Source organism: Eubalaena glacialis, chromosome 2, assembly GCF_028564815.1.
Source record: "Eubalaena glacialis isolate mEubGla1 chromosome 2, mEubGla1.1.hap2.+ XY, whole genome shotgun sequence".
In the NCBI taxonomy this organism is placed as follows: Eukaryota; Metazoa; Chordata; class Mammalia; order Artiodactyla; family Balaenidae; genus Eubalaena; species Eubalaena glacialis.
This window is the reverse complement of record NC_083717.1, coordinates 119,514,164-119,586,252: the sequence shown is the minus strand read 5'-3', so window position 1 is coordinate 119,586,252 and position 72,089 is coordinate 119,514,164. Positions and strand designations below refer to the sequence as shown.

General features: G+C 39.3%; 1 protein-coding gene and 4 gene segments (V, D, J or C); 1 reads left to right on the top strand and 4 right to left on the bottom strand.

The window, feature by feature from the left end:
• LOC133084268 (T cell receptor alpha chain MC.7.G5-like) overlaps window positions 1-8,084 on the bottom strand; it is a 610,392-nt gene extending 602,308 nt beyond the window's left edge. The window contains 2 exon segments of the C gene segment in view: window positions 7,577-7,870; window positions 8,036-8,084. Coding sequence covers window positions 7,577-7,870; window positions 8,036-8,084 — 343 coding nt within the window.
• A 7,037-nt stretch (window positions 8,085-15,121) lies between these two features.
• Window positions 15,122-15,713, bottom strand: LOC133084674 (T cell receptor alpha variable 13-1-like). The segment is given in 2 exon segments: window positions 15,122-15,498; window positions 15,662-15,713. Coding segments are annotated over 2 exon segments (429 nt in total).
• A 5,279-nt stretch (window positions 15,714-20,992) lies between these two features.
• Window positions 20,993-33,178, bottom strand: LOC133084270 (T cell receptor alpha variable 4-like). The segment is given in 4 exon segments: window positions 20,993-21,054; window positions 30,978-31,255; window positions 31,684-31,924; window positions 33,113-33,178. Coding segments are annotated over 3 exon segments (324 nt in total).
• Window positions 33,179-43,778: 10,600 nt separating this feature from the next.
• Window positions 43,779-44,411, bottom strand: LOC133084271 (T cell receptor alpha variable 2-like). The segment is given in 2 exon segments: window positions 43,779-44,169; window positions 44,345-44,411. Coding segments are annotated over 2 exon segments (360 nt in total).
• An 18,080-nt stretch (window positions 44,412-62,491) lies between these two features.
• On the top strand, window positions 62,492-66,095 carry LOC133085350 (olfactory receptor 4E1). The gene is given in 4 exon segments (XM_061182345.1): window positions 62,492-62,598; window positions 65,028-65,502; window positions 65,505-65,789; window positions 65,792-66,095. Coding segments are annotated over 3 exon segments (948 nt in total). The 5' UTR covers window positions 62,492-62,598; window positions 65,028-65,039; the 3' UTR covers window positions 65,992-66,095.
• The last annotated feature ends 5,994 nt before the right edge of the window (window positions 66,096-72,089 follow it).

Genomic DNA, 72,089 nt, shown 5'->3' with positions numbered 1-72,089 from the left:
TCAACCAGAAACTGAGGGACAAACCACCATAGACTGTGCCACAGAGTGGATCAAATGGAGGCACTCAGCCTCCAGGCTCCTTGTTGCCACTCAAAGAGTTTGTGCTCAGCTGCCCCTGCAGTTCCCATCACTGTGTCACTCAGAGCACAGTAGTACACAGCCGAATCTGAATCTTGGACTGAGGCTTTCTCCAAGTGGAAGGATTTTGATTCTCTGTGGTATGTGGCTTCAAACTCTTTATTGGTTCCCTTCTCATTGTCCTTCATGGCTTTCAGAAGGACCTGTGGACCTTCTCCAGGATATTGAACATACCAGAAAGTACTGGGGTACCCAGTGGCTGAATAAGTGCAATTTATGGTCAAGGCAGCCCCTTCTGGAAGAGTCATTTGGCCATCCATCTGGGTCACTGAGTCTTCACGGGTTTGTCCTGGGGAAAAATAAAAGAGTTCTGTATCATCTTGGGCATAAAGCTCTGGGATAAAATTATGATTAAAGGTTTTGTTGACATAACAGAAGAAAAAATTCAAATTTTTAGAGGCATTTTGCTTACCAAGCACTAAGAGTATCACAGTCACTAAGCCTGGAGAAGAGTTCATCTCTAGAGTGTCTCCTGAATAATGTCCTTGACTCTTAACATGAAGAAATACTGAAGTCACAGTGAAGTGATAAACCTAAGCCTAGCTTCAGACAGGAAATGTGTTTGTGTTAGGAAACTGCACCCCCTGGTGGACAGACACTGAAATGGGATGCATGTTTCCTGGTCTCCTCAAGTCAGAAAAATGTTATCCTTGACTTTATTCATGAGGTACATGTCAGTCTTCAGGTGGTGCTTGGAAATCTGATCAAGAGCTGTCATAACTTCTCAGGTCTGTTTTGCTCTTAGGACACTACCTGACATGGAAGTTCTTTAACAGAGCATCCCAGGTATTTCTGCAGCTGAGAAGATATCAGTTTTCTTAAGCACTTTATATAGTACTTTATATTCTCAGGCATCCATAGTGGGCCAGCCTATAATCCACTGAATGTCAGAAAAGAATCTGAGGTTGATTACAGAGGAAGTAATAAGCCAAATCAGTACCGAGTGAATCTCTGTGTTTCAGCATTGTACTTCAATTTATAGAGCAACAGTGACTGACATTTATTACATGCTCACTAAATATTTGCTATACCAAACAAAAATAATGAATCAAGGGTCACTGATTGAGGAATCACTACTACTTGAAATATAATATTTTATCGGTCCCAAAATAATATCATTTGTAAGAAATGCTATCTTTTTAATAAAATCTTTTCAGAGGAAAAAGCCACACTATCTTATCAATAGTCAAATAATCCTAAATTTCAGAATCATTAAAATGTGAAAACAAAAGAAATATCATAATGGAAATGATCAAATCCTTACAGAATGGTCTGAGATCAATCTTATTCTCCTACTATTTTCTTGACTCCAAGATAAAAGGGTTGGCTTATGTGAATCAGACAAGTACTAATCTTATACTCCTAGTGAATATCTAACTTCAAGGATGCTTTCTGTTACCATCCATCTGTCATATTTTATTGCCAAACTTTAATCAAATAATTTTCCTCCACTGGGTTAGGAACTCTAAAGATGTGGATTTGTTTCAAAAGCCTCGAGCATGAGTTAGGACCCTCTTTTTTCCCAGCTTTTCAAATTATTAAAGACATAGCTGATATTCATACAACAGCTGATAATAGAATCAGTGTGTAAGTGATTTAAAATTACAGATTCTGAGATCCCACAACTAACTTCATGAATCATACTTTCCAGGATTGAGACCCACAACTGTGTAATTTTTTTTTTCCCTTGGCCCTGCTGCACAGCTTGTAGGCTCTTAGGTCCCCACCCAGGGATTGAACCCGGGCCCTCAGCAGTGAAAGTGGGGGTCCTAACCACTGGACTGCCAGGGAATTCCCACAAGTGTGTAATTTTTTAAAGCTCCCAGATGGTTTTGTTGCAGCCAATCCAATGCCAGTTTATAAGATTTCATTTGTGATCAGTGTCCTAGACCAAGATGGTCATCAAAGATCAGGGAGTAAGCTCTGGAATCAGCATGGAAAAATGTCTCCATGATTACACAATTTTTTAAACTGGTCTTTTGCTATGAAGTACCACCAGCAAAAACAAGCACTTCTTTAGCTCACTTTTTATGAACGTTCATTTCATAAAATAAAATGTAAAATAAAATAAAATAAAATAAAGCAAAAATCCTGAGGGCTGTCAGGATGAAGTTCTGGAGAAGGACGCATCTTCTGTAAAGCTCTGTAACCATGGATCCCTAGACACATAGATGGAAGCTTAGCTCAGTCTGTTTCCTGGAGTTCACTCTCCACAGATTCAGATCAAGGAGCTTCATGAGTCCAAAGTCAACATGACAATCGTTTCCCAGATCCAGATATAATAATAAAATCAAGCTCAAATACTGTTTGGGTTCACATATTCCTTCCTTTCTCCTTCACCTTCCAAATCACATTGTCAGAACCTGCCTCAAAACTATGCTAGGAAAGAATTCTGAATCAACATCTACAAAATTCTATTTTGGCACATTAGGGAGAAAGCAAAAATAGGGTGGGATGATGCTGGGTTGAAAATAAATATATAACACATGGATGCAGAAAGTTGTTATCCACATTTTTTAAGAAACATAGTTTAAAGCCAATGAGGATATAGAGGAGAAATATTTGGATTTGGGGTCACATTAGAAGACTCGTACAACTCATACAACTGAAGAAAGATATTTCTTAAACTTGGATTTTTAATGGTTTCATTAATTTATAACATTCATTAAAATATACCGCACTTATGTTAAGTAAGCAAATTAATAAGATTTGACATATGTACACACTTGTGAAACCATCATTACAATCAAGATAATGAACAATACAACACCTAAAAAGTTTCCTCACCTCTCTTTGTAGTCCTTCTTTCAACCCTCTCCATGCTTCCTACTCCAATTTTCATGCAACACTTCTGTCAGGAATTAGTTTGCATATTTTATATGATGCAAATGGAATCATATGTACTCTTTTGTCTAGTTTCTTTTACTCAGCATAATTATTTTAAGATTCTTTCATGGTTATAAGTATCAATGGTTCATTCTTTTGTGTTGCTGAATAGTATTCCATTATATAGATATAAAACAATTTGTTTATCTATTCACCTGTTGACAAACATTTCTGTTAGTTCCAATTTGGGGCTGTTACAAATAAGGCTGCTTTGAACTTTTGTGTATCAGATTTTTTTTAATAGACATATGCTTTCATTTTTCTCTTAGGTCAATATCTGGAAGTGGAATGGCTGGAGCATATGGTAGGTGTATATTTGAATTTGTTTAATTTTCTTATTTTTTCTAGTAACTTTTTCTGTAGATTTCCTTGGATTTTCTACTCAGACAATTAGGCTATTTGTGAATAAAGATAAGTTCAATTTTTCCTTTCCAAACTGTATGTCTTTTGTTTCATTCTCTTGCCTTATTGCACTGGCTAGAATCCCTAGTAAAATACTAAATACAAGTGGTAAGAGCCAAAATTCTTCCCCTAGTCCTAAAATTAGGAGGAAAGCATTCATTCTTTCACCATCAAGTATGACATTTGATGTAGTTTTTTGTAGAGATTCCTTATTAAGTTGAGGAAATTCCTTAGGTCCTCAATTGCTGGGAGTTTTTAACCAGGAATAGATGTTGGATTTTGTCAAATGCTTTTCCTGGACCTATTGAGGTTATTCTCATTAATTAATCGTTTGCTACTTGTCAGTCTCTGTAGCTACATTATTGATAACTTGTCACAATAAAATATCAAAGAATATGTTACTCTCTCATATTATATAATGAAACAAAGCTCACAAGTGTCTAGAAAAATTCATGGCAGAGCTAATAGTTTTGAACACAAATCTCTCTGATAGCAAAACCTGTTCTCTGTGTTTTCTGCTATAGATTATTTTCTGAGAAAATTGGAGAGATGGGCAGCAAAATGACTTTTTCTTGATCCTTTGAAATACTTTAAGACAGTCTGGTAACAACTTACTTCTTTATTTCTGCATATTGAACTAATAAAAATGATTAACTAATTGCAGATATGGCCCTTTCACCAAAAGAGGAAAGAAGCATATTAGAAAGGATACCCAAGCTGCAGTTCAGGAGCTGACCACCAGGTAGTGCCTTGACCAGTCCTTTCAGACCAATTACTAGGCACCTGAGGAGCAAAGCACCATACCAAGGGTGACAAACTCTTCTAGGTTGAGGTGAACCACTAGAATACTGAAACCTCATTCATGGCTAGTGATCACTCGCTTTCTCTAGTCCTTGAAACTGGCTTGTAATAAGGTAGTCTAGAGCATAGTTATTCAAATTAACCAGTATAAATATTTCTCAAAAATTTAAAAATAGAAGTGCCATGTGATCCAGCAATTCCACTTCTAATTATATACTCAAAAAAATTTGAAAGAATTTGGGTATATACCCAAAATATTGAGGTATTTATATATCCATGGTTCCACCAAAAGGTGGAAGCAACCCAAATATCCATCAACAGATGAAGAGATAGACAAAATGTGGTATACACATACACTGAAATATTATTCAACCCTAGAAAGGAAAGAACCTGCTATATAAAAAAATAAATAAAATAAAATTCAAAAATTCAAAAAAAAATAGGAAAGAAATTCTAACACATGCTACAACATAGATGAAACTTGAGTACATTATGCTAAATGAAATAAGTCACAAAATGACCAATATTGCATGATTCCACTTACATGGGCTGTCAAACTCATAGAAAGAGAGAGTAGAATAGTAGTGGCCAGGGGCTGGAGGGACACGTGAATGGGGAGTTACTCTTCAATGAGTACAAATTTTCAGTTTTTCAAGATGAGAAGAGTTCTAGAGATGGATGGTGGTACTGGTTGAACAATGTAAATGTAGTTAATATCACTGGATTGTACACTTAAAATTATTAGTATGGTAAAAATGTCTGTTAAAATGGTAAGATTTTTTGAGTTAAAAGATTTTAAGACTTTTTAAAATTAATTTTTATTGGAGTATAGTAGATTTACAATGTTGTGTTAGTTTCTGCTGTACAGCAAAGTGACTCAGTTATACAGGTACATATATCCACTCTTTTTAAGATTCTATTCCCATGTAAGTCATTACTTTACATTCTATTCCCATGTAAGTCATTACACTCTTTTTTAGATTCTATTCCCATGTAAGTTTATTCCCATGTAAGTATTCAGTAGAGTTCCCTGTGCTATACAGTAGGTTCTTATTAGTTATCTATTTTATATATAGTAGTGTTATATGTCAACCCCAATCTCGCAATTTATCCCTCCTCCCCATTTCCCCCTTGGTAACCATAAGTTTGTTTTCTACATCTGTGACTCTACTTCCGTTTTGTAAATAGGTTCATTTGTACTATTTTTTTTAGATTGAACATATAAGCAATATCATATGATATTTGTCTTTCTCTGTCTGACTTACTTCACTCAGTATGACAATCTCTAGGTCCATCCATGTTGCTGCAAATGGCATTATTTCATTCTTTTTTATGGCTGAGTAATGTTCCATTGTATATGTGTACCACATCTTCTTTATCCATTCCTCCATTGGTGAACATTTAGGTTGCTTCCATGTCCTGGCTATTGTAAATAGTACTGCAATGAACACTGGGGTGCATATGTCTTTTTGAATTATGGTTTTCTCTGGATATATGCCCAGGAGTGGGATAGCTGGATCATATGGTAGTTTTATTTTTAGTTTTTTAAGGAAGCTCCATACTGTTCTCCACAGTGGCTGTATCAATTTACATTCCCATCAGCAGTGTAGGAGGGTTCCCTTTTCTCCACACCCTCATCAGCATTAATTGTTTGTAGATTTTTTGATGATGGCCATTCTGATCAGTGTGAGGTGATACCTCATTGTAGTTTTGATCTGCATTTCCCTAATAATCAATGATGTTGAGCATCTTTTCATGTGCCTCTTGGCCACGTGTATGTCTTCTTCGGAGAAATGTCTATTTAGATCTTCCACCCATTTTTTTGACTGGGTTGTTTGGTTTTTTGATATTGAGTTGCATGAGCTGTTTGTATATTTTGGAGATTAATCCCTTGTTGGTCAATTCATTGGCAAATATTTTCTCCCATTCTGTGAGTTGTCTTTTCGTTTTGTTTATGGTTTCCTTTGCTGTGCAAAAGCTTTTAAGTTTCATTAAGTCCCATTTGTATATTTTTGTTTCTATTTTCATTACTCTAGGAGGTGGACCAAAAAAGATCTTGCTGTGATTTATGTCAGAGAGTGTTCTGCCTATGTTTTCCTCCTGTTAGTTTTCCTCTAAGAGTTTTATATTATCTGGTCTTACATTTAGATCTTTAATCTAAGAGTTTTATATTATCTGGTCTTACATTTAGACCTTTATTTTTATGTACGGTGTTAGAGAATGTTCTAATTTCATTCTTTTACACGTAGCTGTCCAATTTTTCCAGCACCACTTAATGAAGGGACTGTAAGACATTCCTTTTAAGATTTCTACTCTACACAACTGCTTTCGAAATGCAAATATAAGAGGCAGTTACAATACAAGATCACTTAGCAACCACCCATTACCATTCAAATTTTAAGACACTGAGAAAATGGGATTAGGGGTAGAAGGAGGAAATTGGAGAGAGGGAGTATTTGGGATTGTGTAACACTGATTGAAAAAGAGGGCCTGGAGGTGTCCAAAATGTGCCACATGATGGCAAAAATACTTTTGAAGGAGTGGTGCAGTGAAGGGCAAGAGCAGAGAAACAAGATAATTCAACAAGATAAACAAGATAACTCTCCTCACAATGTCCTTCTGAGAGCCACTAATTATTGATCTTTTTGTGGATAAGACTGATGGGAGGCAGGTAAAACTTACATTATGTTAATTGAGCTATTCCATGCTAGAGGTGTTAATAAGATGGAATGAGGATTAGCACAAAGTTTGTGACATATCAGGCACCTTAGAAAGTAAACAAGTGTACCATTAACTCAGCTAACAAAACTAAAATAAATGAATTCATTAAATGGTGTAAAACTGCATAATATTCAAAAAGAGGAAAAGCACACAGAGATTTCACAACCTTTCTTATTCAAAACAATGCCTGTAATATAATATATATTCAATAAATATTTAATGAACAAATTGAAATGAAAATCCAAAAATTCACACATATTTTTACTAATTTTTGAATCAGATGTTTCTGAATTTCCTTAGTCAATTCTTCTAGCTCATTCTAATCACTAAATGGCAAGGATTTTATGTGGCTATTTTTTGTCTTCAATAAAAAATTTGAACCCAAATTTTCAGGGATAAGGATGTTTTTGATGAATGATAGCTCTAGACATGGTCTATGAACCCAGAGAAATATTTTCTTAGAAGGAGTGTTTTCCCTCTAACCCTACACCTGTGCTGCCACAGCCCTAACCACTTCCTGTCTGTGAAGGCAATTCCCTGCCCTGGTCCCTACAGCAGGTAGATGTATCAAGCAGAGCCCTGGGTTTTGGTATACCTCCCTCCAACATGCCTCTCACTGTGGGCTCACTCAGCGCACAGAAATACACTGCAGAGTCCTCCAGCTGTGAAGCTGAGATGGCAAGTTTGATGGATTTGTTTGCCTTCTGGAAATTCAGTGAGTAGCGACCTTCTGTGGCATTTTGCTGGTTATAAGAGTCCTGACGAATAAGGAGAATCATCGCCCCACTGCTGGGCTGCTTGTACCAGAATAGACTATAACTGAAATCACTTGTGTCATATATGCAGTCCAGGGTCACAACCTCCTTCTCCTGCACTAATATTACTGGTTGGTTTTGAGTTACCTTCTGGGCAATACTGGGTCCTAAAGAAAAAAAAAACAGAATCAGAAGTTTAGGAATAAGTACTGTGGAACAAAGAAATTCTGTTTTACACTCTACTGCCCCTTCTTCCCAGGGTGCCCATAAACCTCCTGTTCCCCCGGTCCTTAGGTCCTAGAGGGGTACAATCCCACTGGGGCCATCCTTACCTAGCCACAACGAAGCCATGACCACCTTCAGAAGGCTGGAGAGAAGCATGTTTGAGGTCTTCCACTAGATGGAAGGTGTCTTCTTCAATTTCAAGGCTCTGCAAGGTGAGGTGAGCCTGACAGGGTGAGGAAAGAATTGCTGGGCTATGTGCTGCTGCTGCCCCACAACAGGAAACAGGGGTTTCCTGGAGGAGCAAGTTGATGTGGGTCATGTCAGCTTCTCTATTGACTAGGTGAGAGTCTCACTCAACCCAGACTTCCTTTTGCATTAACCAGCTCTTTAAATGATAGCAATTACATCTGAAAATAAACACGAGGTAAATTTGTTATTGAAAGGGAGATTGATGATTCGACCAACTGCTGTGTTTAGTCGTTGCGTCTGTGATGGAACTTATTTTAAAATACTACATATAATGGATTATGGAAACAACCTAAGATGTAAAGATGATGTATCCTTACACCTATGTATGCTGTTCTTTCATCTAAGGTAGAAATAAATCACTTTATGATAAGAAGGCAAATCTCTTTAGACTAATTACTGCAGTTTTTTCAACCTATATATTGATATAGCAATCAATATAATTCTTCACCACAACATCTGTTCAGTTACCTATCTTGGGACCCAATAGCAGGAGAAAAGATAATCTCCCTTTGCAGAAGACTAGAATGAAGCTTGCAGGCATGGAGTCCTGTCACAGAGGTCCCCTTCTCTTCTCTATTAGTTTTGACAGCCCAGCTCTGTTCAGAAAGGCCAAAATAGATGCCAGAGTTTGGCCATTAGGTTATCAAACCTTTGAATTTATATTTTTCCCATTAACTCAATTGGGACCCTAAAAGAGCCACAAGAAGCCCCTATATTCTGTGTGCCCAGCTCTAAAGGGAATATATTGCAGGTGACATCATACACCTCCATAAGACAGCTGATCGTAAGTTCACCACTGATTGTAATAAACCTTTCTTTGTGTATGAATGTAAAAGGAAAGCCATGCCTAAGGATATTACCAAACAACATGGCAAACAACAAAGACCCATTGCCTATCATGGCCTACCCCTTAAAGTTCAACAAAACTTATACTCCTTGTCTCAAAGTAATTACAGCCTTGGCTAAATTGGTTGAAGCATCTTCAAGTCTTCCTCCGGAATCTCCATTTAAATCTGATGGTACTACATACAGTACAAATTGTTCTCCAATCTAAAACACCCAAACTTTGTCTACCAATTAGTTGACTAATCATAAAATATTAATTTCTCCACATATTATTCAACTTTGTTACACTTCTCAATTAAAGGATCTCATGATTGTACTTCTGTTATTCAAAATGCCTTCATGTCCAGAACAGATCTTTTGGACACTCTCATACCAAATTCTGAATTGACATGTTTTAAAAATAATCTTACTTTAAATATTGAAAAGAAAAAATACCAAACTAGTTGTGCAATAGGTACTCTAAACTCCCTTTAAAACCAATCATTAGCAGAAGCAAAATTAACTCAAGTAGCTGAATTTGTGGATCTCTCTTGGATATATTAAATTACAAAAAGTATACATACAGTGTTAGTTATAGATTTTTAACACAGTTCACAGCTTCCAAATACTAGGAAGACAATGAGGTTTTTTAAGCATCTTAACCTTTTCTTAACCTTCTTGTGTATCTCATGTATGCCTATTAAAAATGGAAATTTTTGTCATAAAAACCAACTCTCACAGTGTAAAAGACTCTGTAGAAGCTAGGAAAAAATGATTGAGCAGGTTATTATGCTAAACATCCCTTTCTGACTTAATCCTTATGCAAGCACCTCTTCTAGAACATAAAGAGAAATCCATGGAGAAGTTCAATAATTCCATCTTAGATGCACAAAATTTGGCCCCAATTTTGTAAAGAATCATTAGGAATGATTGATTTGTTTGATTCATGAGGACAAGATATATCAAAGCCAGGACAGCTGTCTGGTGGAGCCTAATGATCTCCGATGAACTCTTCCTAAATTCCTCCAGAGAAAAGACATCACAGTAGGGACATATTGGCTGCAACATTAAACAAACACTGGTGGGGAAACTTCTAGGATGGCAAAGAATGGGGTCAGTTCATGCCTTTCTTGGAACAAACAAACTCCCATAAAAATCTGTAAAGGTGGGATATGAACTGGAATACTGTCCCAAGGAAACATTTGGGGTATTTCGAAACGGAGTTAAACAATTGCTTTTTCCCCATGGGTTATGAGTATGTACTAGTAGTAGTATTTTTATTTCTACATGGGTTGAAGCAATCTTTTGTCAGAGAATCCACAGCACTCACGATAGTTGAAAATCAACTTGATATTGTGTTTACTACCTGTGCCATTTCAATGTATATCTATATAGGGGAGCTATAGAAAGTTTTGGCCCTCACTCAGAAATTTTACTGTTCTTATCATCCCTCTATCTTCTGAAGAAGTGGAAAGAACAAATGGAATATTAGAACTGAAATGAATTACTGTATCAGACATCCTTGAACTACTATGGCCTAATGCATTATTAATTAGCCTTGGCCCCCATGGCCCTGCTTTCTTCCCCTCACAAAGTCATATGTTGTCTCACTATGAACTGGTCACTGATAGGCCCAGGTAACTCACAAGGTCCCAAACGACACGTATTCCAATCTTTCACAAACTTAACTAAAATAGATAAACCCAATATAATCAGTCCTTTCATCACAAGCAGAGGTTGATTTTATAGCCTTTCATTTAATCAGCTTTTACATGAGGTTAACCTGGGTGACTGGATGCTGTGCAAGATACCCAGAGAAAGACTGCCATTGAGCTTGTGGAAACGACCTTATTAGGTACTATTTGTTAGCAATTCAGCAGATAAAGTACAAGAAATACATCCTGTGTTACATGTGCACCAACTAGTATAACATCATGCTTCCTTAATTGACAAGAATTGAAAAGTTATTCACATTAGAGATATTAAACTAAGGTTCTCCAGGGAATGGTCAGAAGTAGACATTCTATAGAAGATGAGGCTGACCCACTATCCTTAAAACAAACATATAATTGCCTAAAGTATACATCTCCATCCAGGACCATTAGAAGAGAATTCTCCTAGATGTTTGGAGATTGTCACACTCTCCTTTGCATTCTTTTGTTTTTCATCTTTTAGAGACATCTTCCCACTTTAATGGTAGAATGTTATATATTTCTAATTTTCCTGACTTTGTCCTCTTACCAATAATATAACTTGCTAAGGTATGGCTTTATTTGAAAAATTACCCATCCTAATGCAAATGTTCAGCCCTACAAAGATATTGCTATTGCAACAAAGTTAAAGAATTATTGGATATTTCATTCAGTGCCATCCTAGAAAAGCCAAATAACAGCTATACCCCAATCCGTACTGCTAGAGTACATCTTCATCAATAAAATTAGCCTTAAAGTGTGCTAAAAATATCTATTGATAAAAATTTAGGATGGAGTTTGTGCAACTAACTTGTATACAGAACATGACTCAACATGATTATAGGATATGGTCTAACCTTCAGCACTACCTCTCCATTATCAATTGCCATAGTGTTTTTCATAGAATTGTAAATCAAATATCCACAGGAATTCAAACACTTGAAATGATGAGCTCTTCCCATAAAAACAAAAGTTCAAAACATCAGGGGTAGAAAACACTGAGTATATTGGCAGAGATGGAGATCACACCTGTGCCCAGTGGCATGCGCTTCCTCTCCCCGAGATTCAGACATCACAAAAGGTTATGTATTTTATGGTATTGTATGGTTCTATTCATATGACATTCTTTTTTTTTTTTTTTTTTTAAGCTGTGTTGGGTCCTCGTTGCTGCGCGTGGGTTTTCTCTAGTTGCAGCATACTGGCTTCTCATTGCAGTGGGTTCACTTGTTGTGGAGCACGGGCTCTAGGCTCACGGGCTTCAGTAGTTGCAGCACGCGGGCTCAGTAGTTGTGGCTCGCGGGCTCTAGAGGGCAGGCTCTGTAGTTGTGGTGCACGGGCTTAGTTGCTCCACGGCATGTGGGATCTTCCCAGACCAGGGCTCGAGCCCATGTCCCCTGCATTGGCAGGCGGATTCTTAACCACTGTGCCACCAGGGAAGCCCCCAAATGACATTCTTAATAAGATAAAAATATGAAAGAACAGACCAGTACTTGCAAAGAGTTAGGAATAGGGGAGTTTGTAATTACAATAGGATAGCACAGGGGAGTTTTGGGGAGCAATGAAACTGTTCTGTATCATAATCATGTGATGGCTACGTGATCTATACAATGTATTAAAATTCAAATAAACAGAAACGTACACCAAAAATAGTCAATTTTTCTATATAATTACTTAGGAACAAAAATTTAAAACACTGAGTTCAAAATGGCAAAATAAAATTTTCTACCACATTTCCCCGAAAAAAACCCACTTATTTTCACAATCATAAAGTAAAGGGTGCCTTGAGAAGTCCAGGAGTCCAGCAGAGAAGTTGCAGCACACCGTCTGAGGTTGGACACACTGAAGAGGATTAGGGGAAAATTTTCACTTTCCCTCATCACCTCTCCCCGCAAAGCCCACAGCTGGGCACCAAGAGAAACATTCTTGGCCTGTGATTTCTCCACAGAGGAAAGTGAGAGCCTGTGAGTGAGCAGCTGCTCCCCCGCTTTGAGGGAGGCTGCCAAAGAGACCCACCCCTTTCTCACCTCACCCAGAACACTGAGGTGTGCTGCTCAGCTGGGGAGTGGGGAGCACCTGAGAGAGCAGCAGCCAGGGCTCCAGGAAGACATTAAAGGGACAAGGGCCCTGCAGCCAGGGCACAGCCTCCATCAGGACCTGCACACCAGCCCCTGGGACGCCTTGCTTGCCAATCACCAAAAGTGGCCCAAGGGTACCGCCAATGCTCAACATCTCACCCAAACACCACCCCACCTTGTGGCTGCTCCCAGTGCACAAAGGAGGGCAGCCAGAGCAAGGCTTTGCAGATAGATAGTGAGCAAGTGCAGAAGGCGGCCCCATTCTGCAGGCTCGGGAGAAACAAGACAAATGTAAGCACTCAACACCGCCCTAGGGAAAGGAAGAAAAAGGGAGGCTGTCAGCACCCAGACTGGCTTCCCAGGATCAAGAGAAGGCGGTGAAGTTTGCAGTAAGGTCTTCAGAGACAGTAAGAAACAAATACACTAACCATGGTGGAGGTTTAAAGCTCGAATGTGTCTGAATCTGAGCTGTGACTGACTCTGCACACTGCATAGAGCTTTTTTTTTCACTTCTGTTGAATAAATTCTCACCTAACTACCGCAAAGCAGGAAAGCCCATAGTAATTGCATCCTCTCTCTCTTCTGACTTGATTTAAGAAGAATAAATCAATAAAATATAAGCCACGTTTCCCACTCACTCCATTATCAGTCTTGGAGGAAATGGACCAACTAAGAGTCACCTTGCTTCTCCTGGACAGGAGCCAGTGATTACAATGAGGGAAATAATCAAAGCCGGTTGAGGTGTTGGGCTGCAATACTAGTCTTTCTTGTTTAGATGTATTAAACCTGATTTAATATGATGACTTTCCCTATAAGAAAAAAAAGAGTTTGCAAATTACTAACAACCATCACTCAGACAAGAGGCGTCATTCTTACCATACCAGTCATTAATTATATCCATCCTTAGGAAGAATATGAGGGATCTTGAGAATAGCCTACCCTTGACCAGGTGTCGCAGAACTAGGGAATTAATTATTTATGCAACTTCTTTCATTCCATTGACTTAAGTACAACACTAAGGAAATAACATTTTAAAAGAGAAGGTTATGCTTAGTAGTGTTTAATACAGTCAAAGCATGAAGATGAGGCAGGAGATTTGTAGCAAGCTGTCTCTAGATTAGCCATTAGTCCAAATGCCTTTAAGCAAGCCAGTAATAATAGTAAGGGGCTGATAAATACATATAAAAAAATGTCCCATATACCCCAGAAAGAAAGATTTCAATCATAATGGTAACAAAACATTACAAGTCTAGGAATAAATTTAATTATTTTAAGCAGTGCTTTATCGAGAATTAAAGACATTTATAAATGGCAATAAATAGTATGTTCTTAATCAAATTATCAAATATACATGTTAAGGAGTTTTGTTCTCCACAAATCAATTTATAATTTAATTCAATTACAAAGTTTAAATCAAAATATGAATAAATAGCAGAATTCACCTTTTCTTATTTCTTTCACAAACATCTACTGATAATCAACTATGTGAAAAAGTTTGTGCTAGGTACTACAGATAAAGCAGCAAATAAGACACAGAACTCTGTCTTCTAAATTCTATGCAAGAGTAAATGTAAACAGATACTTACAGAATTTCGTAAAGAGAATAGATTTGTGAATTTTATATGAAGCTCACATTCTCAAATCACTTCCTATCCTAATTTAACTCAAAGACACACAAAAAAATGCCATCAATGGACACTAAAGGAAGACCTATGTCACATTTTCTCAATAAGAAAGTGGTACATAAAAAGCACATAAAACAGGCTGACAAATTTTACCACAAATTTACAGGAATAAAATTACTATAAAGCTGTAATTTATTACTATCTCTTACAGGGCAATTAAAAAAGCAGATGTTTGAGGAGAAGACTTGATGAATGGGGAATGCTCAATTCAAGATATAATAGTAAGTGAAAACATCATGAGCCTATTTATAATAAGAATTTATAAAAAAGAGTAAACTGAATATTAGCAATATTATGTGATTACAGAATTGTCAATATCATATTATTGAATATCACACATTTCCTATAACTGGCATGTAACGTTGTGTAATCAGAAAAATAATAAATGCTGTTTTCAAAACACAGTATTTAAAAATCTATTCACAATAAGGATTGTGATATTGATACCAGGGGGTTATTTATAGAAGAACAGTCTGAATAGCAATGTAACATCAATCTTACAATTTTGAAATAAAATATTACTAACTCCCTTCAAGAATTCAGTAAGCAACAGTTATCCACAAAAAGGTATAACACTTCGTGGGTCATCTTGAACCTAATCTTCTTATTCTATGCATTTCATGTCTAATACATTAGTTTCCACTTGCAGACAAACAATATGACAAATGCTATACATGAAAGTCTGTGCCAAAGGAAGGAGGCTGCCCCAGTCGCAGCTCTGAGTACAGGTAGCAGGTACCTGGGAAGCACTGTGTACTTGTTGCACAGAAGTAGACAGCTGAGTCTCCAGCCTGGGTGTCTGAGATGTGCAGGGAGAGACGTTTGGCCTTGTCATTCAATAAAACACTCCATCTTTGGGGTTCTTTTTTGCTCGTATTTGAACGAATGTCTATAAGGAGCTGGGGACCTTTTCCAGGTTCTTTCTTACACCAAAGGAAGTAGTCTAAAGCAGTGTCTGTATAAGTACAGGTGATAACAGAGCTGTTTCCCTCCTGGACAGTCAGGGTAGAAGGACTCTGCTCCACCTTCTCTCCAAGGCTGACACCTATGCAGAAAGAAGTCAGAGAAAGGAGAAGGGTTGCCAGATTACTAAGCTGCAGAATTTACTTTTCCTTCTCTATAATAACTAGAAGAAACCTGAATAAAGCCAGTCTTGGCTTCTAAAGAACATCCACTAATACACTGTTTCCCTTAAACCCTCAACTCACAGTCCAGCTGCAGCCACAAGAACATGATTAAAGCCCCAGTGGGTGTCTTCATCGTTCTTCCCATTGAGGATCAATTGTGGACCTGCAACCTCCAACCAGGAGAGCTGCTTCTATTACCAAGAGAGACCTTTTTTTACTAACCATCATAGTGGTTTCTCACATTGTCTACCCAGCCAATAAGAAAAAGGCTCTGCTTCTTCCCTAAGCCTATTCATTCAGAATCCACAAAAATGAACCCTCCATGTATTCTACATCAGCAGAGGTGCACCGCCATCTGGTGGTCACGTCTCTAACTACTGAACTCTGATTAAATGTTCTTCTCATACCCTGTGCCTTTGAGGGACTCAGATGCGTGAAAGCAGCAAAAATCAAACAAATCATGCCTTAGATTGAAGATTAAATGCACAATAAGAATGTAGAGGTCCGTATTTTTATCTCTGCACAGGACTGAGTCATTGTTAATAAGTTGGAAAGAGGTAGATGCTGTTGCTCTTTATTCAATGATGGGCCTGATATATAGTTTTGACGTTATAAAAGCACCACGATTCACTCTCTTAAATAAAGAAAATATAAAACTTCCTGTTCAGCCAATATACCATTCTCATTTGTCTTTTATGGAAGAAAACTCTACAAGGAACGTGTAAGCCACAGATCAGAGTAAGAGAGAGAAGATCATTTGACATTTCAAATGCCTGTTATCTCAGACTGTGCTCCTCTAAGCTGGTTTTTAGTGGGACCTTGCTATTTTCAGAGAACTGACAGTACCAACAGTCAATATGTAACCTAAAATGCAATTACTGAACTGCAGAGCTCTAAGTGGCGCAGCTTGCATTAGACAGTTTCTCTTTGCTCAGTAATAGGGTCTGGAGGAAGGAGATAGGGAAAAGAACACCAAGGAGGAAGTGAGGAAATCCAGTTTCTTTCTACTCCCAGCTCATTTTATCTAATTTTTAATTACCTGATTTTTCATTCTGTCATCTTGGATTTAGTTTCTGTTTTGTAAAATGAGGTTGGACTAAAGCGTGTCTAAGGGCTCATCTAGCTCTAAGTTCTTTTACTATTTAACAGAGCAAATCTCTATTGAGACCTGCTTATGTACAGAGTAGAGTGGTGTGACAGTGGGGAGAAATCCCCTGCATTGTGGAACCCCCAACAGCATTTTCACATCCCCATGCAGCCTTGGGGTGCTGAGCTTGCCACTCATTAACCCTGGGGCCTCTTATGAAGCAGAGGCAGGGTCCTTGGAGTGAATCCCTATCTGTAGTTTCATTTCTCCTATAAGGTCAAGGAGAGTCTAAATCCATAGTAAAATGGCATAAAATGGGACTTGGTTCACTGAATGTAAAGATCATCACAGACGGTGAGGTCAAAGGAGCCTAGTGGCTGAGCCATTGGTAAGCAAGATGTTCTTCTGGAGACTTATTTCATAAGTCTTATTTCATCTTGTGGGATAAAAGGGGGAAAAATCTCCCCAGCTGGAGGACCTGGAAGAAGTGGATGAGCTCACTAACAGGTAAAGCAAGAAGCACTTTCTAAAGCAGCCAGACTGCTTTCTAGCTCAGGCTTTCTCCTTGCAAGTTTAGATGGGGGTCCAAGTTCCCAGCCAGGGCGAGCTATACAATTTTTCAGATCCAGAGTAAAATGAACATTTGGAAACTTCTATTCAAAAAGCAGGGGGAATATTCATTAGGTAATGTTTCTAGTGGAACCATTTTTCTAAAATGCTTTAACTCTTCCTACAAATCAGTTTCATGTATCTGAATTTAACTTTAAGACTACTTTTTCAGCCATTTTTGGTTCACAGAAAAATTAAGAAGACGATACAGAGGTTTCCAATACACATCCCTACCCCACACTTGCATAGCTTCTCCTCTTATCAACTTCCACACGAGACTGGTCTATTTCTTACAACTGATGAACCTATATTAACACTTCATAGTCTCCCAAAGTCTATAGTTTACCAGGGTTCACTCTTGTGTTGTGCATTCCATGGGTTTACACAAATGTATAATGGCATGTGTTCATCATTATAGTATCACAGAGAGTGGTTTCACTGCCCTAAAGATCCTCTCTGCTCTGCCCATTCATCCCTCCCACTCCCCTCAACCCTTGGCAATCACTGGTCTTTTTACTCTCTCTATAGTTTTGCCTTTTCCAGAATGTCATATAGTTGGAAGCATACAGTATGTAGCCTTTACACATTGGCTTCTTTCACTTACAGCATTGAAATTTCCCCTATCTTTTCAGGGCTTGATAGCCCATTTCTTTTTAGCACTGAATAATATTCCATTGGTTGGATGTACCACCATTTATTTATCCATCCACCTGTTGAGAGACATCGTGGTTGCTTCCAAGTTTTCGTAATGATGACTATAGCTGCTATAAACTCCCATGTGCAAGTTTTCATGTGGACATAAGTTTCAGCTTCTTTGGGTAAATATTCAGGCATGCCATTGCTGGATCATGTGGTAATGAGATAGAAGATAGATGGGCTCACAGGCTGGACAGCTGGTGCTTGTCAATTGGTGTAAAACTGAAGCTTTGTTCTCACCCAGACCCTCCAAGGACAAAGCTAGTGGCAGAAGCTGAGCTCTGCTGAAGTAAAGAGGTAAGGCGACCACTCCTGAGGTCAAGGAAAACTTCCCTGTCTGCACATGCGCAGGAAGGCTCCTTGGGGGTCAAAAGAGGGGGGGGGGTCGAAAAGGGAGGGGACACCACCCCATAATAAGTGTGGACATACACCCACAGGCCTCTGCGGTGGGATCCATCTTAGCAAAAAGTTGCTCAGGTATGTTGGGGAGAGTCCTAGGACTGGTCAGGTGTGAAAAAAGAAACAAGATAATTGGCCAAATGTAAACAAAGACCTGGAAGGACTGTCCTATATAAGTGATTTAAATCACCACTTTACTGCGCTCCTCCTCATTAGAGAGGACACCCATACCCTTTCTCTCTGGGTGCATATTTCTGCCTTGCTTCAGTGTTAAATAAACAAACTGTTACTCTGTGTGCTCTCCCATACATTTTGCCGTATCTCTAATAATAAACTTTGTACCTGTCTTTACAGTTTTTGCCTCCTTGAAACATTCTTGCTTTCAAATGGGGGCAAGAGCAAGGGGAACTTTGCTTCCAGCCTCTAGCTCCTGGTGGTCTAGTGGTTAGGATTCTTGGGTTTTCACCCAGGCTACCCAGGTTCAATTCCTGGGCAGGGAACTAAGACATCTCTTCAGGACCCCTCACTGCTGTCTCTCCAAGATCAGTAAGGGTATGTTTAGTTGTGTAGGAAACTGCCAAACTGCTGTATTGAAATGCCATGGCTACACTTTCATTTACTAATAATTTACAGAAAAAGTTTACTGCACCCCTTTGCTCCATGTCAGCGTGCCAGATAGTCCAAAGCATGCACACGCACAGCAGGTGGCCCCACTAGCTGCACAGCTCACACACTGCCTGCTGTGACCATGACCTTGAGCCTTCATGTGCTCCTGTCCTGTGTCCTGCTGCCCCATGTATCTCCTCTACTCACGCACATGTTCCATCCATTTTTGGGACTTCACTTACAAAACACAAGTACACAGAGGAAATTATTAAGAATTTCAAGATAGCCATAGCAGAGCATGAAACCAAGGGCAGGGTTCCTTCTGAGAGTAAGGCTTGAGCAACTGCATAGCTCACATGTCCAGAAAGGTGGTCCTGCCCCCAGGTCCCTGGAGCCTGCTCATGTGTCTTCATCTTAATTTTCAGGGTCCCAGTCCTTCCTAGCAATGTCCTTTCATTAACGCAAAAGGCAGTGCAGGTTGGAATTCGATTTGCATTGTAATTGTTCCTTGTGCCAATTTAAACTTCAGGCTTGGTTGTCTGAAGTCTTTGCCTCTGGCTACAGAATATAAGGGTTTCTTTTCAGGTAGTCCTGGAAACTTTCTGCTCTTTTTCCCCAACTGTGAATGATGTTTCAAAGTCATGGGTAATAGATTCATTCAAAATGCAAGATGAACAATGAAGTTTAAAGGAACAGAATAAAAATTTCCATGAGCTTTTCCATACAAGGTGCTATTTAGAAATGATCAAAAATGGATATTTTTGCCAGTGGTGTATGTAAACACATGTACAAATTAAACAATAGAAATAATTTAGATTTTGTGATTCTAAAGTGTCTCCTATATCAGGTAGTGCAGAGTAAGTTCTCATGTCACCCTAGCTTCACTAATTTAGTAATAACATAAGCCCAGGCAAGACATTTATGCTCTGCAATCCTCACTTTATTCATGCATAAATAAGAGAAAGTACTTATTTACAGTGTATTATCAGTACTGAAATAAAGAATACGTGTAATAAGCTAGATAGAGTGTCTGACCCTCAATAAATTTTTTTTTTTTTTGGTTTTAAATAACAGAAATTTATTTTTTCACTGTCTGGATGCTGGAAGTCCAACCTCAAGGTGTGGATAGGGCCATGCTCTCTCTGAGGGCTCTAGGGGAGAATCTGTTCCATGCCCTTCTCTTAGCTTCTGGCATCTGCCATCAGTGTTTGGTGCTCCTTGCCTTGCAGACACATCACTCCAGTCTCTGCCTTGTCTTCACATCTAAAATTATTTTTATTATATTTGTTATTTCCAGGAGTGAAAAAGCTGAATACTAACTTTAAAAACATTACGCACACTCTCTTCACTTTTCCCCTTGAAAGGAGAGACACGTGCAGTTAACCGAAAAACTGAGTCGTCTCTTTCTATTTGTTGACCACTGTATATTTTTCCAAGCATTTTCCATCAGAGCAATTTACATGTAATTTATATCTTATCTGCCAGGAGCATTGGATTGTTTTAACAGGACATTGAATATTGGCATCTTTATCAGTTACAACAATGTTTCCATATTGGAGCTTTATATCTGCAAAGGGATTTCTGGGAAGAAAAAGAGCAAAATGAACAAACAAAAAAACCAAGTGAAATGACAGGCCTAAAGGGTCTAATTTTAGGAGGTAAAGAGTGCTGAATTATGAATCTGGAAACCCAAAGAGGTGCAAAGGCTACTTGGGTGGTGTAGTACCATGGGCGGGGGGGGGGGGGGGCTGCAGCCCAGCTGCAGTTTGATTACAGGTGGCAGATCACCTGGGAGCCCTGTGCCTCCACTGCACGGTAGGTGGCTGAGTCTTCCAGTTGGGAGGCTGTGACGTGTAAGGTACTATACAGCTCCTTAGAATTCATTTTGGAGATTAACCTTCCATTCTGCTTCATCCCTGAAGCTATGAAAAACAGATGGATGAGGCCGCCCCCAGGATTCCGTCAGGACCGCTGCACATTGTCCACTGTGGTAGAAAAATTGCATCTCAGATAGAGCTGGTTCCTTCCTGGAGGCTCAGGGCTGAAGGGCTCTGCTCCACTTTCATCCCTCTCACCCCTGCTTGGAAAGAGAAAAACAAACACATATGATGTCACTGGGGAATTGCTGATGCAGTTTCTAGACCTGTAAAATATCTGAAGAAACACCCATGAGGATGTAGGACCATCTAGGAGCTCCGGGTCAGCTCTCCTTCCCTCCCTTCCACAGTCAGCTGTGGGACACTCCCCACAGTCCCCCCTCTGGGACGACCCCGACTCACAGCAAACCTGGACCCACAGAAGCCTCAGCAGGGCTCCCCAGTGTCTTTTCATGACTCCTTGCCCAGTTACTGGGGTGCCTTCATCCCTGTTCTGGAGGATGTAGAGTCTTGGGTCCAGAGAAATTTTGTTCTTACTGTTAATATGTTCCACCAGAGTCACTGAGCACCAATCACACACCTGAGTTTTGTCATTTCACTTCTTTTTTTTTTTTTTTTTTTTTTTTTTTTTTTTAACACTTATTAGTAGGTGTTTTCTTTTTTTTTTTTAAATCAATTTTTTTTTTTTTTTTTTGAATTACACTATACTAGGTGTGCTTTATTTATTTATTAATGGCTGTGTTGGATCTTCGTTTCTGTGCAAGGGCTTTCTCTAGTTGTGGCAAGCGGGGGCCACCCCTCATCACGGCGCGCGGGCCTCCCACCATCGTGGCCTCTCCTGTTGCGGAGCACAGGCTCCAGACGCGCAGGCTCAGTAATTGTGGCTCACGGGCCCATTTGCTCCGTGGCATGTGGGATCTTCCCAGACCAGGGCTCGAACCCGTGTCTCCTGCATTGGCAGGCAGATTCTCAACCACTGCGCCACCAGGGAAGCCCTGTCATTTCACTTCTTAACAGGAAACTCCACCAGAGACGGCCCAGCCCAGGCTGAGTGTGTAAGGTCTCTCAGGTGTGTGGATGTGTTGGGGGTGGGGAAACCCAGGCTGGTGGGAGTGAGGGAAGCAGTCAAGGGAAATATCCAACCTTCCCAGTGTTTTTGTTTTTGTTTTTTTCAGAACTGTTTTAGGTAGGAAAGAGTGAACATTTGAATGGAGGGTAAGAAAAGTGAAAAGACAACTCCGAAGGAAATAGAGGCCTGGTTTCAGTACATCCTGGAAGATAAGCCTGCTTTCTAGATGAGAATTAAGACATGTAGTTTGACAGAGAATTTGATGATTTATTTATATGGAATGTCTAACAGAGGAATACTTTTCATGGTACGTCACATTTTGTTCATCCCTTTTCTTAGAAAAGTGAATACAAGTGAAAGAAATTAGAATAGTTTTGTAAATCTAAAACTTTAGATTTATATTTATACCTGAACATGGTAGAGGTCTACAATAAGACTTAGATTGGTAGAAAAAGAAACTGAACATGTATAGGATATCCACCTTGGTCACATTCCCACCTCCTCTCTTCTCCCATCCAACCATTTCCCCTGACATCCTGCAGACCACATGGCTGATTCTACTCTGTGAACATAAGGGGAGGACCATGTTTTTTAGTTCAGACGAAATGTTTCTCTTTTTCCCTTCCAGTCTTTCCTTACACCTCCCTTTTTCTCCTCTCTTTACTTTTATTCCTTATTTCCCTCTTTTCTTTTCTTCCGAGGAGATAGAGGACACAAAATTTCATCAGGGGTATTAGAGTAATTTCTAAGTCAGTGGAATAGAAGGTCATTTTAAGAATTTTTAGTTATAGGACTTCCCTGGTGGCACAGTGTTTGAGAATCCGCCTGCCAGTGCAGGGGACACGGGTTCGAGCCCTGGTCTGGGAAGATCCCACATGCCGCAGGACAACTAAGCCCGTGCGCCACAACTACTGAGCCTGTGCTCTAGAGCCCGCGAGCCACAACTACTGAGCCCACCTGCCACAACTAGTGAAGCCCACGCACCACAACGAGGAGTAGCCCCCGCTCGCCGCAACTAGAGAAAGCCCGCACGCAGCAACGAAGACTCAACACAGCCAAAAATAAATAAATAAAATAAATTTTTTTTTAAAAAAAGAATTTTTAGTTCTAAAATTTAGGGGAAAAGTAATAGATAATATAGATTTTTTTCTACTGGACCCTCCACAGCCCCACTTTGCTCTAACGGATTCCTACTTTTAACCCTGCTCCAGTAATCATCTCTGTCGAATTATCATAGCCCAGGCCCTCCTCAACCTGATCCAGTGACCGATTTAGGAAGATGTGAGCTCCATCTTTGTGAGATTATGCTAAAATGGAAGAGCCAAGTAAATGACAGGAACATTTGGTAAATATTCTCCCTGTATGCTTAGTGATTTTTATTTTATCACATTTTCCTCAGTCCCTTCCTCTAACTCTTTTTTTTTTTTTGGCCGTGTTGGGTCTTTGTTGCTGCACACAGGCTTTCTCTACTTGCGGTGAGCGGGGGCTACTCTTCGTTGCAGTACACGGGGTTCTCATTGTGGTGGCTTCTCTTGCAGAGCATGGGCTCCAGGCGCGCAGGTTTCTGTAGCTGTGGCACATGGGCTCAGTAATTGTGGCTCGCAGGCTCTAGAGTGCAGGCTCAGTAGTTGTGGCGCACAGGCTTAGTTGCTCCGCGGCATGTGGGATCTTCCCGGACCAGGGCTCAAACCCGTGTCCCCTGCATCGGCAGGCGGATTCTTAACCACTGCACCACCAGGGAAGCCCTTCCTCTAACTCTTGTTAACCATCTCCCCATTCAGTTTTTCAAATATTCACACACACATGGGTTTATCTAGACCTTAAGAAAAGCTCCTCAGTTAGACTGAGGCTAATGGATTAAAGCCATCAGCGTAAACTGTCGCAGTCCTCTCCTATGTCTGATCTCAGGTCATGTGGCAATCCCCACACAAAAGCAGTCTCTGCCACTGTCCCATTTGAAGTGATTCTCTGAGCAAGTTCCAGTCTCCAGTCTGTTGGAGACATTGTATTTTCCTCATGAGTTGTCTTTCCTCCTGAATAATGACTCTGAAGATTAAGACCATGTCTGCTCAAGAGCTAAGCGGTTGAGTCCCTTCTGTCCTATTTGTTTTTATAGAGCATGAGATCTTACTGCAAATGCCCCAGGTTGATCTCTTGAGTCACTGAAAGCCTCACATTCACCAGAAGTTTGTGTTCAGCTCCCCCTCCCATCCCAGGCACTGTGTCACTCAGAGCACAGAAGTACTTGGCCGAGTCGCTCCAAAGGGCTGATTGTTTCTCCAGGTGGAAGGAGGTTTCACTCCTCCTAAGTTCAGCCTTAAAACCTTTGATGCCTGAGACAAGGCTGTTTCCAGATGTGTACTTCAGGAGAAGCTGGAGTCCTTGGCTGGGGTACTGCACGTACCAGAAGAGAGTCGGTTGAACAGAAGATGAGTAGTTGCACCTCAGCTCCAGACGGGCTCCTTCAGAGACAGTGATGAGGCCGTCAGGCTGGGTCACCAACTGGGCTCCCGTTCCTCCTGAAACATCAATGCTGTGTCAGTGAGACCAGGACAGACTTACCTGTTAAGAGAAGGTGTCTCTATTCGGAGTCCAGTTGCAATACCATACTTCGAGGGAACAAGAAGATGGAATAGAATTTTACTCACTCAGGGCAAAAAGTGTCATAAGCACTGATATGGGAATCAAGCTCATGACTGAGCAGTGAAGAAGCTGTGGGATACTTTTTTGAAGATCTTTCCTGAGCAGGAAGGAATATGGCTGAGGAAACAGCACTCTCAAGGAAGAACGGGTATTGTTGGTGTTCTAGAATCTTGCCTAAGCACGTTCCAGAGGCGTTTGGAAGAATCTCTTTCTTGACAAATCTGGATGTTTTCTGACTTCTAAACACTCCCCGTTTTTAATTGTCTTCAGAGAGCTCCAGGTGAACACCTTAGCCAGCTCTGTGAAGGAGGAGCTAAAGGAACATTGCGGTTCTTTAACTGTAATTCTAGTTTGTGCAACATCGCCCTCTGGAGGCCAAACAGAAGTAGTTCTTCTCTTACACTTTGCCATATCCCTTGCTATTTCAGGCATCATCAGAGAGGGACTCAGAAAGGAAAAGGTTGGGCAAACTTCTAACATCAGATGACTCAGGAATATTCCTTTCTTTCAGTTGAAACCATTATAGTCATAATCCCCACAGATGCATAATTTTTCTTGTCCTTATGATTTCAGAGGCATGATGTGATTTGTGGTTGTTTTGACATTTCCTACTTCCCTAATATATGAGTACGTGACACTCTATGGTCCATACTATTCATCCCAGGTATGAAGACACATAAGAGGAGACAAACTAAGATTTCACAGAAAAATTGATTGGACTAGTACAATAGTCTTCTGAGTCATTGCCCATAACATTACATAGAAAGCATCAGTATAACCCTTAGGGCAAAGGAATCAGATAGGTTGACCCCGGTTCAGTTTCAGTTATGGAGTTGCTGGCAGGTCAAATTAGGGCATCATGACAATTAAAACACACGCACGTGCACACACACACACGAATACTTAGCTGTTGCTAGAAGAAAAAAAAGGAAAAAAGAAAAATGCCAATCACTCCCTCAGAACATCTCACAAAATCATCAATTCAAAAAAGGCAAGGCCATTCTAGCAGAATATGTAATCAAGAACGAGGAGTTTTAAGCCAACAAAAGCTAAAAAATAAAAAAGAAGAAGGCAGCTTCTTCTCAGCAGATAAGTGATTAAAAGAACATAAATAGAGAAAATGATGAAAGTATATTGGGGGTTTTTTTCCAAAGAAGTAAAAATGAAGGTGATTAGAAACTACAGAGGGGGAAAATATACAAGAAAGGGGTGAAATAAATGTAAATTTATTTTAAGAAACTTAGGGAATTTAGGAAAAGAAAAACCAACTGATGATGCTAGGAAAAATGTTCTTTGGCTATGACATTGGCTTTTTAGAGTAGGAGATATTCATTCCACATTGCCTCATGTAGAGTGAACAAAATAACAAAATATCATATTTATAATGATAAAATGGCATTTATTGTTTCTGAATTTTATAAACCAACATATAAACCAAAAAAATGATTAAAAATATTGACAATTGAAAGGACATAAAGGTACCAATGCAGTGGACAGTATGTGAGGACAGAGGAGGGAAAGAGCAGGGAGGGCTGAGTGGGAGCCTTCGCAGCTTCATCTCACACGGAGGAGAATGAACACACTGGCTAATGTGATGCACCAGCAGTTAGAGGTACATGCTTCTTATTTTAAAAACAGAAATAAATAGTAGGGCTTCCCTGGTGGCGCAGTGGTTGAGAATCTGCCTGCCAATGCAGGGGCAAACGGGTTTGAGCCCTGGTCTGGGAAGATCCCACATGCCGCGGAGCAACTGGGCCCGTGAGCCACAGCTGCTGAGCCTGCGTGTCTGGAGCCTGTGCTCCGCAACAAGAGAGGCCGCCATAGTGAGAGGCCCGCGCACCGTGATGAAGAGTGGCCCCCACTTGCCGCAACTAGAGAAAGCCCTTGCACAGAAACGAAGACCCAACACAGCCAAAAATAAAATAAATAAATAAATATTTTTTTAAAAGAAATAAATAGTAATATAACTGTCATATATAATATAAATGAGCTACAAAGTCTGCTTTCATTGTGGGGAATGAATGAATATTAACTAAATTTAGTTAAACAATGAGGAGTTTTCCTGTTTTTCATCAGGTCAGCTAAGGCTGAGGACAATATGGATAAGTTTCCATAAAATCTAAACCTAGAAGTTAGACACATCCAACAGGACTTGGTAAGAGTGATAAATTTGTCCTGAGACCCTAAGCACCTCACCTGCCTCCATCCTGTGAGAGAAGTTGAGAGATGCAGAAAGGAAGAGAGAATTGTTTGAAAACTATTCAGAGACAGGTCTCTGTGGGATTTCCTCTGTCTTCCTCCTGGGAAAGGGAGCATTGTCCTATCCTTCAAGCTAAGTGGGGGTAGCATCAGAACCCCTCAGAAAGCTGGGAAATAAGTGCCAGAAAGTGAGACTGAGACATATTTCTCTTCAGCTGAATGCTTGCTGCAATGCAGAAACTTTGCAGGAGAGGCCTGTCCTGCCTTGCCAACAGAAGAGAGCACAAGAGATTTCCTGGGACGATCTGATATACGTTCTCCTGGAATTTGAGGGGACAGAGACAATCTGACTCTTGCCTGGAAAGATCTGTGGGAAGAGACCCGCTGAGACCACCTGTTGGCAGAGTGAGGAGAGAGAGCTTTTGAAAATTACCTCATTCTTAAATAATAAAGTAAGCCTCATTCTTAAATAATAATCAGCAGAAATTTAGAAGTCTGCAATGTGAATGATGAAGATTGAGATAAACAAATTTAAAATGATCCTAAAGACAGCAGACATAATACAATAAACAGAAAAAAAAAAACTTTACAAAAATGCTAATTGATAGTCTCAGAAAAGTGTAACTAAACAACTAGACTGTGATAGAACAGGAGAATAATGACCTCTAGGAAGAAAGGGAATTTGAAAGAATAAATTACACTGAGGAACTTAAAAAGAGATTGACATTGGGGTTAAAAGTAGGGGGAAGGAGAGCAATTAGAAACTCCATGAAAAAGAAAAACTGTACAAAAAAGGATATGTAATTGTAGTATACTTTTTACTTGTGGTTATAATATCTACCTTATTTTTAATTTTCAGCTTTAAGAGTCAACTCATCCAGAAGATATGATCTAACCCTCAAAAGACAATCACCCAATATTTTCCAAAGTCTTGGCTCACAGGATCTTTACTTCTTATCTCACACATGGTCTATTTATTACTTACACATAATTAATAGTATTATATTTTATGGAAAAATTCCAGAAGTGTATGCATCAAAAAGTAAATTATGGTTATCTAAGGATATTGAGATATGGCGGGGGGGGGAATTTTTATTTCTTTGTCCATTTTATTTATCATTGTTTTCTAGATTTTCTACTGCTAGTGTAGTACTCCATTACATTGATGACTCTCAATGAATCATGCTTCCTGATATTCACAGCCTTGTATAGTCCCCTCTCCATGAATCTGGGAAGGCCCTGGGATTCACATAACCATTCACATAATAGAATGCAGGAAGAGTAATGTTGCACCAGTCCTGAGCTTAAGCTTTAGAAATCAGTTCTCCTTTTACACTCTTAGGAGCTACCATGTAAGAAACCCAACTACCATGCTGGAGACACCATGCGCAGAGACCATTTGGAAAGAACCACCATATATTCTATATTTTTAAAACCACACACACATGTGTGTGTACATGTGAGTATGGAAATGCATCTGAGTAAGGCAGGGTATGTGCCTGTAATGTGCTCAGTGCAGTGGTGAGACCTAAGCCAAAGCCGTACTCTACTGATACTTGATAAATACTTCTACTTCTGATCATTATGATGGAAGTCATATAAGTCCAAACAATAACAGAGCTCTGTGATTTGATAAACGGTTGACCACCAGAAACCCAGACAAAAACTCATCCTGGTCTCTGTAATTATACAAAGCTCTGAACATTTTGTAATCATTTATTCATACCAACTATCTTCAGCCTGGAGGCAGAGAGTTATCCATCCATCCCTGGGAGTCTAGAATCACCAATCATTCCACGAACAGTCATTTATCTACTTGAAACTTAAAGCCTCGTTGTGGAGATTATTTGGCAAAAAAGCCACATGATCTTTTACAGAAAAATAGCTGATCAATTTATTGATTTTGGGTGACAAAGATAACAAGACCAAGAGTTTTCTCTCCCCCACAAAAAGTTCTTATATTTGTTTAGATCTTCTTCAATTTATGACAAGATTTGATGTCATCCTCTAAACAGCTTTGTACAGTTGGCAGATCATGTTTAATAACTTCATTATACAGAAATGATAATGCAGGATATTGACAGCATTTATCTAATGAGAGCTGATTAAGTGCAGGACCTTTGGTGTAATATTATTTTAACCTCATAATAACACTGGAACATAGTATTATGAGCCCCATTTTACAGAAGCGGTATTGAAGCTCAGATACCATAAGTATTTCATCAAAGTCAAACTCTTAAGAGTAACAGATCTCAGATTCAAACCCAGGGATGCCTGGCTCCAGAGCTTATTCTTTTTCCACTGTTTTGCTACCCAAGGGCAGGTAGCAAAGAAGAAGCACAACTAGAATGATAACTTACTACTTCTAACCCCAGTGCTCTTTCAACCATCACTCAGTGGCTATTATTCCAAAATGTTCAACATGCAGATTCCTGTTTATAAAACTAGAACTTAAAATTAAACCTAACTGTGTTGTTTCCCCATAGCCAGTGACCCCTTGAAAGAACCTGGACCATATTTCTGGTTTCTTCATCTCTGAGACAAAGCTTTTTTCCTTTAGACTATAACCAAAGCATCATTCAACTGTGATCCGATGAACAAGGGTGGGATGAAACTCCAATGTGGATAGAAAACATTTTGAAGATTTACCCAGGCCAATATTCCACCTATAATTTTCTTTTGTGGATCATTTATCTACAGAATAGTCTAACATCTTCCTTAGTTAATCACACACAGCCTCTCAGATATGATATGGGTATTTATTTTCATAAGTAGATAGAAACCTTACAGAGATTCCCCTCTACACGACCCTCTCAATTCTCATGTCAGGAATGTAGGTGGACCCTCTGCGGCTGGTTTGGGCAGAGACTCCAGGCACTTGGGAATGACTGTGAACTTGCCACGCAGATGTAGGTATCTGAGTCTGTAGGTGTCTTGTCTTTGTTCAAATGCTATGAATCTTCTTTTCTCTTTTTCTCCATTTGAGCTTATGGGAATAAGAAACCCTAGGCTTTTCCAGGATATTACCTGTACCACAAGAAGTACTAGAAATTGTGGTCTTCTTAAGTGAAGTTGACAGAAGCGCTGGCTACATCCTAAACATTCAGAGACCCAGCACTCTGTTCCACCTTCTGCAGGTTCCTCAACCATGTTTAGAAAGATATTAACCAAAGGAGATGAGTTTATGGACTCTAATGCTCTGTAGTCATTTGATTTTCCACAATACTGCTTCCCTACCAAACCCTAAGATGAGCTACATGGAAATACTCTCTCATGCCATGGTGTAGCCCTGTCAGTCTCAATAGAAAATATCATCAAGTGTTGCATTCCCTGTTTCCAAAATCAGAAACTAGCCCCCCACCAAAAAAAATTAATAATAATAGCCTCATAGTCCTAATTAAGCTACTGGCTCACTAGCAAGATTCCCAGGAACTTTGTCATTATTCTTGTCTCCCTTTGGCCCCCAAAGGACCCAACTCTGAAAAGTGATAATGACCCAGAATCCCTATGTTTCTGCTTAATATATTGCAAAAATAGTCTATCATACCAATTAGAAACAAAAAACTCTTCCAGCCCGCCCCCACCGTCATCTCCATTCTCTTTGCCATACCATCCATAACAGGCGAGTGGGACAAAAGAAAAGTGAAAGAGGGGCAACAGAGAGTAAAAGATCTAAACTCAGAGGAGACTTGGAAAGCATCTTGCAGATGCTTGAAATAACAAAGAAATGTTCAAAATGCATATGACAATAAATAATAATCTGACACTTGGGCTGAATTTTTCAAAAGCTGAGAAGCATGTTGTCCAAACTGACAGCATGCAATGTGCATGTAAGGGTGTGTAGTGTGTGTGTGCATAGTGTGTGTGTGTGGGTGTGGGTGTGTATGTACACAAACTGAGGGACACCAGTGAGCTAAGCAACAATAGTATTAGTACCATAGATTGCCTCATTTTGTATAATTGAGCAGCTCAGAGACAATAATAGGATGAATTTTAGACCATGTAAATGGAATACCTATTTTAAAGATAAGATCAAAATTTTTTAAAACAGTAAAGTAATACATAGATTTACTAATACCTTCTGAAAATAATAAAATAAAATAAACTCTTTGGAAAGTATTACTTTTGGGATTCCCCCTGGGCTGTGACTCCCACCCCACAGGGAGATATTGAACAGGTGCAGCTCCACCTGTCTCACTGTGTGTCACTCACGATGCAGTAATACACAGCAGCGTCTTTCAGGGCAGCGCAGGGCAGGCTCAGGGTGCTGGACTTCCTCTCAGTAGGGATAAACAGAGATGCCACTTCATTTGCTATGTTTGTCTTATATCCTTGAATGACAAATTGTGGTCCCTGGTTGGGGAACTGTCGGTACCAGAAGATATAGTCATCTGTAGCAATGTTGGTGTGGTTACAGGATATGTTCACTTCTTGTCCTTCATATGAGTCAATGAAGATGGGCTGGATGGTCTTAGCAAGACTCAAAGTACCTGTGGAAGTCAAAACACAACACTAGTTCCTATCCTGAAACCGAATTGAAGGTCCAACTCAGCACCCTCCAGGTTCTTTCTCAAGTAAATTCCCTACCTCCCCACCATACAGAGACACACACAATTTATTTCTCATTTGTGTTTCGGGACAAATTTTTTTTAATATTTATTCTGAGGAATCCCAGGAACACATGAACAGAAGTGGCAGGTCTAACTTCTTCCTCCCCTGATGGACCAGAGCTCAATAACCCAGAATATCTTTATTGCTCTCACCCCTCACATAAATGCCAAGGAACAACAGCCTGGAGAAAAATAGGACCCCAAAGCCATCTCTCAACATATCAGATAAAGAGCAATGGTAGCAGGCAAGGTTGCAGATCCCTGTCCAGACCCATATGCCAATTCCTCTTAATCCCAAAATAACTCACCCAAGATCAGGAGCACAGTCAGTCTTGTCAAATGCCTCATATTCTAGTGTAAACCAGGACCCAGGGTCAGGCTCTGTTGCTGAGTCTGAGCCTGGACCAGGGATATGAACCAGGGACGAGGCACAGCAGCACCTGCCACAGCTCACACTAGCAGCTCTCACCTAGGGCTGTCCCCAGAAGCAAGCCAATAGCAGGGTGACGGCTCCTCAGAATGGGCTTCCCTTCAAGGTTCAACTGAGCACTCAGGAAGAAGAATAGAGGGTAAAAACTTCCAGCACAACAGCATAGCAGTCTGATTTCCTTTTAGATCTTTGCTTAGGTCTAACCCTTTAGAGATTTAGTCTGAATGAAACAAATATATCAGAGGGTAGATTCCATTGGGCTCCTTATTCCCCATCAATTTTCCACAGTCCCAGAAGGTGGTCATCTACTGTAGCCAGTCTCATACTCATGGAGCTCTGAGAATAACCCATCTGACCTAGAAGTTCATGCCCAGAAGTCCCCCATTGATTCCTATGTCAGATGAAATGGAATCTTAATCTTATTCCATAAAAGAGCAAATGAGACCATCAGAACTGGACCTTTCATCTCTTGACACCCTGGTGTCCTTTTATAATCACACCAAGTCCACATCTTACATCTGCTACTCAAATCTCACTTAACAGTTTTTAAACAGGGAAGCAGACCCCTCACTAGTCCCTCCTGACCAGCTAGGACAGGACATTTGATGTGGAAGAGAGGAAGTGAAGAGAAGAAGAAAAGGCACAAGTTCAGAGCCAGACAGACCTAAATCCAAATCCCAGCTCTGCCACCTTGTGACCTTGGGCAACTCACTCCTCTAAGCCTCAGTTTCTTCATCTGTAAAATAGGGACAATAACACCTACTTCAGAGTCAGCCTATGGTATACGGTCAACAGTAAATTGTAATTCCTTCCCATTCTTTTCCTTCTTATCTACATGCAAAGAACTATGGCCAGTAGAAAGCAGTTGTGTAGGATTATATATTTGATTGTTTAAGTGTACATATAGATCATTCACTCTTCCTTCAAGAAATACCAAATATAAACTCAGTAACGATAACACAAAAATTAAAAATAAAAACAAAACATCCATTCAGGAAAGGAGCTAAATCCAAAAGATACCATAATGTTAGCTGAATCAGCCAATTGCAAAAATCCAAACATGTTAGATACTCACATTAATGTGGAAAAGATAGTGGTGTGTTGAGTTCTTTGCTCATATAATATGGGAAAGGAAAATCACTAGAAAATATTTGGGGAGTGCCTCTTCGAGGTCTAGAATTGCCCAATGTATTCTGAGTGAGCAATTTTTCCATTTTCCCATGGAAAAGATCGATGAGTGCTAATGACTTCTAGTAACATTTTGATAGAGTGGATACAACAAAGTATGGAATAAATAACCAGCTTACCTTCAGTACTAGGTGGAGGAGAAAGAAGGATATATGAGGGAGCTAAATATGTGAGGACAACTTCTACAGAAATAAAACATAAAAGGGTTACAGTTTAGAATCAGCTCGTTGCAACAGCGACCCCATGTGGTAAATAGACTTGGACAGAAGAAATGTTTCACAGAAGTCAATAGTTCCATGCAATTTATGGACTATCCATCATATTTTCTTTGTTAAATGCAATAGCCAGTAGTTTGGCTTGATCAGGTGGACCATGGGGTCTATTTTAGGCAATGGAAAAAACCCTGCATGGGGATCTAGACAAACTAGTTGTGAACAATTTTCTGGACTTGATATTTGTGCAATTTTGTGCAACTCACTTATCGTCTGACAAGCAATCTCTCTATAAGAGAGATTATGGAGATTAATTAAATGAACATAATAAAGTTCTTTCTAACCTATAGATTTCTATATAAATACAAACTATGTTTAACATAGGAAATATCACAAGACCAAAAAATAATCTTACCTTTTCAGGACAACAAATGGAACTTGATGTTTCTGGTTTGCCATCTATTAACTCACTTAGGAGTTTATTACTGGATATCAAGCAACGAGAGGAGGAAACACTAGAAGCTTTTCTATGTTGCAGCCTTTGGAATGAAAGTAATCATTAATGATTGTGTTGTGTTATGCATTGAATTTTGTCCCTTCCCACCTCCCACAGAAAACTGTACCCTATAGCAAGAGCCACCAACCAGAGATATATTTTAAATTTTTAAAAAGTGAATTTTTCTCTGGTTATTAAAATAATGAATTCTAAATACAGAATTTGGAAAATATGGAAAAGTATAAAAAATAAAAATCATGTGTAATGCCATATCCCAGAAATATCATTGATAATATTTGGGTATATCTCTTTTCAGTCCTTTGTCTACACATAAATATTTTAAACAAAATTGGATTGCATATGCACATACTCACAAATACATACACACACATTTGGGTACCCTGGATTTTTTTAATGTTATTTCCCAAATATCTTTGCCTGTTAATAAGTATACATAGAATTTTGATTCTAATTGAAAATATTCCTCAAAATATTCCATGATAGAGATGTACTATAATTTATTTACCAATTTCCCTAGTATTAAATTTTTGGATTTTTAGAAAGAATACTATATGAACTCCTTTGTCATAAATCTCTGTCTAAACTTTCAATTATTTCTTTAGACTAGCTTCTACAAAGGGGATTTCCTGGATTAAAGAGTAAGAATATTTTAAGACTCTTGGTAAGTATTAATTTACTCAATCAAACAACATTTGTAGAGTCCCTACTTGGGTCAGGCACTGAGCTAGACACTGGACATTCGATTATGAGAATGGTCTCATCAGAAGGAAGAAAATTTTTAAGGCAGTGATAGTCTTCATAACTGCTGTGATAGGGAAAGTACAGTATTATAGGAACATACAAGTAGTGAAACTGCTTTGGTTGTGAGGTTCCAGGAACACTTCCCAGCTGGAGTGACACCTGAACTAAAATGTAAGGGAAGAAGAGGGATGAACCTAGTAAAGACTGGGTCAAGTAGGAAGAGGCTGAGGGGACAGCATTTGGACAGACCTGGAAGTAAGTATGGAAACACAGGTGGATAGCACTTGGGTAGATGGTGGTTCCATTGTTTGATACAGAAAACAAAAAACAACAAAGAGTGAGTTTGTCTTGTTTGTTTCTTTTGTTTGGGGAAGGGGAGAAGATGAAGAGCTAAGCCTTGCACCACTTAATTTTAAGCGTTTCTGGATTCTTGCAGAGAACCCAGTGAAACTCAACCCAGTGAAACTCATACAATCAGAAAAAGATCAGAGGAGGGAGGACTGAATGGAGCACAAGGTGGCTCCGTGGAGGGTGGTTCCTCTTGGAGAGAGATGTCCCCCTAGCATCCAGGCCAGGGCAAGTTCTCACATGGATGCAGCAGGTGGCTGTCTACATCTACCGTTCTCAGGAAAACCGGGATAATTTTCTGTCCCCAAAAATGTTTCTCCACCCCTACCTTCTCTAAAATACTTAAAATTATATTTCAGGGACAAAAACTGTGATTTCACAAGTAACAACAAAAAAAAAATGTTGCTTGAATGAAATTTAACCACAATGTAATTCGATAGGATAATATTAGCTCCTTTCCTAAAAGCAGGTTTCCCAGTATAGAAGATGGTATTAGAATATAGGTCCAAATGATGTGATGAAGGCCAAAGTAAAGTAACTTAAACAAGGTAGAAGTGTATTTTCTTCTCATGTTACAGCCCAAATATTAGCAGTTCAGGGCAAATATAGGAGTTCCATAGTGTTGGTGATGTCTTAGTCCATGGGCTGTTATAACAAAAATACCATAGACTGGTGGCTTAAACAACAAACATTTACTTCTTACAATTCTGAGGGTTAGGAAGTCCGAGATCAAGGGGCCAGCAGATTGGGTGTCTGGTGAAGACCCACTTCCTGGTTCATAGACCACCGTCTTCCTGATGCTCTGTCATATAGAGGAAGGGGCAAGGAAGCTCTCTGGGGTCCCTTTTATAAAGAAACTTATCCTATTCATAAGACCTTCACTCTCATGACCTAAACATTTCCCACAGGCCCCACCTCCTAATACCATCACCCTGGGGATTAGGTTTCAACATATGAATTCTGGCAGGACACAAGCATTCAGTCTATAGCAGTGACCTAAGTACCGGATTGCTATGCCTCCCTCAACACCCACCTTTATTTGGGGTCTAAGACATATTTTTATATGTACAACAATCCTTCCAGTTATCTCAATTTTATGAATTAGGAGACGTGGCATACAGAGTATAAATGGCTGATCCAATGTCACATAGTTACTAAGAAGAATCGGAAAATATAATTTATACTTCCTACTTCTCAATTTAGTCCTCTTTCCACAGAGTTCTTAAAGTGAGATAAAAGAGAGGATAAAAAAATGAATATTATGAAGAAAAACTCTATTGAATTTCTAGTTTTGCCTAAAAGTTACCTAGCTTTCCTCCTCAAGGTAAAACAGGCCAATTACCAGGACCAAATGACAAAACAGAACTTCTAAGGAAACTTAGTTGCTCCCTCCCAGCCACCTCAAAAAATGCGGAAAATATAGACCTGAGCATGCAATGTCCTTGCCCTGATCCTGAATTTTAAAAGGCTCTACCCTGGCCATCCTCTAGCTGCTCCCATACCACTCCCTATGAGAAGTCCACAGTGCCAAGGAGATACCTCTTCTAGACCATACTCTGGGTACCCAGGATCCCGGGATTCCCCGCACACATGTCCCCAGATCCACTTTTAAGGCCTGCATGTGCCTCCTCCAAGGACCATCTTCCCAGCTGCAGATATTCCACCAGTGTATACACAACCCTAGGCCCAAGGGGTAGTCAAGGAATGGCTATTTGCAGGGATTGTAGTCATGTGGGCTAAGGTGTCTCTATCAAGAATAGAATTCAAAAATAGATCAGGGTATATATGGGAATTTAGTATACTATAAATGTAGTATTCCAAATCTATGGAGCAAGAGTGAAGTTTTCAATAAGTAATGTTCCTACTATTGTCTATCCATTTGGAAAAAATAAACAAATGTTAAGTCCCTACATAAAAATTAATTTCTTTTGAGATATACTCCTTTGAATCATATGGTTCAAAATGGAGCTGCTAACTTCTTTCAGAATCAGCCCCCAGGCACCACTAATTAATTGGTCAAATGTAGAGCAAAGCTGGGCGAATCCTAGCAGCCCATACCCCCCCACCACCACCAAGGGTTGTCCAGGAAAGAGCAACTGACTTGCATTGAATCAATGAGAGCCCTTCCCAGTATCTTCTAAATTGAGAGAAAGAGAGAGAGAGAGAGAGGCATCGAGTCCAGTCCCTCTCAAGGATGTACATAAGAGGATGTAGCATAGGAGCTGTAATCAGCCTAGTTGTTTAAACGACATGTTTAAATCCTACCTGATTTGAATTCTCCTCCCATTATGCACTCACTTGCTGTCTCTCTCTCCTTCCTTCACAGCTAATTTATCTCTACTTCCTTATCTCACGTAGCATTTTGTGCAGTTCTCTGTCTTAGCACTTACCAAACTGTTTTGAGTTACTAGTTTACTGTTCATTCCTACAACCAACACTTTTTTTGACAGGGACCATTTTGGGAGTTAGGGCTATACCATCGCTGAAAGCAGTCTCACTCCTTGAGGAGCCTATAGGCTGATGGAGAAGTGGAGTGGTTAGACTACACACCTGAGAGGCAGACTGCCTGGGTTTCAGTTTACTGTTTAATAGTTTTGTGACTTGAGTGAGATACTTAAATTCTCTGAGCCTTAGTTCCTTCATCTGTAAAGTGAAGCTCATGATAAGAGTTGTGAGAATCAAATGGGTTCACAAATGTTTGGGATCACACCTGACACCTAGAGATCAAGGATAGTTTCTTTCACCTCCTTATGATCAGTGCTTAGCACAGTACCTGGCACACAAGGATTCATTTCAATAAATACTTGTCAAATGAACTAATTCTGTGGCTTTACATTGTAATTGAGTTATAATGAGTGACAAACCCAGGAACCACAACACCCGCTGGTGGAGGGACATTAAGGCTTCAGGAAAATGGTTTTTCTGTGCTCAGGGGTTTGTATTCAGTTTTCCCTGCAGCCCCTTCCACTGTGTCTCTCACAGCACAGAAGTACAAGGCAGAGTCACTCCCTAGAACAGATGGATTCTTCAGGTGGGAAGAGGTTTGGCCCTTATTAAATTCAGCCTCGAAACCATAGTTGCCTTTAACCAGGCTGTCCCCTGTGATGTATTTCAGAAGGAACTGGAGACCTTGATTGCGATGTTGGACATATCAAAAAAGATGTGTTCCCTGAAACTGAATAAGTGCACTTCACAGTCACTGGATCCCCTTCCGTGACAGTGACCTGATCTTCTCACTGAGTCATCGACTGAGCTCTCAGCCCACCTATAAATTAATCCATAACGCATCAGAGAAACTGCTGAAAAAGAATGTAAGTGGGTAATACAAGTGGAAAATGGGAAGGGAATATCACTCACTGAGTGTAAAGAGAATCACAAGTGTTGAGATACGTGCAGAGGCTGGGCTGGATGGGGGCTCCTTTCCAGTCCAACTTTGCTGGAGATATGGCCCCACCACAGAGACTGTGTTCTCAAAGAGCACAGCATTTTACAAATGGCCCTGGTGCTTCCTGGCACCTGTACCATCTCTCTGTAGAGCAAGCTCTTGGTCAGGCTACTCAAAGCTCTATGGAAAGCAATACTGCTGCACTTCTTACACCCAGGGCAAACCTCACACTGCAGCACCCCCTAAAGCCCACACAGAACCAGGTGACTTTACTGTAGAGTAGTCAGGGCTTCCAGGTCTTATCGCAGGACCCAGTCCTCTGGATGTCTACATTTTCCATTGGTGCTCAAGGAGAAGAAACGGGTTTGTGAACCAAAGTGGAAAAAAAATGCATGCTGGGTGGATCAAGTCTTAAATGATTTATGGTCTCTCAAGATAATATACAGGCAGAAAGAAGGGAAATAGAATATTTTAATAGGATGGGGAAATAAATAGAAAAAAAGAAGGGAAAGCATAGCGCTGGATGAAGAAAGAAAGAAAAAGAAAAATGAGAGGTAAGAAAAAGGCAAAATAGGGGAAAAGAGTAAGGCAAGAGAAGACAAATGATAAGAATGAGCTTATTTGTCTCTTCAGAAATAATTTAGAGCTGACTTCTGAATAAACCTCTTTGACCACAAGATAAGTCAGGTTTTTCTCTTGGTTGGGTCTGTTGGGATCCCTCCCCATGATGATATCTAGTTAAATAGTCATACAAAAAGAACTTGAACCTTCTCTTTAAACATTTTTAGAGAGAGAAAAAAAAAGGGGTGGTGGTGGTATAAACACCTCCTGGTATATTTGTCCTATTAAACAGTAGATTTTAAAATTAAAAAAAAATTAAAAAAATTTTAAAAACCTCTGTGAAAGTTTGCAAAGATAGAGATTTTCCACATAGAGAGGCTACTTAAAAACAGACTTCAGATGAAGTGCACATTGAGTAAAAATTCATGGTTAGGGACTTCCCTGGTGGCGCAGTGTTTGAGAGTCTGCCTGCCGATGCAGGGGACACAGATTCGAGCCCTGGTCTGGGAAGATCCTACATGCCACGGAGCAGTTAAGCCTCTGTGCCACAACTACTGAGCCTGTGCTCTAGAGCCCGCGAGCCACAACTGCTGAAGCCCGTGCGCCTAGAGCCCGTGCTCCGCAACAAGAGAAACCCGCAATGAGAAGCCCACGCAACGCAACAAAGAGTGGCCCCCACTCGCCACAACTAGAGAAAGCCCGCGCGCAGCAACGAAGACCCAACGCAGCCAAAAATAAATAAATAAATAAATTTATTAAAAGAAAAAATTGATGTTTAACTAAGCTTGAGGTATTATGATGATGGCAATGGGTTCATTTTAAGAGGAAGACAGGCTAAAGTTTTATACTAAAAAATGCCACAACTGCAGCAGACTGATTATTCAACAGATGTGAATGTAAAGGAAACAAATAAGTATGAATACAAAGAAGTTGTTTCTCTGATTTTCCTTATTTTTCCTTTAAATAATGTCCAAATAAACCACACATTTTGGAAAGAGGATAGAAAATCTCTTTGCTTTGAATCAAAAAAAATGTGGAAGGTAGCTATTTCTGAAAGTTTTGCTAAGGTTCTCATACTTTAATAGTTAAAACCTTTACCCTATGATAATGCCTTTCTTTGGCATATGTGAGTTATCTTTAAATACTAATCTTCAACCCCAAAGAGACCTGTGATGAATGGGAACATAGAATATATTTCTTCTGTCTCTGCCTAGAGCTTAAGTGTTACCGGCAATCATCTCCAGAGGATGATTGGGAAAAGCTTAATGAAAGGAATATTTTTAAATACATGGGCAGGATTAGGGGAAACCTACAAGAGAAGGTAAGGCACCCTGAGGCCAGCAACAGTCAGAAGACTTCACTGCACCTAGACTTGAAGGGACAGAGGAGGAAGAAATTACCCTAGCCTGGGAGACCTGTAACTGAGGTAGATCAACAGGACCTGTGGATTTCAGCACAAAAAAGAAAAGATCTAAGAATATAAATATGCTGACCACTCTCTCCTGCCAATGCCTCCCACTGGGCCAAACCCAACCAGAAGCAAAACAGACAAGTGCATAGAAGTCAGCCTCCTGGGCACAGAGCAGGATAGAGAGTAGACCTGGAGAGGGACAAAGAATATCCAGCCCCCTGACACTGGGGTTTATGGCTGCCCTATCAATCAGGCAAAATGTGGGTATATCCTAAATGTATGTATGGGCATATCTATACAGCATTTTGATTGATGTAGAAAGACAAAAAAGTCAAATTAAAACAAGAGTCCAATATAGACTTTAGTGCTGTAATTAAATTTTCCTGGTAATTGCCCAATCTCTACTACTTCTATCCTCTACAGATGTAGAACACACAGCATGCAGAACTATGCTTAGATAGTGCAAGTGACTCAGATTCTGTTTATGTTCAACCATTTAATAATTAATTCCAAGAGCTACAATGAATTAAACCTGTAAGAGGCCACACACCCAAAGGATTCCTAGAGCGTCAGTTGAGCTTTCAGAATTGAACAAAATAGACTCAATAGCTGTTCTGCTTATGTGCTTTGATTTATGAGATTAATGATATTAGTCATCAAATGCCTACTGTGAGCACAATGTTAAGCCCATTACGTTTCTTGACTTTTTATTTCTTCTAATATTTTAGAGATGAGGACACTGGAGTTCAGGAATATTAGGTAATTTACTCAAGTCACCCCTAAAGAAATAGAACAAAGATTTTAACCCATACTTTTCTGACTTCAGAAGCATTCTTTCCACTAAATCACACTGAGAATTTCAATTTTGATCATTTACTTTTTTAAAAAACCTTATAATATTGGAAAGTAATTCCATTATCCTAATAAAATTATACAATCATAGACTTGAATGTGCCAAGTAGAACTTTAGAGGTCATCTTATTACTGAGTGTATACCAAATGCTGACCTCACTTGTATGTGCCACCTAACCAAAGCGGTCCCTAGATAATTGCCTCTAAGAGGTCCTCAGACATTTGAAGAACTGGCTGAGCTACTGCCCCCAAGAAAACTTTACCATCAATGCAAATGGTAAAGACAGAGCAGCAGACAGAGCAGACCGATCCAGAGAGACCTTGGACAGCTTCATGCTAACTGCATTGGACTCTTAGGTAACTCTCCAGCCCTGCTCTCCATGTTTAGTCTCAGGAGTCTTAGAACAGCTTTTTCAACCAGGAATTTTTTATTTTGTTTTGTTTTTAATGGGAAGTAAACCTCCAAAAAAGAATATGGAAATCTCTATATAGATGCAAACTCCCAGGATTTGGGAATACATGGAATTTTACTCTCCTGTAAATGTTTCACAAGTCACCATCGGACTGAAAGCTTCATGATGCCTTTAAGACTGAGCTATCACTGAGCTCTCTTCTTTGTAATTCCTCTCTCATCAACTGCATTTTCCCCTTCTTTTATTTCATTCTTCTTCCACTTCCCCTTTGGGTAATAATGTCTTTAGTATTCTACATATGAGCTGGAAAAAATCTGGTAGGAAGACTAGTCATTGACAGTTTAAACAGTAGAATCAAAACACCAATGTAAAAGGTAGGGTTTTCAATACATCACACACACACACACACACACACACACACACACACTCCTCAGTGAACTGACAAGAACTTCCTCTACGAACAAAAGGAATTTTCTGTCTCTTTTCTTGCTTGCCAAAACAATGAGGGGGCCACATGCTTATTCACTGTCTATGGAGCAACAACAATACACACGGCACCATGCAGAACTCATGAAGAAAATGCACACATGACTCGTCTTTTCAAATATTTCATTTGGTTAAAAGAGAAGACCTGGGCTTCCCTGGTGGCACAGTGGTTAAGAATCCGCCTGCCGGTGCAGAGGACATGGGTTCGAGCCCTGGTCCAGGAAGATCCCACATGCCGCGGAGCAACTAAGCCCGTGCACCACAGCTACTGGGCCTGCGCTCTGGAGCCCGTGTGCCACAACTACTGAGCCTGCGCTCTAGAGCCCACGAGCCACAACTACTGAAGCCCGCTCACCTAGAGCCCGTGCTCTGCAACAAGAGAGGCCACTGCAGTGAGAAGCCCGCGCACCGCGACGAAGAGTAGCCCCCGCTCGCCACAACTAGAGAAAGCCTGCGCGCAGCAACGAAGACCCAATGCAGCCAAAAATAAATAAATAAATAAATAAATTTTTTAAAAAAAAAGATAAGACTAATACACTGTTAAACAAGCAATAATCCAAAATAGAATATGCCTAAAGAAGTTGTACAAACATATACCAATTTATATGTGTATACAATGGAGACGTTTGGATGTTACTAAAAGCAAAGAATAGTGGCTAAAGCCTCAAGATGTGGAGTCCAGAGTCTGGGATTCCCACATCAAATTTGACTGAGCAACAGAATCACCAGGGAGACATTTATGGAAAATACAGACTTCTGGACCCCACTCCTGAAAACTCTGATTCAGTTAATCTAGAATGTAGGAAAAAATCTATTTTTCTGAACAAAACTCCAGAGACTCCTGATTTTAAAAAGTTTGGGAATCACTAATCTATCCTAGGACCTTGGTTTCTAAAGTGGGAGGGACAGGTCTGGGTAAAAAGACAAAGTAACGAGGATCTGGGAAGAATATATTACAACTTCCAGTTGTATTTTTTTTAGCTTAAAAATTTGGAAGGAGATTGAGTTTTACTAATATTTCATATACCAATTGACACTGACATCCTCACGGGGCCTGTATATTAGATTATAATAAGTAAAATATCCTGAGGGAAGGATTGAGCTTCCAAACTCAGGGCTGTTGGCAGTAGCCACTCACTCATTCATTCCCTTTCAGCTTACTATATTATCCAATGTTAACTAAAGTACCCTTTATAAAATGGATACACGTCTTGAAAAGATTCCTGCAAAGAGAGCGAAGCTGGCAGATAATATTTAAAATGCAAACACAGAAAGCAAGAAGAAAATGGCAGAGTGGACATGACTCTTCCTCCTATCACAAGTTCATCATCAGCCATTTTATGAGGGAAAGCAAAAATAATCCAATCAGATTTCAAAAGAAATGGATCAAAAGTGTTTCAATTATCAAGAAAACTATTTAGGGGCTTCCCTGGTGGCGCAGTGGTTGAGAATCTGCCTGCCAATGCAGGGGACACGGGTTCGAGCCCTGGTCTGGGAAGATCCCACATGCCGCGGAGCGACTAGGCCCGTGAGCCACAATTGCTGAGGCTGCGCGTCTGGAGCCTGTTCTCCGCAACAAGAGAGGCCGAGATAGTGAGAGGCCCGCGCACCGCGATGAAGAGTGGCCCCCACTTGCCGCAACTAGAGAAAGCCCTCGCACAGAAACGAAGACCCAACACAGCCATAAATAAATAAATAAATAAATTTAATTTAAAAAAAAAAACTATTTAAAACATGGATTTACAGACCATTATTGAAACACTCCTTAAAAACATATTTCCCTATGTACCTTTACTAATATATAGTGTGTCTGGACTCAAATGTTTTTTCTGATAGTGCCAAATGGAAAAGCTTGGAGAATGCTGAATTGGGGGTGGTGGGGTGAACCGTTATTGCTCATCTTTTTTCCACCTCCTGCAAAGGCTGTGATCTCTCCTTGTTTCTGTTCAGCTCTTCATGGATTCCCTGCCTCTGTGTCCCCCAGAGCACAGTAGTAAATGGCTGCATCTGCCGTCTGCGCCTGGAGGATAAGCAGTGATGAAGAGAACCGCTCATATGTCATGTTGTACCGTCCCTGCTGAGAAGGCCTTGAGCCCTTAACAAGGAGTCTTGGTGCACATCCTGGGAAGTGAAGGTACCAGAAGAAGTCGTAAGCATTGGATATAGAGTGATTACAGGAGATTTCTGCCAGAGCACCCTCCGAAGAGACCACAGTGGAAGGCTGCAATACTCGGTCCTTGCTCTCTGCAACTACAGGAAATAAAAAAAGAACGTTGTGACTTTTACACTGCTATTTGGTTTATTGATTGCCCCTTAGGTACAGTGGGTATTAATGAATTTGGCTGTTTCATTTTTTTAATGAGTCCAAGTTTTAAAACAAGGGCATACACTTTTCCAAGACCAGATGATGAAGGAGCCTACTCACCCTTCCAGAGAGAGCTGAGGAGGAGCTCCAGCCACAGGGCTTCCAGAACGCTCTGCAAAGCCATGGCCAAAACGCAGCTGGTCTCAGGCCTCAGCCACAAGTGTGACGCTCACCAGGAAGCTGATTTAAGGCTGCCTGTTTTGCATTTTCTTCTGTGTCATGACATCATCAGCCAGAATCTGTGAACTGAAGAGGAGTGACTACAGTTCTGAGGCTACATAATAATGACTTTGTTTTGAGAAGGTAGTCTTAAAAAGGAATGTATCCTTTCAGAGGTCACCACAGCTGTGCATTTAAGAACGAATTAATCATTTAAGAGCTCTCTTCCTTCATTAGAGTTGTCAGAAGGAGTCTCACAATGGTTGGGAGACTGCTTCATCATTCAAACTGAAGTGATGGATTCACACAAAAGGTATGCTGAACTTATCACATGTGCTATAATGATATGATAACATGTTAAAAATAATGATCATGAAATCATAGTAATTGTGGTAGATGAGCAATGGGTTTTTTTAAGGCACAAAAATTACGATGTAAATTATGATATTCATCAAAATTTGACTCCTTTCATCCAAGGTGATCTCTGGAATAAGTATGGAAAGAAAATCTCCCTTGTATTTTTCTGTAACCAAAAGAAACTGGGTCAAGGAAGACCAAAAATTGCATTTGGAGATGATCTCTTTTGGATGGTACCTATCCTCATCTTATAGCCTGAGACTGTCCCCTCTGTTATTATTGAGGGCTTCATACTTCTACCTGAGGCTTTTATACAGATTGTCTTGGGATTTTGTTTGAAAAAGAAGAGTAAACAAGGTTTATGGCAATTCATGGTTTATACAGTAGAGTTTTTACGTGCACCACCACCACCTAGTGGGCAACATGGGAACTGATGGAAAATCATATCCCCAAGCAGCCTCTGAGACGGTCTTCATAGCTTCTCACATCCTGAAGAGAGTTTTTGCCCTTTGCTTTTGTTCAAATTCCTCTTCCTTATTCAATTTCCATAGGGATATGAAGTCTATACAGAGGAAATAACCACCTTCCTGGAAAGCCTTCTGATTAACAAAAGATGTTCTTCATTCAGATGAGTGATTATTTAAAACACACTTCCATAGAGTGAAATATTTATTTTCCTCATCCTAAGATGGTTGCTTTATTCATTTCCTTTTCTGTCTTTTTTAAATAGTCTCCCAGGTCAGGAGAAATTCGTTTCTTCCCTAATATTTTTTTTCTTTCTTTCTTTTTTTTTTTATAAATTTATTTGTTTATTTATTTATTTTTGGCTGTGTTGGGTCTTCGTTTCTGTGCGAGGGCTTTCTCTAGTTGCGGCAAGCGGGGGCCACTCTTCATCGCGGTGCGCGGACCTCTCACTATCGTGGCCTCTCTCGTTGCGGAGCACGGGCTCCAGACGCGCAGGCTCAGTAGTTGTGGCTCACGGGCCTAGTTGCTCCGCGGCATGTGGGATCTTCCCAGACCAGGGCTCGAACCCGTGTCCCCTGCATTGGCAGGCAGATTCTCAACCACTGCGCCACCAGGGAAGCCCCCATAGAGGATATCTAATACAACTTCCTGGTTTTATAAACAAAGATACTGAGAGCAAAAAGATAAAGACAATCTATCAAAATCACACATCTAGTGGGTGGCAGGCTAGAACTCAGATTTCTTGACCATAACCAGACTCCACAGCCCAGCCACAGTCAGGAGATCTGTCCACATCACAACCTTGCTTGTTATTTCTAGCCTAGTTTTCAAGAACCCTTGCTAACTTCAGTAAGATATTGAGAAGAAGAAATTATTATAACCTCCTCACCACAATCTTCCGTGTATTCAACAACATTTCACACAGTAAACTCTGGTAAACACTTCATTTATTGAATATCTACTAATTAAAGAGCAAGATTTTATATTTAATATATTTAATTATTTAAGTAAATTAATTTAATTTTAACATATTTATTTTAATTATATATACAAACTACACATATAGTTTTATTAATGCATTTATTTTCATAACAGTCCTATGAAATGTATATGACTATTTTAATTTTCAGTAAGAAAAATGAAGACTGGAAAAGTTAGGGAAATTTCCCAAGATCACTCAATTAGTAAAAGGCAGTTTTTGAACCCAGCTCTTCATGGTATCAATTTCTATTCTCTTCCCTCTTCGCACTGCCATTTCTCCCATATAAGCATCATTATAATTCTTACCTGTAAGTACATTATTTATATTGGAATGAATATTTGTATGCACAAATCCTGTATATGTTTGTCAATGTCCAGGTGGTGAAACTAATGAAAGGCAATTTTTTTTTTTTTAATAAATTTATTTATTTATTTATTTTTATTTTTGGCTATGTTGGGTCTTCGTTTCTGTGCGAGGGTTTTCTCCAGTTGCGGCGAGCGGGGGTCACTCTTCATCGCGGTGCGCGGGCCTCTCACTATCGCGGCCTCTCTTGTTGCGGAGCACAGGCTCCAGACGCGCAGGCTCAGTAATTGTGGCTCACGGGCCCAGTTGCTCCGCGGCATGTGGGATCTTCCCAGACCAGGGCTCGAATCCGTGTCCCCTGCATTAGCAGGCGGACTCTCAACCACTGCGCCACCAGGGAAGCCCATGAAAGGCAATTTTTAAACTTGCTAATGATTTTCTTTTCAAACCAGTTTGACAACCTATCTTAGGATGGGAGCATGGGAGGGGATTGGGAGTGAGGGAAGAGACTAGAATCATACCTTAATTTGCTTCTGTTTCCACAGTTGCTGCAGATAAGCCCTTCATAAATGTTTTCAAGAGTGTAGATGTTGATTAAAATATATAATGTATATTATATGTATATATTCAGTAGTGGATAAATTTTTGAGTGAAGTCTTTTCTGGGGACATTTGTGGTCTCTCTTAACGGGGAATTAGTCAGTTTAGATACCTCCTGGACTAAGACCAAAAACATTTAGCACAATTGTCATTGCTTATTTGTTAACATTCCTCACTTTATTTGCATTTCTATGTGCAATTACATCTGTCTAAATAGAGTAATTGCCACATTAACAAGAAAGTGAACGTCTAACAACTAAACTCATTTAGCACCAGCACCCCCGCAGAGAGCATCCGCATCTCACTGTTTCCTCCCAATTCTGGTACTCATCTGTCTCATTCTGGAGTGAGGCAGACTCCTTCATCATGGGAAACCAGCTACAGATGGTGATTCCACAGAGACACAAGGCTTTTTTATTTACACTGAAAAAGAAGAGAAAATGATTCCTCCCATGAATGAAATGAATGATTTTAGCCTCTTCTGTAGATAAGGCAATATCATACTATGTCCCATAAAATAACATGAAGTTCCACTTTTTCATATTGTCTGACATGATGTTTATATCTTATCTTCTCATTATTCTGTACAATCAAGCAAATTACAATTATATATTAAGTTTTCAATACTATTCATTAAAATTTGAACATGTATGAACTAAATTGGAAGGAAAGCAATAAAAATAAATAACTTCTTCCATTGTCCATATCATAACATTAAACATCAAAAGTTTTTAAAATCAGCATCAGTGTGGATGTGATGGCTGGAGCTCTAGCAGCCATTTTGGGCAACATGGATAAGGTCCACAGCCTAGAGATGGTGAAACAGAGACCTAGATGGAGTTTGGGGAGGTCTCTGATTTCATAATTATCATACCATTCCTGGAATGCCTACCCTCTAGACTTATCTTATGTCAGAGAAATATACAATTCTACCTCATTTTTTAAAAAACCATACCACTATTATTCAGGCCTTCATTTGTTTATGTACCATCTGAGATTTCTGTTTTTCTGCTTCCTTTACCTGTCCATTTATGACCAACTCCATTCTCACCTACATGCAAGAGCTAGGAGTAGAAAAAGAGATAAAATGAAAATCCATAGTTTAAAAATGTAGGTAATATTCATGTGGTTCAAAATCCCAAAAGTATAAAAGGATGTAGATTCTCCTTCCCACTCGTGCCTCCTAAGCAACCAATTTCCATCCTCCATATAAGTATTGATACATAAAGGTCTAAAATAGGTATTCTGACCACCAGTTCCAGTGTGTGTTTGGGAGCTGGAAGGAAAAGAAAGGTCCAAATTGGAGCCAACACAGGAGACAGTGTCAGATTCCACAGGCTTCAGTCCTACAAGATTGCTTACCCCACCCCCATCACTTCAGATGTCAGTCACGTGTCCAGGTTGTTACTTGTACTTTTAACTGGCTATAAATCAGACGTTCCCATGACCCCCACCTTCCTTGGGTTTCATTAATTGGCTAGAGGAGGTCACAGTGAAACAGGAGGGAAGGGGGCAGGGCACAACCTTTAAAAGAATGACATAGCTGTTGGATACGACATAAAACTGGCTAGACCAACTAGGTCCAAGACAGCAGAAGACTCTACTTCCAGTAGACCTGGAGCCTCATTATACGCTCATTGTAATACATTAGCATGCTAAATGACATGCCCACCAGCATCATGACAGCTACGAGGCCTACCATAAAAGGTCAAAATTGGGTGGTGGCCCAATTCCTGGAAATCTCTACCCCTTCTCCAAAATAGTTGGAATAATTCTCCTACTCATTAGCCTATGAAATTACCCAGCCCATAAAAACTAACCACCCCATATTTTGGGGCCTCTCACCTTCTGAGATGGCCCACACTTTGTCTGTGGACTGTATTTCTCTCTAAATAAATCCACTTCTTACCTATCCCTTTATCTCTCACTGAATTCTTTCCACAACAAGACATAAAGAACCTGAGCTTCATTAAGTTCTGAGACCAAGTGTGCAATCTCAATTAAAAGACAGTGGGTTAAGAGAGTGGCATGGACATATATACACTACCAAACATAAAATAGATAGCTAGTGGGAAGCAACCGCATAGCACAGGGAGATCAGCTCTGTGCTTTGTGACCACCTAGAGGGGTGGGATAAGCAGGGTGGGAGGGAGGGAGATGCAAGAGGGAAGAGATATGGGAACATATGTATATGTATAACTGATTCACTTTGTTATAAAGCAGAAACGAACACACCATTGTAAACCAATTATACTCCAATAAAGATGTTAAAAAAAAAAAAAAAAAGACAGTGGGTTAAAGTCCCAATCTGGGTTCTGGCCAGATTCGAGTCCCAGCCCGTGGGTTCAAGTCCAATCTGAGTTGTGTGGTTTCAACAGGACTCAGGAAACATTTAATTTACTAGATACCAGTTTATTATAAAAGGATATAACTCAGGAACGGCCAGATGGAAGAGATGCATAGAGTGCAGTATGAGGGAAGGGGTGTGGTGCACACCATTCTCTCCACATCTACACCTGTCACCAAACTGGAAGCTCTCTGAACCCCATCCTTTTGGGGTTTTATGGTGGCTTCATTACATAGGCATGGTTGATTAAATCATTGGCCATTGGCGATTGGTTCAATCTCCAGCCCCTCTCCCCTCCCCGGGGGTTAAGGGGAGGTGGAACTGAAAGTTCCAACCCTCTAATCAAGTGGCTGGTTCCCCTGGCAACTAGCTCCCTTTCTTAGGTGGAGTTTGAAAGTCACCTTATTAACATAACAAAAGGCATCATTATCACTCTCATCACTTAGGAAATTCCAAGGGATTTAGGAGCTTTATGCCAGAAATGGAGATGAAAACCAACTATATATTTCTATTATAAATCACATTATCACAATTGAGTTAAAAAAAAAAACAAGTTATAAACTTTTATTACAAATTGAAGATGAGGTTCTTAAACGTGCACTATTTTATATTCCCTCGAGTAATGTATAGGAGTTCCAATTTCGCCACACCTTCACCAATACCAGTTATTGTCTGTCTTTTTTATTATTGCCATCCTAGTAGGTATGAAGTGTTACCTTGTGGTTTTGATATGCATTTCCCTGATGACTAAACTTGATGGGCATCATTTCATGTGCTTATTGGCCATTTGTATATCTTCTTTATAGAAATGTCTATTCAGATCCTTTGCCCAATTTTAATTGGATTATTTGTCTTTTCATTGTTGAGTTCTAAGAGCTCTTTATACACTCTAGATACAAATCCCATATCAGATATATGACTTGCAAATACTTCTCCCATTTTGTAGGTTGTCTTTTCATTATTGATGGTGTCCTTTGAAACAAAAAATTTTAATTTTGAAGAAGTCCAATGTATCTATTTTTTCTTTTTTTCTTGTGCTTTTGGTGTCACTTCTAAGAATCCATTGCCAAATCCAAAATTATGAAGATTTACTCCTATGTTTTCTTCTAAGAGTGTTATAGTTTTAGCTTTTCCATTTAGGTCTTTGATTTATTTTGAGTTAATTTTTATATGTGGTATGAGGTAAGGATCTGACTTCATTCTTTTGTATACATATATCTAGTTGTCCCAGCATCATTTGTCAAAGAGACTATTGTTTCCCTCATTGAAAGGTCCTGGTACCTTTGCTGAAAATCAATTAACTATAGATGTATGGCCTAATGTCTGGACTCTCAATTCTATCCCATTGACCTACATGTTTATTCTTATGCCATTACCCCACTGTTTTGATTACTCTGGCTTTGTAATAAGGGTTGAAATCTGATAGTGTGAGTCTTCCAAATTCATTTTTCTTTTCAAGATTATTTTGGTCATTTTGGGTTCCTTACAATTCCATATGAATTTTAGGATCCACTTTTTCATTTCTAGATAGAGATTTCATTGAGTTTGTCAACCATTTTGAGTAGTATTGCCATCTTAACAATATTAAGTCTTCCAATCCATGAACACAAGATGTCTTTACACTTATTGAAAACTTTAATTCCGTTCAGCAATGTTTTGTAGTTTTCAGTGTACACGCCTTCTACCTCCTTGGTTAAATATTTAACTAAGTATTTTTATGCTATTAAGAATGAAATAATTTTCTTAATTTCACTTTCAGATTGTAGTGTTTTATATAAAGCCTGTCTTGATTCCTTTTTAAATATTTCTCCTTAAATTAGGTGATTTCTTCTTAGTCAAGCTATTTTTGAGAAGAAAGTGTGGGAAAAGCTTCAGAAGAATGTTCTACGCCAGGAAGGCTTGTTTGTTCTCACAGTAAAGCCATGGATAGTACATATTTTGTGTCTGTTAAATTGCAAGTTGATTTGCCCTTCCCTTCTTGTTGGTTAAAAAAGGTAAATAGCTTTAGAGTTGCTTGCCGTGCTCAGATTCTCCTCCACAGGCAGCATTGTTTCAGAGATAGTGTTTAAAATTTCCTCATTCAACCCTGCCTCTTCTGCTACATTGTGATGCCAAGTAGACTAGAAAGACTCTTATTCTTAATTAGTTCCAAAAGAGCAGCCAATCACTGGCCCTTATGGATAAATCTATGCCTTGTTGACTCTGCCCAAACTCTGTAATGCAGTTATGTTTTCCTGGCATCCTCCCTTACCCTGATCCAATTTCAAATGCACTAATTAGCTCTTCTTGGTATATTTTTGTATTTTAAGTGTTCCCTTTTTAATTAAAACAGATGAAATTTTCCCCCTTCTTTTGTCTTTTTCCTTGTTTTACTCAGTTGATTTCAGAGAGAAAGTTAATGGGCAGATAAGTCTTTATTCTGCATCTTCCATTTCTAACTTTTCAAAGCTAACGTTTGTTGAATGATTAATATATGCTTAATATGTGCTAAGATTTTACATGCATTAACTATTAATCCTGACTACAGCTCCATGATAGGGGCATTATTATTACACCCAGTTTGCAGATGAGCAAACTAAAGCTGAAAGACATTAAGTAATTTGCTCAAGGTCACACTGATAGTAAATGATGGAGTCAAGGCTTGGACCCAGATGCATTTGACTCTAAAGCCACTCCAATTACAGCACTAGTTTTTATTTTAACATTTAGCTATAGTCTCCATCCTATGTCTCCCTTCTGTTTTTACTACTGAGTAAATCTAACCCAAGGTGGCAAGCTATAGGACCAAGGGCCAAACTGAGACTGCAGATGTATATTGCTTGTCCCATATAATGGATTTTAAATATTTTTATTCAGTTAGCAATATTTTTAAATTGGGCTATTTTTCAAGCAACTCAAGATTTCCACTTCCTTTTAATCTAGCAGTAATGGGCCTACATACCCACATAGCAACAGTTAATTTTTTCTAAGTAGTAGCCACTCATTTTAGAAGATGCATTTACTCTCTGGTTAGCGACAGTCCCTACTCTTTTTTTTTTTTTTTAAAGGGAATGCTATTTATTTATTTATTTTATTATTTATGGCTGTGTTGGGTCTTCATTTCTGTGCGAGGGCTTTCTCTAGTTGCGGCAAGCGGGGGTCACTCTTCATCGCGGTGCGCGGACCTCTCACTATCGCGGCCTCTCTTGTTGCGGAGCACAGTCTCCAGACGCGCAGGCTCAGTAATTGTGGCTCACGGGCCTAGTTGCTACGCGGCATGTGGGATCTTCCCAGACCAGGGCTCAAACCCGTGTTCCCTGCATTGGCAGGCCGACTCTCAACCACTGCGCCACCAGGGAAGCCCCCTACTCTTGATTCATTTATATTACCTGCCTGGCCCCTGACACATCTGAGCTTGTAACCCTTTGCCTAATCCCTCCTTCATAGGAGAAACTTCAAAATGTTTTTTATAACTAACTCTTCGCAACTTCGTAGGAAATCATTTTTACATTGCCTAATTTCCAGGTCCTTCATAATCCTGGTTTTCCTCTGGCAGAATTTCAGAATTTGTGAATATGGCAGAAGTAAACTGATGGGGAAAGAGCAGTAAAATTTCTCTCTCTCTCTGGAATACGAGAGATTAATTTATGACATACAAATTGTCTAGGACTGTGTACATTTTCCACTAGAATTAAGGCCAACTATACCAAAACACCTTCCAAAAAATTTTTCAGATAGCTATGGGAAAGCTGAAACTCTAATTCTACATTCTAACAAAATTTTTCTAAACCAGTGATTCTTAAAGTGTGGTCCCCAGACTAGCAGGAGCATTACTTGGGAACTTGTTACACATACACATTCTCAGGCCCCACCTTAGATGTGCTGAATCAGAACTTTGTGTTTTAACAAGTCCTCCAGGTAATTCAAATGCATGCTAAAATTTGAGAGCCACTGTTCCAGACTGTTATTGTGAAAAAGCTGTGACTAACAAAATACATGATTTGAACTCAGTTCCAGCATGAATCCTGACTCCAAACATACATCCTCCTTTTCACTTTGTTTTATTGTCTCCTTGGCCAGCAGTCACTACTTTATTTGATAAATAATCACAAATCCTCATCCAGTGTATCCATTATAGAAACACAGAAAAGATTGATATCAAGCTAATTATTTGTGACTTCCTGGTTAAAACTTCTTTTTTGAATTTTGAGATATTTTCCCAATTCTAATCTTCTCACATGTATCTTATTCTCCAGGATTTTTCAAAGATAACCACCCCCTAAAAAATGCTCCTCTGCAAACAATGAGATCTATTCTGGGACCCATAGGTAACCTTCTTATGAGCTAGTAATAGGCTACTCCATTCATTTGAAAAATCTTACTTCTACACCTAGATTTTACACTATTACAGGTTCATATGACTAAATAACACAAAACATTCATGTGAATACCTCCAGCTTTATCATCAACAAGTTCGAGCTGCATTTCCAAAACACCCATTGCATAATCTGAAATCTGGAGATTTAGTCTTCTGGAAAAGACAGCAGAGAAAATTGTCCTGGAGTCTCAGTGAAGAGACCCTTGGCAAAGACTGTTAACTGATACAACAATAAAACCTCAAGGTGCTGAACCTTGGAGTCATGATTCCTGACTAAAAAAGACACATCAGTTTCTCATGACCCTGAAAATCCGTTCAATTGGAAGACCTCAAATTGAGGAGTTTTATAAATTCCCCAGAAACCGATGACTGCAGAAGTGAATGGCTTCTTCCCAAAACTAGGGAACAGGTACTAACTGCTGAAGTAAACAGCTTCTACCAAAGGAAACAAAATAAGATTAATTTTCTGACTCTTCACCCTTTTTTTTCCCTTTGATCTATCACTAATCTTTTTTATTATTGTATTCTAACCCGTTCTATTACCTGACTAAAAGGTTTATCAATGTGATCTCTCTATCTTCATAATGTCCATGGTCTTCTACCAATTAGGGGAAACAAAATTCTCTGGTGTGTCTTTCTCAGACCAAAATCATAGATTCAACTGATTGCCAGATTTGTAATCCCTCACCTAACCTTACTGACAAAAATATAATAGCTGTTCCTTTAAACACTTCAGAAAGTAAATTTCCTTCCACATATCTGCTCTGGTACTTAAGTTTTTCTCACATAACTAATCTCAAGTTTTAGTCTTGTAAAAATTGGATTTTGACAACAAAATCTTCTTCTGTAGTCATGTAATCCTAACAACAAAACGCATCGATCAGAAATGGAAACTAATATTGGGACTATCTTTGATATAGTACTCAGTTTGTTCTGAATATTATAAAACTGAGACCCTGAACTTTGCAGGAATTGTTTAACTCCACTTTAAAAAATCTACTTACCTTAAGATGAGACCAATGATTGTTTCACTCCTGTTGAGTTGAATAAAGGTTATATTCCCAATAGAGTCTGTGCCCCACTAAGTCAATACCATTTATGAAAACACAACTTATGCTCTGGAATCCCAGTTTCAATTTACATTCATTAGCCAGAGTCTTCATGGATAAGCACATAACTCAATTTCTTCTTAGCTAGACAGAGGTAACTTCATGCTACAGCAAATACTTCTTATGCGTCTATATAAATAATAGGTGGTCAAGTAAAACAGTTTATGACTAGGCTAAAAAAAAGCCACTGGTTCTCTAGAAAAGACCAACTGGTCGTTTGGTTATGTCATTATTGCCTAAATTTAATCATCTAAGCCCCTGTCCTCAGGATTTATTACAAGAATTAATAATCATTTTGTTAATTGCCTGTGTTGCCATTAACCAGTGTGTACCGTCTGTATTCTTATATGCTACTGCAAATGCACTGTCATGTTCAAAAATTCAAGTACTACTGTACAGAAGAAATTAACACAACAGTGTAAATCAACTATACTTCAATAAAATTTTTTTTAAAATTCAACTATTCAGTATGCAAAAAAGAACGGGAGAGGTTAATCTTAGTCCAACTACAGAAAACAGTCTCTGGACAACTTCCTGATGAACAAAATTTTGACAATGATGGCAATATGGATATCACAGATTTAATGTTTTGTGCCCTGACTTTGTCTGCTCTCAGCCAAAAGGGAGGACCGTAAAAGAGAAAAGCAGTCCCTGACAGAGAGAAAATGGCCTGGTATGATCAGATAGGACTTGGTGTGACTAGGAGCTAGTCCAGCACTCATAATTAGGCCATAGTGGTCTCCTGTTAAACATAAGCCAATATCTGATGTGGTCACTCTGTACCATAATGGAGCAAAATAAAAACAGATAAAAATATGAGCTATCAGCATAAAGATGGCATTAAAACAATGAACTCGAATGAGTTCACTTAGAAAGCATAATCAGAGAGAAGCAAAAGTCCAAGGACTGAGCCCTGGGGCATTTTGCTTAGAGGCCAGGAAAGGAAAGGAGATTTAAAAGGAGCAACCAAGGAAGGTAGAAGGAAAAACAGGATGTTGAAAGGTTAAGTGAGATAAGGACCAAGAACTATCCATTGAATTGAGCAGTATGAATGTCACTGGTGACCTAGATAAACACAATTTTAGTGGAGTGATTGAGACATAAAGCCAGATTGGAGTAGATTCAATTAAAAAATGGTAGGAGATTAAGTGGAGCCAATGAGTATAGGTAATTCTTTTGAGGAATTTTGCTTAAAAAGAACAGAGAAATTAGGAGATTGGAGATTGGAGAGAACTGTGGACTCAAGAAAGGATTTTTCAGTACCAGAATTATTACAGTATGTTTGATTGCTGATGGGAATGATTCAACAGTGACAAAGTCTGATGATGTAGAGACAAAGAATTACAGGAATAAAGTCCTTGAGAGGCAAGAAAGGATGGGAACCTAGGTACAAATGGAGGGGTTGGCCTTAGAGAGAGCAGGGTACCTATTACAAGTGTGGGCAGTTTACAGGTTCAGATGCAAATAGTGGATGGATTTAACAGTGGGATGGGGTAAAAGTTCTCTTCTGATTACTTCTATTTCTCATTGAAATAATAAGCAAGATTTGAGTTGGGTCAATGTAAAATAATTACCATGGAGAGTTAAACAAGTAAATTGGCTACAGAAAATGTAGTACAATTGCCTATTTGAAGTTGTGGTCAAAAATTGGAGATGAGGCTGAAAACGTACACCTCAGATTGGGACTTGAACCCACTCGGCCGGGACTCGAACCAGGCCAAAACCCAGATTGGGACTTGAGCCCACTCGGCTGGGACTCAAACTCGGCCAAAACCCACAGTCTTCCAACTGAGATCACATACCTGGTTTCAGGACTTAATGAAGCTCAGGTTCCTGATGTCTCATGGCAGAAAGAATTCAGTGAGAGACTAAGTGATAGGTAAGGAGTGGATTTATTTAGAGAGAAACACACTCCACAGACAGAGTGTGGGCCATCTCAGAAGGTGAGAAAGGCACCAGGGTATGGGGTTGTCAGTTTTTATAGGGGTGGGTAACTTCATAGGCTAAGGAGTAGGAGGAGTATTCCAGCTATTTTAGGAAGGGGTGGGATTTCCAGGAATTGGGCCACCACCCACTTTTTGATCCTTATGGTCGGTCGGTCTTGGAACTGTCATGGCGCCTGTGGGTGTGTCATTTAGCTTGCTGATGTGAGTGGACACTGAGGCTCAAGGTCTAGTGGAAGTCAACTTGTCCACCATCTTGGACCCATTTGGTTCTAATCAGTTTATGTCATGTCCTCGGACTATGTCATTCTTTCAAAGGTTGTGCCCTGACTCTTTCCCTCCTGTTTCAAGACCATCTATACAGTCGTGAGTTTTCCTTTATCTGGAGAAGAGATTAAAGAACTGAGACAAGAGTATTGTATGGATCATTTATGTGGATGATGGCAAATGCCAAAGTCTTAGAGGAAGGAGGTGGAACGGCTGAGAGGACAATTGAAACTACAACAAGAAAGGGTTGCAAGTGGAATAGTCTGATAGAATTTTCTTCAAAGAATGACTTTTTACAAAGGACAGAAAAATTATCTGAATCAGCACCTGTTGAATTAATTAATTAATTAAATTTTTTTTTTTTTTAAAGACACCTACCAAAACTTGAGTCCTAACAACATAGGAGAAAAAAAACCATACTATTTAAGAGGGCAGCAGGAGACAGGCACATAGAGCAAGAATGTGAAGGTAATGTGCAGAAAAGAGGCTGGGGATTCCATGTACAAAATGCTAGCCAGAGGTCATAGTGAAGAGTCAGAGAAGGATAAGAGCTTGATTAGGGAAAGTACCAAGCCTTAAGGAGATAAAAAGTGAATAAAAGTTTCAAAAATGCGGGCTTCCCTGGTGGCGCAGTGGTTGAGAATCCGCCTGCCAATGCAGGGGTAAACGGGTTCGAGCCCTGGTCCAGGAAGATCCCACATGCCGCGGAGCAACTCGGCCCGTGAGCCACAACTGCTGAGCCTGCGCGTCTGGAGCCTATGCTCCGCAACAAGAGAGGCTGCGACAGTGAGAGGCCCACGCACCGCGATGAAGAGTGGCCCCCACTTGCCGCAACTAGAGAAAGCCCTTGCACAGAAACGAAGACCCAACACAGCCAAAAATAAATAAATAAAATTAAAAAAAAAAAAAAAAAAGTTTCAAAAATGAGAAGACTGAGATGAACAGCAGATAGGACTTGATGAAATTAGACTGGTTGGTCTCTTTTGAGAGGGAGGTGGGTAGGTAACAAGATCTAATTGTAGCTTCCCCTTGGGGGTCTGATTCCTGATGGTCTCATTCTCCCCTCTAACAAATGCAAGCTCTGTTGGTTCCCTTCCCTTCTGCTGTGAGGGGTGTGAAGGCTGGGACAGAAGGTCACATCACACTGTTATTTCCTATTGCATTTACTGGGCAATATCATGCCAAAGTTTTTTTTAAGGGGTTTCCTTAAATTTCTAAAATAAATGCCACCTTACTTCACTGTACTGTAAATTCCTCATAGGAAAGAATCATTACTCATATGGACATTTTAATCTCATACTATACTAAATATGACATTGTATATACCCTAGGTTATTGCCTGCTGATTTATTGCTTTTAGTACAGAGTCAGTGACCTTTCAGAAGTGACCATATCATTTTGATCTTTTGGAATGGAGAGAATAGAACAGAAAGAAGGAAAGAGTCAAAGATTACCAAAGAATCAGTAAGATCAAAGAATACTAAAAAAATTCTCTCTTCCCTACACCTATGAAAAAATTATACATGATTTAATAAGCAACTTTTTAATTGAGATATAATTAACATATAGCATTATATTAGTTTCAGGTGTACAATGTAATGATTTGATATTTGTATATAATTCAAAATGATCACCACAATAAGTCTAGTTAACATCCATCACCATATATAGTTACAATTTTTTTTTTCTTGTGAGGAGAACTTTCAAGATCTACTCTCTTGGCAACTTTCAAATATGCAATACAATATTATTAACTATAGTCACCATGCTGTACATTATATCCCCATGACTTATTTATTTTATAGCTGGAAGTTTGTACCTTTTGACCCTCTTCACCCATTTCGCCCACTCCCCACCCTGTCTTTATGGCAACCACCAATCTATTCTCTGTTTGAGTTTTTTTTTTTTCTTTGGTTGGTTGGGGGTTTTTTTTGTTTTTTTTCCAAATTCGACATATAAGTGAACAAGCAACACTTTTTTTTTAAATTTGTTTATTTATTTATTTTTGGCTGCATTGGGTCTTTGTTGCTGCGCACAGGCTTTCCCTAGTTGCAGCGAGCGGGGGCTACTCTTTGTTGTGGTATGCGGGCTTCTCATTGCGGTGGCTTCTCTTGTTGCAGAGCACAGGCTCTAGGTGCACGGGCTCAGTAGTTGTGGCTCGCAGGCTCTAGAGCGCAAGCTCAGTAGTTGTGGTGCACGGGCTTAGTTGCTCCGCAGCATGTGAGATCTACCCGGACCAGGGCTTGAACCTGTGTCCCCTGAATTGGCAGGCAGATTCTTAACCACTGTGCCACCAGGCAAGTCCCAAGCAACACTTTTAAGTGTGCATCTTCTATAGGTGGTTAAGATCAAAAGCTATGCTCTTCTATAAATGGCACCAACCAAGTGAAGTTAAGAGAATAAGTACTGGATCCAGCAGCAGATTACCTGAGCTCAAGCCCTGGTTCAGGTGCTTACCTGACGTGTAAACTCTGTGAAAATCACTTAACACCAAGTTTTCTATAATGCTCCCTACCTCGCAGAGGTATTGTGAAGACCGAATAAAACAGTAAGGGTGAAAGAGTTTTTCAAACGCTAAAGGGCTATGCAAGTTTAAACAACTGTTTTCATTTATGCTATGGAGGAAAGAGGAACACACAATTTTTGGAGCATCAGGGACTTCTAGGGAGGGAAAGCCTGAGTGTCACCTATATGGCAGTCTGTGTACAGTCAGAGGAAAGTAGTGGGCCAGGGGAGAGGGTTACAAGAGGAAGGGGGAATGTATAGAAATTGTTCAAAGATTAATTTCTCAACCTTGCATTTTACCAATGCCAGTGGTGATGGTAATTGGCCTATAATCAATTGAACATCATTTTCTATATTGCCCCTGGTGTATTATGCCTGTAATAAAGTATCTCAATTCCAAATGTTTAGAGAATTAGTATGGTCAGCATATCCCTCTTCCTAATGTGTACCCTGATTGCCAGTGTGACAGTACAAGTTCCATGTTAGCCAAGTAGCAATATCTGTACGTTCTGAAAGACCAGGTTTTCCAATATAGTCAAGTCTGGCCCCGATCAGTGATAATGAATCCAACAAGAAAACTGGGGAAAAGGAGCCGAAGCCACAAGTCCTTGGGAGTAAGAATTTTTGGTCACTTCTGATACTTTCCCTCTGTTACCATCCTGTCTTCCAGACACTGCTGCATGGAGAGTCAGCTAAAAGCTTACTTCTAGCTCCATACACTTTAGTTTGGATAGCCTAACCATCCCACGAAACTATTCAATCTTGAAATTCAAAGTGTAATAACCTTCATCCCTCTCCTTTGGATTCTTCTTTTACCAATTTAAACTATCAAACTCCTATATCTAAGCAGAGAAAGCAAAATGGGAATTAGAGCAAGAGGTTCTGATTTTTCATTGTTATCTAAAGTAATGAATACGTGATGGAAAAAAAGTTGACTGGCAATTAGTGGTGGCTTTTGCATTTGTTTCTTTGAATTGCATATTACATAATTATATTAATGTAGATAACACATTTACTAAGCTCCACACACTTTGCAAAGATTTCAAGAGCTCTAAAAAAGTTACCATTTTTATTCACGTTTAATGGATGAGAAAACTGAGGCCCAGAGGTTAAATAACTTGCCGAAATTTACACACCTAGGACGTTGGAATCTATACTCAAGCAATCTGACTCTGGAGTCCAAACACTTGACCTCAGCTGGCAGACAGCAGATTAAATTTTTAACTCCATTGCCCATCCCTCTGCAATGTGTTTTTATATGGATTAGATAAGAAAACAGGAAAGCCCCTCACCTTATACTTAGCACATAGTAAGTAATCGCTAAATAGTAGTTCATTTAATCACATATAAACACATCCTAAAGATTTAGATGTTGAAGTCCTGCTTTCCCATTAAATGCCCTTAGTGATGATTGCAAAGCCTGTAACTTCGGTTCCCACAGAATTAACTTTTTCTAACTAGGGACTAGGGCAAGTTGATGTCATTGCTTAAAAGTTCCCATAAGGCCCAAGGTAGAGAAACACTAACACTGCAGCTGCCCTTCCCAGCTGCTTTCTTTCTCTACAGAGTTCCCTTCAGTCCTTGAAGGTGGGATAATCCATCTGAAACTGGCAAGACAAAATTTACACCTAGAGAGTGTGCTGCAAAGGAAACAGGATGCTTCAGTTACACTGGTTCTGAATAATTAGGTCAAGTTTTGTGTTAGACGTGTCCTAGTAAACTAGCATGCCTGCAAACGTGATCGGTAGTGGCTTTTAATCCCTTCTACCCATCAGTACAGCCTGACAAAGTGCAAAAAAGATATCATTCCTACACCACATCTTCAGTTTACTGAGAACCAATTCTAGAAAATCTTAGTGCAGAGCTATATGCTCTACATATTGAACAACATGATAATAACATATGTACACAGGTGTGATTTTGCAGAAATGCTTAAGTACCTCTGGTAAAATACCACCAAATATATCCGCTGTGAATTATTACCAAAAACTGTGAATAAGACCCAAGGGAACTTCGAGGGCTCTGAACTTCCTTATGAAAAAATCAAGGTAAATGGGGTTATTTGATTTGTCTAACTTAAAAATAAATTCTTTCTTTTTTTTTTTTTTTAATGGTGGTTTAATTTTATTTACTTTCTCTTGATGGTTAAAGCTGGGCAGCAGCTGTTACAAGGTTGCGCTGTAAATCCTTTTCTTTGAAGGGGGAGGGAAAACAGAGAGAGAGCGCGCACAAGCCTGTCTGTCTTCAGTCTCTTCTTGTTACTCCCAAACCCTTTAAGGGCTCCTTTTCCTATGGAGTTCATGCAAAACTAAAGGGAAACATAAAATCCCTGAAGCCATGTTCCTCCCAATAAGCAAAATAAGACGAGGAAATCACTTCCACTCGATACTTTTAAAAGCTACTGTGGATGAAAGCAAAGTTCCAAAGAGGTCCCTATTTCCGGGTTAGTCAATGTCTCTGACCTTTCTTCTTCCATCTTGGGCTTTCTGGATGCAGAGTTCAACGGCGTCCCAGGGCCTCACCCCCGACGCGGTTCCAGTTACCGCTGCCGTCGCCGCCTCTCCGCAGCGCCACCCGGCCTCTGAGAGAGGCAACTCGCGGCCTCCGCACACTCCACGCCCACCCCGCTCCGCGCGCTCCCGCCCGGCGACGCTCGCCTTCGAGCCGGCGCGCGGCCGTCGCCCTCAGGGCCGGGTCTCGAGCCCTCCCAGTGTTCTCATTGGCTCCCCGTCCCGGGCGCGCGCGACGTCTCGCGAGGGGCACGTTTCTCTCGTTCAAGCGGCTCGCACCGTCGAGCTCGCCCCTGCTCAATCTCGATAAATTGTTCTTCCTACCAGAAAATAATACTCATGATATTCAAAGTACCAGACTGATAATTCAGGTCTCTTCGGAGGTGCTGAGAGCGTCAGAAACAACCCAGGGTGAGTTTTATAGACGTTTTAGATTTATTGTTTCTGCTCTTGTTTTCTTCTGTTTTTCTGAAATGTATGCAGTAGACACTAGATTTTTTGATGTGTGAAGCATATTTTTGACATAAACTAACACCAGATTTCTACTGCAGTTGAACACATGTCCATTTTTCAGAACATTTTTTCCTGAGGCTCCACAGAAATAGAAAAAAAATTATTGTGATGGAAAAAGTTTAGTTAAAAATGTATATCCATATCCTCTGATGAGGGAACAGTCTTCGTTTCAGACCTAGTGCCCAGTCTGCACACGCTTTTCTATCTGTGCAGGCGAAATTTTTCATATTGATTTTAAAATAAACCCTGGCTCCATTTTTGGTTAGTTCTTCAGCTTTCACTTTTACAATCATCCTTTTAGAGCTTAATAAATTACAAAGATAACAGATGTAAATCATCAAACATTTAAAGTAGTTTTCTGGAGCAAAAACTTTAAGTGAACACCCTAAGAAGAATTTCTAAATAGTAAAATCAATCCATAGCTACATTATGATGTTACTATAAATATTAATCCAAGCACTAGATACCATGAGTTTAACTTATGATAACTAAAAGACTCCTCTCCCTCCCAGAATACCTTCTTTGCCGTAGATCTGCTTTGCTAGTTCTCTGATTTGACACTGCCATTAGACTTCCCTCTGATATAAACAACAAAAAAGCCATTGTCTGCAGAAGAACAGCATAATGAGGCATAGAAAATACTTGAGAAGAAAGGGTGATGGAGCAGAAGAGAAAAGTTTTCTCTATCCTTTTCTCATAACCAGTGTGGAGTTGATTCATTTGTCTGGCAGAAAGCCTGATCTTGAGGGACAAAATAAAGAACCTGTAGTCATCAGTGATGGGAAGAAGGTAACGTAGGGTGATAGTGCCCAAGAAACCAAGAGGACAGCTTGCTTGGGTGGGCCACCCCTGGAAGGCTGTACATCGAGGCAGTGGCACATAAGAGGCAAGCTAGAGAAGAGAGGCTCCCCACAGATGCCCACCCAAGCCAGCCCAGGACACCTAGGAGAGGAAGAGAGAGGTCACTGAGACACATTTTACTTAATACTTCAGTTATGCCAGTCACCACAAAAATTCAGGTCAGAGGGGTGGTAGAGAAAGACTGGACCAAAAGTCAAGAGGCCCAAGCTCTAGACCCAGCTATTACTCCAGTTCTCCAGTTCTCTATGAACTTGAGCCAGTTGCTTTACCTCTCTGTGCCTTGTTTTCTCTATTTATAAAAAAAAAAAAAATAGATTAGGTAAACTCCCCTTAAGAGCTAAGATCTTGGGACTCTATATAATATATACGTTTCTTATAAAAATTAGTGATACTTGGGTCAAAGGTAAGCTAATTTTTTTTTTTTTAATTATTTATTTTTATTTATTTTGGCTGCGTCGGGTCTTCGTTGCGGTGCGCGGGCTTCTCATTGCGGTGGCTTCTCTTGTTGTGGAGCGCGGGCTCTAGAGCGCAGGCTCAGTAGTTGCGGCACACGGGCTTAGTTGCTCCGCGGCATGTGGGATCTTCCTGGATCAGGGATCGAACCCATGTCCCCGGCCTTGGCAGGCGGATTCTCAACCACTGCGCCACCTGGGAAGCCCTAAGCTAATTTTTTAAAAAGCAACTACTTTTGTTTTACTGTGGTCCAGTAAGTCAGACAACAGAATTGGACTTTAGAAAGAACTGAGGATAATCTAGTCAAGACAGTGATGCTGTTAGGCCTGGACCTTGACCTCCAGTTTAAGAATGAGCAAGTCTGTCCTCAACTCAAAGGTGGAAGAGAAGCAAGTCTCCCTTTACCCGCTACAGATTTTCTAAGTTTTCCTGGGTTTTATCCAGCCTCCTCTAAAGAATTGTTCAAAAAACACTACAGCCACATTGCCAGAAGCTTGGTGAAAACCTTCTGCCTTCTGATAACTAGATCATTGAAATTATAGTCTCAGGGTATCATGGCAGAGCAAACAGGGAAGCAAGGGTTTGAGTTAGTGAAAATGCAGTCAACAGGACAATAAAGAAGACTGTGTTCAAGTCCAGAAAGTGTGTAACCTTGGAAAAATTACTTATTGGGGAATAAGAAGAACCTTAATTTCTTCTCCTATAAAAATCTATAACCTAAGGCTAAGCACTGATATTTTACTACAATAAGGGAGAAATAACTTACTTGATTTCTCCTTATCCAAGATTGTTTTACATTTCTTAGTGAATCAATTTTCTCTGTCCTGTTATTCCAAAAGTGTGTGTTTAGCAACTAGTGTGTGTCCAGCATGATTTAAGATGCTTAATGGGGATTTTAAAATGAGGTATTTCACTAGAAATTCTAGATGGAGAGAAAAGTCATAAACACAGAAGAAATTAAGTGACCAAGTGATTGATGTAGATATTAAGTGTTTTTTTCTAATTCTTGACAGGTGTGTCCAACAATGAGAATGGAAGAGGCCATCCTGCTCAATCAAACAAATTTAGTGACAAATTTTCGGCTTAGAGGTTTAACTGTAAAACAGAATGTGCAGATGGCTGCATTTGCCACGTTCCTCATTTTCTATGTCCTGACAATGATTGGGAACATCCTCATTGTCATAACTATTATCTATGACCATCAGCTCCATACACCCATGTATTTCTTTCTCAGCAACCTGTCCTTTATCGATGTCTGCCACTCCACTGTCACTGTCTCCAGGATGCTGATACACACCTGGTCAGAGGAGAAACTCATCTCCTTTGATGCCTGTGCAACTCAGATGTTCTTCCTGCACCTCTTTGCCTGCTCAGAGATCTTTCTGCTCACTGTCATGGCTTATGATCGGTATGTGGCCATTTGCAAACCCCTGCAGTACATGATAGTGATGAACTGGAAAGTATGTGTGCTGTTGGCTGTGGCCCCCTGGACGGGGGTACCATCCACTCCGTAGCCCCGACCTCCCTCACCATCAAGCTGCCCTACTGTGGTCCTGATGAGATTGACAACTTTTTCTGTGATGTACCTCAGATGATCAAACTGGCCTGCACAGATACCCACGTCATTGAGATTCTCATCGTCTCCAGCAGTGAGCTGATCTCCGTGGTCTGTTTTGTGGTCCTTGTGGTGTCCTGTGCAGTCATCCTGGTGAGTCTGAGGCAGCAGATCTCAGAAGGCAGGCGGAAGGCCCTGTCCACCTGTGCAGCCCACCTCACCGTGTCACACGGTTTCTGGGACACTGCATCTTCATCTATTCCCATCCATCCACCAGCCTCCCAGAGAACAAGGTGGTGTCTGTGTTTTTCACCGCTTTCACACCCCTACTGAACCCTATCATCTATACCCTTAGGAATGAAGACATGAAGAATACCTTGAACAAGTTAATGGGGAGGGTGGAGGGAAGAGAAAAAAAATGAAAATGTCTAAGCCCTTAAGGTGCTTGGTGCTCCAAATCAAAGAAGTGCCTTGCAAAGATAAGTTACAAACCACATTTATCAAACTATATGACTTATAAAACTATCTTCTAGTCCAATATCTGACAATCATGGCAATAATTATGATTTTTAATATCTTCCACAGGCTGAAAATTGTTCTAGGCACTGTGCAATTACTTAATTCTCACAACAACCCTGTGAGGTAAGTATTATGCTTGTTTACACATGAAAAAGCCAAAGCTGAAAGAGAGCTAATAGCATGCCCAAGGTCATCCAGCTAGGAAATGATGAAGGCAGGATGTTAAGCCAAATGTATCAACACAAACTCATGTTATTTTCAGTTACATCATGCTTCCTCTCCCTGCTTTTGTCTTAGGGTGATACCCAAGGTCTAAACAAACGTTCAGATTTCTGGGCAGTGCTTGCCAACATCATTCACTCAGACGCTTGTCTAAATAGCTTAGCAAACACTGGTAAAGCAGGCAAAGTAACTTTGCATATGACTTCAGTGCTGTAGAAAGAAGACTTTGAACCACTGAAGTTACTGATATCCTCAAGTGTCCAGGAAAAAATCTTCCATCAAAACAATGAAATGGGGATATCTTATTATCCATTCATTTGACAGATATTTACTGAGCACCTATTATGTGCTAAGTACTAGGTTTATAATCATAAGTAAAATGTATAATCTTTTATGTTGCTCAGAGTCTAGTGAGAATAGAAAACAAAAATATAAACAAATTTTAATTACAGATCATGACAAATGCCATGAAAGACGATGCTGTTAGAGAGTTATAGAAGAGACTGTCTTTAGATTGGTTAGACAAGGAGGGCCTCTTTGAGGAAATGGCATTTAAGCTAAGATCTGAAAGATGAAAAAGAGCCAACCATGAGAAAAGAGAGGTGATGAACATTCTAGGCAGAGGAAATGACAGGTGTAAAGATCTGTGTTCAGAAAGACCTTGACTTGTTCCAAGAAGTAAAAGACCAATGTGGTTACAGCTTTGACTGTGAGGCAGAGAATGGTGAGAGATGATATTGGAGAAGTAAAAAGACTACTTTCATGTCCTCAAGGAGTTCGGAATATTTTTCAGTACAGTGGGAAGCCATCAGAATGGTGGAAGCACAGAACAGACATGATACAATTTGTGTTTTAATGAAATTATTCTAGTTATTATGTAGAGAATTTATTCAACTAAGCATTTATTACTAAACAATATCACACTAATGGCTGGGAGAAAATGCCAAGTTGAGCAAAACATGGTCTATAATCCAGCATCTTGAGTCTAGTTATGGTGACACACATTGTAACATTGTGATACATTGTACTCTGAGTGGTGTAGGCTGAGTGGACTGGATAACGGGATATGAAGAGGGTATTCCAGGCAACAGTGTCTCACATAACTGTATACAAAAAGCATGGCATAAAGGGACCCAGTAGTTCACTCTCACTCCATCAGTGAGAAGGACATGCTTAAATGCAGTGGGATTTCCCAGGCAATCAGTAAGGGTGTGGTCAATAAACGTGTGGGTCACATGACCCATGTCATATTTTTTATGGTACTTTTGCCAGGAAATGTGTTGAGAAGGAAATTGAAGCCATATAAGTCATTTCAGTTTTACAGAAGTATGGTTATTATGGTATTAAGGTATTCTGTAAGGTCTTCTTGGAAGAACAATTTAACTTCCAGTAGAAATTCTAATAATAGAGTAGTCTCATTCCCAAAGGTAACTCTGCATAGTATAAAACTACATTCATTGGTACTGGTTGGTGGAATAACTAAACTGAATTTGAGAACTATGGAATTTGTATGAAATAAATGCTTTTATTGTAGGAAATGGCAGACAGTCAGGAGATATAGCCCATCAAAGAGTCCAAATGGAACCGCCTTGTGCAGGAATCAGCCACACAAAGGAACACCCGCAATGTGATAGTAAGTAAGACAACGTTTCATGGCAATGACAATGGAACAATGTCATGTTTGCTTTTTTTTTAATAGTTGCTGCAAAATTTCTAATACTGCTGGTCTTCAATCACATTAATCCTTACAGCTCTTTGGGGAGCTAAAATCATTTATTCTCTACAATGGAATATTACTCAGCCATAAAAAGAAACGAAATTGAGTTATTTGTAGTGAGGTGGATGGACCTAGAGTCTGTCATACAGAGTGAAGTAAGTCAGAAAGAGAAAAACAAATACCGTATGCTAACACATATATATGGAATCTTAAACAATAAAAATGGTTCTGAAGAACCTAGAGGCAGGACAGGAATAAAGATGCAGACGTAGAGAATGGACTTGAGGACACGGGGAGGGGGAAGGGTAAGCTGGGACGAAGTGAGAGAGTGGCATGGACATATATACACTACCAAATGTAAAATAGATAGCTAGTGGGAAGCAGCCGCATAGCACAGGGAGATCAGCTCTGTGCTTTGTGACCACCTAGAGGGGTGGGATAGGGAGGGTGGGAGGGAGACGCAAGAGGGAGGAGATATGAGGATGTATGTATATGTATAGCTGATTCACTTTGTTATAAAGCGGAAACTAACACACCATTGTAAATCAATTATACTCCAATAAAGATGTTTTAAAAAAAAAAAGCATTTATTCTCCAATTCACAGAAATAGCTTTTTAGACTCAGGGATAAGATAAAATGTGTTCATTAAATAAATAGAAGAGTAAAGAGTAAAATGAAGATATCTTGACTCTTGGTTCTGTGGTTGACTTACTTTAAAGAGGAGACAAGGATCATTATTTATCATATAGAAATTTGTTCAGCAACTTTGTAATAGACAGCTGAATTCCTCAGGTTACAATCGTCTTCTCTGCAATAGAGTAACTAATATTGCCATAATAGAAATAAACAAATAAGGCCTTAGGAATTTACCTCTGCATAAAAGGTACGAATGAGTATGAAAATCTATGCACATAAAAGTCCAGAATGTAGAGGGATAATTAGATCATTTTTCTAGGTTTTTCAGGTGTGTATAGTAGTGATATCTGGGCCTAATTTCATCACAAATACATAAAGCTCTGATTTTGACTTGGGCTATATATGAAAATTGGAGGGGATTGACAGTACGCTACATTTGTTTGTCAATTTGCATGTAATGGTGTTTAGATATTTTCATGAGCATCCCCCAGTTTAATAAACTGCTTCTTATTCTTTGTTCTTTTGAGTACTTTCTGTCATTTCAATCATTTCTTACCTTTCAGCCAGAGTTAGTGTGTCACTCACTCAGTGTTGTGTATGTGGATGTCCATATTATCTGGAACACAATTCCCTAAAGTACTCATAAGCATTATCTCTACAAGTTAACAGAAGCTGGTAGAATAATAACCCAAAGGCCTCAGTCAATTCTAATTCCTTTCAGATAATCAAAGAAAGATTAGATATATTTTTATTATTAAGCATATTCTATTTCATTCCATTATTTCCATTAAAATTGATATAACTATTTTATATGGCAGCTCTCTGACCATCTATAGCGTCCTCTAATCCTGCTCCCTTTGGTCACAATACATCATCATTCTCTTTCCCTAAGGAATTTGCCATGGAGTCTTCTTGATTTGGACTTGACCATTCGACAATAAATTGTTATACTTCTCCCAAAGAGTGATATTAGTTAATTCAGGAAATCAGCACTCTGAAATTATATAAATCCAAGCACCTTCTTAACTATTTTCACCTATTTCTTCATATAAATTTTAGAATATTATTGAAAATTTTACCCAAAAAAGTCCTGTGGAATTTTTATGTTGAGTAAATTAAATTTATAAATCAATTTAAGAAGGTCCATTATATTAACAATTTTTTATTCTTTTACAGCGACATGTATACATCTTTATCTCTTCACATTTTCTCAGCAGAGCTTTGTAGTTTTTTTCATAGAGGCACATACGCTTCCTTTATCGGGCAAAAAAATCCCATATAAGCATATCTGTATTGATTTTTATTGCTGCTATAACAACTTTACCACAAACTTAGAAGCTTAAACCAATATAAATTATTCTCTTACAGCTCTGTCAGATGTTCAACACAAATTTCACTGAACTAAAATCAAGATATCAGTAGGGCTGCATTGCTTTCTCATTCTTCTTCCCAGGTTTATTGAGGACTAATTGACAAAAATTTAATATATTTAAAGTGTACAACATGATATAATAATTTGATATATGTATACATTGTAAAATGATTACCCTAATCAAGCTAATTAACACATCCAGCAAAAGTGGACCCATGAAATTGGAACCCACATTGTTCAAGGGTCAACTGTATGTAAATTAATTGTATTTCTATACACTACCAATAAATAATTTAAAATTAAATTAACAATAACATCAACAAACATAAAATACTTCGGGACAAATTTAATTTAATATGTGTGATTACAAATGAAGATGACTAACATTGCTGAGAAAAATTAAAGAAAACCTAAATAAATAAAGGGATATACCATGTTAATGGATTGAAAGGCTGTATATCATTAATAGGTCTGTTCTTTCCCAAACTGATCTATAGATTCAATGCAATACTAATCTAAGTTCCAGCACTATTCTTTGTAGAACTATACAAGCTTTTTACAAAAATTTACATGGAAATACAAAGAATTTGAAATAGCAAAACAATTTTGAAAAAGAAGAAAGTTTGAGGGCTCACACTACATAACTTCAAGATTTACTATAAAGTAACCAAGACAACGTGCTATTGATTTAAATATAGACATATATGTCAATGGAACAGAATATAGAATCCCAAAATAAATTGACACAAAAGGTCAACTGACTTTCAACAAAGGTGCCAAGGTAACTGAATGGGGAAAAAATAGTCTTTTCAAATGGTGCTGGATCAACTAAATAGATTGAAAAAATGAATCTCAACTTTTATCTTATACCATATAACAAAGTAAACTCAAAATGGATCACAGACCTAAAATTTAAAGCTGAAACTATAAAATTTCTAGAAAAAAACGGGAAAATCTTCAAGACTTTGGTGTAGGCAAAGATTTCTTAGGACACAAAAAGGATCAAATCTAAAAGTAAAAAATTGAAAAATTGGACTTAAAGTTTAAATTTCTGCTCTTCAAAATATATCATTCAGAAAATAAAGCTGCAAGCCAGAGAGTAATAAAAATATTGGCAAGACATATATCCATCAAAGGTCTTATATCCAGAATATACCAAGAATTCTTACAACATAGTGACAAGAAGACAAAAAATAATGTATGAGCAAAATATTTGAATAGGAACATCACAAAACAAGGTATATGAAAGGATAATAAGCAAATGAAAAGATTCTCAACAGTAATCTTTAGGGAAATGAAGAATAAAACCACACACACACTCACCAGAATGCTTAAAATTAAAGATTGACAATTCCCATTGTTGGATGTTAAACTCTTATACTTCTGATGAGAGTATAAAATCATACAATGACTTTGAAAAACTGTCTTGTAGTTTCTTACAAGTTAAACATACACTTACCATGTGATCCAATAATTCTACTCCTAGTTACCCAAGAGAAATGAAAGTACATATCCAAAATAACCCGTAAATAAATGTTTATAGCTACTTTATTCATAATTATAAAAAAACTAGAAACACCCAAATGTCAATCAATACATGAATGAATAAACAAATTGTAGTATGCCCATACAATAAAATATTACTCAACAATAAGAAGGATTAAACTACTGATACCCACAAAGACATGGGTTAATCTCAGAAGCAGCATGCAGAGCAAAAGAAGTCAGGCATAAAAGAGTACATACTGTATGATTCAATTTATACGAAACTCTAGGAAAGACAAATTTAGTTTACAGCGACAAAAAATCAGATGCTTGGGTTCTTGGGTGGGGATAAAGTGATTTCTGGGAGGGTGCTGAAGAAACTTTTTGGGGTGATGGAAATATTCTATATCTTGATTAAAGAGGTAGTTAGATGGGTATACCTTTGTCAAATTTTATCAAACTGTACAATAAAATGAGTACATTTTGTGTAATTAATTTCTACCTCAATAAAGTTTCTTTTAAAATAAGTTCTAATACATCTCCATCTTGATTTTGTCAAAGTACTACA